Source organism: Desmodus rotundus, chromosome 8 (genome assembly GCF_022682495.2).
Source record: "Desmodus rotundus isolate HL8 chromosome 8, HLdesRot8A.1, whole genome shotgun sequence".
Lineage (NCBI taxonomy): Eukaryota > Metazoa > Chordata > Mammalia > Chiroptera > Phyllostomidae > Desmodus > Desmodus rotundus.
Window position 1 is genome coordinate 56,958,868 of NC_071394.1, and position 72,089 is coordinate 57,030,956.

The following is a 72,089-nucleotide window of genomic DNA, read 5'->3' on the forward strand; positions in this document are numbered from 1 at the left end:
AAAGAAGATCAAACTATGAACATTAAAATGGCAATACATTTCCAACTGTCAACAACTGAATGTAAAAAAACAAACCAAGCAAACAACCAGAACAGGAACAGAATCATAGATTTGGACATCACTTGGAAGGTTATCAGCTGGGAGTGGGAAGGAGGAGAATGTGGGGAAATGTACAAGGATTAAGAAGTATAAACTGGTAGCTACAAAACTGACAGGGAGATGTTAATAATAATAGGAACTGTGAAGCCAAAAAGCTTATATGCACAACCCATGGACATGAACTAAGAGGGAGCAGATTGCTGGAGGGAATGGGTGGTACCAGGTGGAGGACTATGAAGGGGGAACAACTAGGACAACCGGAATAGCATAAATATTAAAATATATTTTAAAAAAGAAATTGCTGAAAAAAATTAAGGCCAACACATGGCAAAAGTCTTCTTAGCTCTGAAAAAGGTATAACTATTTCTAAATCCTTGTATGTATGTCTGACAAAAGAAAAAAAAATTGGCTTTTAAAAAAAATAAGCAGACATCTCAGGGAGAAAAAAAGAAAAGTGTAAGTTTTTCCCTGAAGTAGTCTCTTAAGTAACAGAGTGAATAATGTTTATCTAATCATACCACTTCAGAAATGGAATCTACATTGGAAATTCAAGTGTATGCACATTTCAGTATAACAATTGAAGGAAAAATGCATTTGAGATAAAAAGTCAGACACTATCACTTTTAGATGAAATAATGAAATAAGAACAAAACCTTAACAATAAGAACAAAAACTCTGTATTAGTAAAACACTATATTTATTACAAATACAATATTATAAAAGTACTTGGTATTTTATCACTTTAAACCTATTTATAACATTAAAATTATAGATTTATGAACTTTAATACCTATTTATGATTTTAAAATACTATAGCATATGAAGTATGCAAGAAATGAAGAGAAATTCCTTAGGGTCATCCCGCCAAAATATGCAGGCAATATAAGACTTAAGGAAGGAATTTTAGTCACATTCCCTTTAAGACGAGGATGAAAGCATTGGTGAGAATTATGACTACTCTTTTATTATAGCACTGGAGATGCTGTCTACTGTAATAATGACAGAGACAGAGAGAGAGGTTAAACAAGTGCAATTAGAAATGATATTGTTATTTTGGATTCCTGCCAAGATTATAAAATAGTTTAGATGCTGGTTCCTTCTCTGAACTCTGGAGGAACTATTGAGGAAAGTATGGGACCAAATAAAAATGAACTAGAAATCTCTGAGGTGATTCTAGATGGCTCCTCTGAATGAATATACGTGGACTTGGGAAAGAGTAGTTCTCATTGCTGGATACAGCTAGGATGGTTGTACAATGCATTTCCAGAAAAATCTATCCACAATGACTATGATGTGAGGATGCCTCCTGACTTTATGTAACCCAGAGGCCTTGAGAGGCTCTCTGCAACTTGGAGCAGGGGCTGGATGACAGCATTCTGGGAATAAGCTGGAAAGAAACAGTTTAATTTTTTAATCCATTCTTTCACCCACCATTGGCTTATGCCAATAATTTCTTGCTCCATTTCTGCAGCAACATATAGTAATGGCTGATAATTCTTGTGTAGCTAGCTGGAGATAGAAAGCCATGGAGACACAAAAATGTGCCAGAGTTAGAAATTGGGTGGAATAAATGTATCTCTTAGGCATTCACTTCATCTTTTCACCTCCAGTCAGTTACGGTTGGTGGACAGGGATTTCTCCTTCCAGAGCTACTTTTCCTGGGGGACCTGAAGGGGAGCTGGTGATCATGAGTGCGATTAACTGCAATTCTGTTCCACTTGACCATCTCCACCCTAAGAACAACTGTTTCATTCTGTACTCACCAGAGACTGGAGTGTGGCCTTCTAACTCCCCCCAAACATTTTCTAGGACTGAGACACCTATAGCCCAAAAAGAATCTATTCCCACAAGCCAAAATAAAGAGACACAACAAACCAAACAAAATATATCATGTGAAGCAGAAATATTGCAAAAATGGACCAAGAATGTAAAATAAGTTTAGTAATTTACTAAAATAGATATGAAAAATATAGCAAAAGTAAACAATAAAACAAATTAAAACTACTAGTTATGAAAATTAGATATGAAATATTTGGTAGTTGATATAAAAGTCCAAATTGTTTTTATTTACAGATGACATGAATGTCTACTTAGAAAATCCAAGAGAATTAATGAATTAAAACAAATATGAGGTTTCAGGAAGGTTGTCAGTTATAGGATCAACCTACAAAAATTAACCATCTAGAAATTATAACAGATAATAGCATTCTCTAGAAACTAACCTAAGCAGGAATGCACATTTTCTTTTCTATGAATATTTTTAGACCATAGGAGAACATGAAAGAAGAACTGAATAAATGAAAAGAGACATGATTTTCATGGATGGTAAGACATAATAGAGATGTCAATTTGCCCCAATTAATCTACAAATGTAACTAAATTACAATAAAACCCCATCAGCATTCTTGGCTTTCCTTAACAAACTGATTCTAACATTTATGAGGAAGAATAAATAACATTTCATCAATAGATGAGGCTAGTAAAAAGAAATAACTTGTCTTTTTGGATACTAAGACATATTAAAAAATGAAAATAACCAAAAAATGAGTGAGTTATTTGTGTTGGAAAACACAAATATAACACTGAAAGAAGAATGACAAATTAAAAGGAAATAAATGAGTTACTTAGTAGGTGGTATTGGGAAAATTGGCTCACTATGAAAAAATAAAGATCTATACTTACACAATATAAAATTTTACTTCAAGTGAATTAAAGATACAAGATAAATGGAGGAAAGTATCTTTTTGATCATTGAATAAGAAAAGATTTGTTAAGAAAGATTCAAAAATCACAAATCATTGGAGCAAACTTATTAATTACTACTACTCTCAAAACATAAGACTTCAGTTCAAAAACTTGGACCATAGATAAATTTTAACAATAGGGAAATAACAAAGAAATTTTTTTCAATGCCTGAAGCTTACAGGAATTAATATAAAACTATCCAAGGAACTCCTTTACGTCAGCAAGAAAATACAAGAAACCCAATGCAGAAACCATGGTCAAATTATGTAAACAGGTAGAGTCCAAGTGGATAATTTTTTAATATAATTAAAGAGCATTATGCTAAGTTAAATAAGCCAGGCAGTGAAAGACAAATACCATATGATCTCACCTATAAGTGGAACCTAATCAACAAAACAAACAAGCAAGCAAAATATAACCAGAGACATTGAAATAAAGAGAAAACTGACAGTAACCAGAGAGGAAGGGGAGGGTGATAACGAGGAAAAGAAGGGATAAGATCATTAAGGAACATGTATAAAAGACACATGGACAAAGCCAAAGGTGGGTAGGATTGAGAGTGGGAGGTGGGGATGGGTGGGGCAGGGGAGGGAGAGTGGGGGGAATGGAGACAACCATACTTGAACAACAATAAAAAAAAATTTACAAAATAAAGAAGTGAACAACTCTTAGTAACCAAAGAAAGGAAAATTAGGGAATGGGAGAAACCAGTGAGATAACACTTTTTATCTCTCAGGTTTGAAGGGACAAGTGTGAATCTCTGAAAAATTACTGAAAATCTCAGGAAACAAGAGCCCACATAATTTGGTGGTAAAAGTATGAATTGGAGAATTTTGCAGAGTAGTTTGCAAAACTTAATGAAATAAGTACATTTACACTGTAGACTCAAATAAAGCTGCCCTCCTGTGTATGTCCCACAGAAACAATCACAGAGGTTCACACAGGGTTGGTCATGGCAATGCTAGATCTGATAACATGGATTTGAAGATCACTTGAATGACTAAGTAGCTAAAACATTGACTATGCCTGGCATGTGAATATGAGGGAATAATTTTCAGCAGAGTTAATAAACTATTCTCTTGTACTTGTAAATTCTCACTTAATGCCCATAGCTTCTGTGACTTAAGCAAAACTACTTATAAGGAAACCAGTTTTACCATAGGCTAATGATATAAACAAGAATTAAGTTTTCAGGGCATCTCATTAATATTATAATGAAATGACATTGAACAAACCAACACTAATTCAAGGACCTGCCTATAGTGATATGGATGCCTCTCAGAAATGTGTTGAATGGGAAACAGAATGAAAATTACAACAAAATCCCATTTCCATATATTTAAACACTCTACCCAATAATACTATACTTTAGAGAACACACATAAATCAAAATAAATATTTGAGATGTTTATGGTCTGTTGTGGGTGGATGGGAGTAGAGATAGGGGAATAGAAAGAAAGTAATAAAATAGATTAAAAGGAGTGCCCTGGCCAGTTACTCAGTTGGTTAGAGCATCACCTCCATATGCCAAGATTATGGGTCTGATCTGAGGTCAGGGCACAAATAAGAATCAACCAATGAGTACATAAATAAGTAAAACAACAAAATGATGCCTTTCTCTCCCTCCCTCTTTCTCTCTAAAATAATAAATAAAATAGATAAAAAACACTTTCAACTGACAATATTTGTGTGCCAGAAACTAGGAATATGATTCATTCAAATCTACACATCTGAGTTCCCTAAAATGAAATCAATGAAATGAGAGACAAAGCTGAGACTCTTTTAAATTACAGAGGAAAAAATTAAGCATATAAAAGATTGTAATACATATTTTAAAAATATTTATTTATTGATATATTGAAAGAAAGAAAGAAAGAAAGAAAGAAAGAAAGGAAGGAAGGAAGGAAGAAAGACTGATTTGTTGTTCTACTTATTTATGCAGTTATTGGTTGCTTCTTGTGTGTGCACTGACCTGGGATCAAACTTGCAACCTTGGCATATCAGCATGATGCTCTAACCAACTGATGCTCAGCTAGGGCAGAATATAATTGATATTAAAGATAAAGATCAAATAGGGAAAGAAACTTTAAAATTTGTTAGCAAAAGTAAAGACATAATTGCAATACATATTTCTAATTGGAAAATAAACTCCTAGATATGTAATCTTTAAAAAACATAATAATCCAGGGAATATTAATACAAAAATTAACTCAAAAATTAGTAGCTAAAAACAACCAATATTACCTCACAGTTTCTGTGGGTTAGAAATTGGGGCATAGTTTTACTGGGTGCCTGTGGCTCAAGATGTTTTGTCAGGCAGAGCTGCAGTCATTTCAGGGTATGAATGGGGCTGGACAACCCATGTCCAAGCTCACTCAAGTGTTTTTTGGTAACATGGGCCTCTCCACTGGACTGCCTCACAAGGCAGTGGTTTCCCCCAGGGCGAGTGTGTGTGTGTGCACAAGCATGTGTGTGTTTGAATAGTTCCTTAATTTCCGGTACTGTAAGGCTCAGGTTTCCTATTTCCTGTCACAGAGCTAAAAATCAGCCATTTCTTTAAGGAACCTTGGTTTGTTCTAGTGGACAACAGTATTGAAAGTCTAGATCTGGCAGTAGGTGTGATTGTTGCTGCAGGCGAGCCATTTCTTTTAGGCTCTCTCAGCTGCCAAGCAAAGAAATACATGTGTATATACCATCCGTGTATGTAGAAATATCTGTAAATATTTCTGTACATACTGTCTGTATCTGTATTAACCATAAATTCTTACTAATATTTCCAAATCTGTCCATAACTACATGGATCACGCTAGCCTCCCCTTTTGCTTACCTATAAATTCCCACTCCAACAGCGAAGCATCTGGCTCCCACACCTGCCATCTATTTACTCAGTTGGTCCGTTCCAGGATTCATGTACAGTCATATGAAGTTTTACCCCATAGTACACAGCTTTATCAGTTAGAGTACAGTGCTTTATGTCATTCCTGGAACAATAAGAGTAAGAAAACAAATTGTATTTGATTATAGCCCAAAGTATAAAATAAATATCCATGTGTCTATGCCAATATAAATAAATTACTGAATAAATTAATAAATGAGGGAGAGAAAGCTAGTCTCTTTGCAGAGGAATTAAAAATGAATTGTGTGAATACTCTACCTTAAAGTGGAGGGAGCATAATATGCCACTCTTTACCTGTGTGTGTGCCATGCATAGTGACTTCCTTTTAAACAGTACACTGTAGAAAGGGGGCAGTAATGTTACAATAGGGAGACCCGACAGACACTACAACTTCAGGTGATCAAGGTCAACATCAACATACATGAAACACGTACCCTTGATAGGATGTGATAAAAATGGCTCTTATCTGTGATGTTGTTCCTAAAAACTAATCATGAGAAAAATGAATTCCAGTAGGGAGGCATCCTACAATGTAGCTAAATAGTACTCCTCAAAACCATATGATCTCACCTTGAACAGGAATCTAATCAACAAAACAAACAAACAAGCAAAATATAACCACAGATACTGAAATTGAGAAAAAGCCAATAGTGACCAGAGGAGAGAGGGGAGGGAATTGCAGGGGAAAAGGGTGAAGGGTTTGTAGGAACAATTATAAAGGACACATGGACAAAACGGGGGGAGGGGTGGAAACGGAAGGGAGGTGGGGAGGACTGGGGGTTAGGCTGGGGAAAAGGCAGAGAACTGTACTTGAACAACAATAAAATTAGAGAAAATACAAACTGCAAAGGCCGTCAAATAGAAGGAAAGTCTGGGAAAGTCTCACCGGAAAGGAGCATGAGGACACATGACTACTAAACGTAACATAATATCCTGGAGAGGGGTCATGGAACAAAAGAGGACATTAGATTAAAACTAATGAAACTGAATAAAGCTTGCACTTCTGTTAATAATAATGTATCAATTTTTGTTCATAAATTGTAACAAATGTGTCATATTAAGTAAGTTGTGAATAATACAGAAAACTGTAATTCGGGTATAGGAACTCTGTATTATCTGCTTAATTTTTCTGTATTCTAATAGTGTTCTTAAGTCTATCAATTAAAAATATACAAATTAGCATATATTGCATACCTGCTGCACTTTGGCACATCGCAGGTGTCAATAAATTTAATACCTTGTGGTTTTAATTTCAGATATTGACAACATAATAGCTGTGTTTGGTTAGCTGCTTAGTAAATATCAGTGTAATTTAATCCAAATTACTGATATTAGATTAATCTCAAAGAAATGTTTTTTTGCTTTTAATGTTATGATTGATTCTCACTTTGAACTATCTTCAAATAAATTTTGTCTTGTAAAGTAACTTAAATTATTACTTATACAGAGGTAATATTCTAGAATAAACTGTGCAGTCACCTAGAGATACTGTTGCCTTTCCATGATAGGCAGAGAGCATCTGTATGTGCTGCACGGGGCTTGGGGTGAAGAGGAGTCTGAAGGGTTGGGCAGATTTCAAACAGAAAAACAAAGCAGGAACAATACTTACTTCTAGCTGGTAAATGATCATAAAGCCACTTTTTCCTACTCAATAGTTCCACGGATGCCAGTGATGATGAGTTTATTTTCATCCTTAAACCTGATAGAAAGACCCCACTTGATTAAAATCCCAATAATTTCCTCACTCTTAGAGAAAACATTCAGTGGGCTCCCATGAAAAATTTGGATCAAATCATAGGCGCTGCTCTGCTCACCAGGAGATATATTCTCAATTTTTCACAGCCTTCAATAGATTTGCTATCTAACAACTCTGATATGCATGAAAATTGGTGGGAGATTTAAGCTTTAAACTTTTCTTTAGTATTCAAGAAGCTCTAAAATATCACTTATTGTGAAAACAATTGCACTGATGACAGTGACATAATTAATTTCTACAAGTAGATAAATTTAATTATAAGAAATTTCTGTATGAAAAATATGACAATGTGGCAGGGGAATAGGAAGAAAAGATACAATTTTAAAAATACTACTCTGTTAAAAGCTAATTCCCTGTTTAAATTATTTAAGATTCTGAAAAAATGTTTAAAGTAGAAGTTCTTTAAAAATGTGTTGGCTTACCTAAAGATATAGAACAAAGTGAAATTAATTCTCACTCTATAGTTAAAATTATTAATATTAGTTTTCTCTTTAACTTAGCACTGTACTTACTAATGTGTATATCACCAGGCATTTTTCACAAAGTTAGCAGAGAATCAGTACTGATGGACTGCATATATTTTATCCTCAAGTAGAATTCACTAGGATCTCCAGCCATTTTAAGGTATGCATAGCAAGAACCATTCTGGAATATTGTCCTAAGATCATGTGTTTCTTTAATTATCACTATGAAACAGTACCATTCACAACCAAGTCAAAAGTGCTGGCTGATTCTGAATTTGTCTATTTCACTAGGCACAAGTGGGAAGATCAGAGGGATTCTGCAAGGATTCTATTCATCAGAGATTGAAGAGACATGTTTTATTCTCTCTCTCTGGTGAAACCAAGAACATTCTCTCTTTTTTCTTTTCTATTGTTGATGTCTTTAAGAGACATTATTTGGCTTCTTTTTCAAAACTGAAATTCACTAAGTGACCTTATCAACTTCTAATCATATATGTGTGTATATATGTGTGTGTGTGTATGTATGTATACACACACACACACATATATGCTATCTAACATCTAATCTCTTTCTAGATGGATGGTCTTTCTTTTGGTGGCCTTGGTCTGTTTTGACATCTGTGACTAAATTGCTATTGCTTATTGGTAACTTAGGTTTGGGTGTCACCCTGCCACCTGCCACTAAATTCACACTACAAATAAGTCTAATTAGTTATTGATCTGTTATTGTTGGTCTAGGTCCATGATGCTTGCTGTTGGGGAAGTCATGGAAGGACTATGTGTAATACATAGGACATAATTCTCCACATCAAGGAGTTTATGGACACATTATAACAAATAGAACCTTATAGTATAATGAGACCACTTTCTAGTCTCTTTTTCACTGATTTCTCTTTTCATTTGTCTCTCTCAGAAGCTGCAGATCTTCCCTTTCCTTAATTCTCTCTCTTTTTTGTAGACAAATACATTCCATTAGTAATTTCAAAGGGCCGTTGTACTGAAAAGTGCTGAATTCTGCTGTACAGTTAAAGTCTGTACCCATAGGCAACCTCATACTTCCCCAGCATAATGAACGTGTACCTCTGAGGTTCAGTTGCTGTAGGAAGACGCTTGCCTACTTTCCAGTCCATTGTTAAAGCTAGGGAAGGGGACCACTGAGGAATCTGGGGTGACTAAGATTACTCTCCACCCTCGGCCAGGGGTACATGAACTGAGTGGAGACAATGGGCCCCCCTAGAAAATGAAGGGCTGTTACTGGGGTTCTTGGAAATAAATATTGAGTAGTTTAAATAAATCTACCTTTGCATGGTTTATTAACCTGCATAAGATAATCTTCTTTACACCTCTCTCTGCATCTTCCTAGCCCACTTTGCCCATCCTCTTTCTCTGGGCTTTCTGTACATCAATATTTTAGTTTTTCCAAATCTCTATGCACTCAGCCACCAAAGGACTTTTGAATGTGCATCTCCTTCTACTTTAAATGAGCTCCCCACCCCAGTCTCTTCATTCCTCACCCTTTCCTTTCCATATCTTTCTCTATAGATGACTCTCATTCTTTTAGCCTCAAATTAAAGTACAGAACCTCAGAATCTATTGAGTTCTTATAATCTATTGCAGCCGTTAGTCCCATATTTTATTCTTTCATAACACCAATACATTCCTATAGTGCACTCATTGCTATATTAATATAAATATATAATTTATAGTTATCAATGCTATTATTGTACTTTAACTTTAAAAAATGTATTAGGTATCACATCAAGATACTATAAAATATCTTATGAGGATTAAAGAACTATAACATGCGATTCTTTTTTTTAATATATTTATTGATTATGCTATTACAGTTGTCCCATTTCCCCCCCCACTCCACTCCATCCTGCCCACCCCCCTCCCTCCCACATTCCCCCCCTATAGTTCATGTCCATAGGTCATACTTATAAGTTCTTTGGCTTCTACATTTCCTACACTATTTTTACCCTCCCCCTGTCTATTTTCCACCTATCATCTATGCTACTTATTCTCTGTATCTTTCCCCCTCTCTCCCCCTCCCACTCCCTTAATGACAACCCTCATGTTCTAGTTGTTTGCCTAGTTTGCTCTCATTTTTGTTTTATGTGTGGCCGTTAATAACTGTGAGTTTGCTGTCATTTTTACTGTTCCAATTTTTGATCTTCTTTTTCTTAGGTAACTCCCTTTAACATTTCATATAATAAGGGCTTGGTGATGATGAGCTTCTTTAACTTGACCTTATCTGAGAAGCACTTTATCTTCCCTTCCATTCTAAGTGATAGCTTTGCTGGATACAGTAATCTTGGATGTAGGTCCTTGCATTTAATCTTGGGTAATGTAATTATGATGTGCCTTGGCGTGTTCCTCCTTGGGTCCAGCTTCTTTGGGACTCTCAGAGCTTCCTGGACTTCCTGGAAGTCTATTTCCTTTGCCAGACTGGGGAAGTTCTCCTTCATTATTTGTTCAAATAAATTTTCAATTTTTTGTTCTTCCATTTCTCCTTCTGGCACCCCTATAATTCGGATGTTGGAATGTTTCAAGGCGTCCGGGAGGTTCCTAAGCCTCTCCTCATTTTTCCAAGTTCTTGTTTCTTCATTCTTTTCTGGTTGGATGTTTGTTTCTTCCTTCTGGTCCACACCATTGATTTGAGTCCCAGTTTCCTTCTCATCACTATTGGTTCTCTGTACATTTTCCTTTGTTTCTCTTAGCATAGGCTTCATTTTTTCATCTGTTTTTCGAATAGATTCAACCAAGTCTGTGAGCATATTGATAACCAGTGCTTTGAACTGTGCATCCCATAGGTTGGCTATCTCTTTGTCACTTAGTTGTATTTTTTCTAGAGCTTTGAAGTGTTCTGTCATTTGGGCCTTTTTTTTTTTTTTTTTTTTGTCTTGGCGCGTCTGTTACTTTAAGGGGCGGAGCCTTAGGTGTTCACCGGGGCGGGGTAATGCTGGTCGCGTAGCTGTGACGCTGTACGAGGGGGAGGGGCCGAGTGGGAGCAATGGCGCCCACCACACTCTCCTCCGGATTTCAATTTTTCATTCCACTACCCACAATCAAACTGGGCCCCTCTGGTGCTGGTTCCCGAGTAAGTGGGCCTGTGCACACTCTAGACCCCTGTGGGTCTCTCCAACGACCTCTCCTGTGAGGCTGGGAGTCTCTCCTGCTGCCACCCCAATCCCCACAGGCGTTTTCAATCAGGTTTGAGGCTTTATTTCCCTGAGCTGGAGCCCTGGGTTACGCGGTCTGCTTCGCTCCCTGCCGTTTGTCCGGTTTATCTGTGGGCGAATGTGGTGCCGCGGGGTGCTACCCTCTGCTCTGCCTGCCCTGCTCTCCTCCACTCTGAGTCCGCCCCTCTGGGTTTATCTGTGCAAATGTGGGGCCGCAGGGTCTGCTAGTGCTTGGACTGCCTGCGCCATTTGTCCCACACTCCGCCAGTCTTAGTCCCGCCACAGCCACGCGAGTCCTCTCCACCCCGGTGCCAGTCTCCGCCCCTCCTACCAGTCTGGATGAATGGTTATTTTCTATTTTCTTGGTGTTGGTCCCCCTTGCTGTTCGATTCTCTGTCAATGGCAATTCTTATCTAGGCTACTATAGGGGGTCTTTTTTTTGTACGTACCTTCTTTATATAAGATATAGAAGAAATATTTTTTATTGTTTATTGAAGTGGCATTGGTTAATAAGATTATATAACTTTAAAGTGTATAATATTACATGATATCATCTGTATATTCAATACTATTATTTTTACATATTTTCAATTACAGTTTACATTTAATATTATTTTGTATTAGTTTCAGGTATACAGCATAGTGGTTATACAATCATATACTTTACTGGCACCATAAATAGTTATTACAACATTGCTGGCTGTATTCCGTATGTTATACTTTACCTCCCCAAGACTATTTTGTAACTACTAATTTGTGCTTCTTAATCCCTTCACCTTTTTCACCCATCTTTCCAATCTCCTACCCCTCAGGCCACTATCCATCTATTCTTTGTACCTATTTTTAATGGATGTTTCCCCACTATATGTTATAAGCTTTATGAAGCCAAGAACTTTCTCTCTGTCATTCATTTTTGTATCTAGAACAATGTTTGCATCATATAAAGTATACTTAATGCATATTATTGAATGCATGCATGAATGAGTGAATAGTAGTGGTATTATAAATGAGATAGCTTATGTGAAATTTTACAAACCACATGTAAATTTTGATTAATGTGAGACTTTGTTATTATCTTCATGATTATTATTAGCTAGGTAACAATAAATCTAACTCCAGAGAAAACAAAAATATTTAGTCTTAATTGTTCAAGACTAAATTAAAAGGTAAAACATTGTTGTGACTTTGTAACACATGTACAATGCTGAGAGAAAAACTGTGATTTTTGTTTGCTTGTTTTTTTCATTGCTGTTTAATTAAATAGCTCCAGGTACATGTAGGTTGAGGAAGAATCCTAGGAAATAGTTAGTACAATAATATAAATGCAGAATAAGAGAAATAGTCTCCAAAACATGGCAGCATGATGTCAGTGACAGAGGACACTCACCAGTAGCTGGCTCCTGAGAAGCAACCTCAGACCCGACTGTCACTCTGCCCAGTATCTGCTCTCTACAATCCTGCTTTCTTCTCTTCAGTTGTTCTCTCATTCCCTAATTTTTCAACGTCATTCCACAGCCATGGTCCTTCTGCCTCCACTAGTTAAAACTACGTATGCTTCCATTAACACTCCCTGTGTGCCCCTGAGACTCTGCCTCTTAACTGGACCCTGTAATGCTTCCCTGGCCCCCAAACCCCACCGCCACCTTCCTGGTTTCACTGTCATTCTGACCAGTGTAACCCTTGTGAACTCTTGTGTTGGTGGCAGTTGTATAACTGTTACATTATCATTATGTTAAACGGTATGGGTTTGTCCAAAGTAAACTCCTGTGTACATTTACGTCCTCATGTTGGGAATCTCACCAAGTAGATTGCTTTGTATTTTTCCATCTAAGTATTTATTGCAGTTATTTTATTGTTTTAACCATAACATATATTTGAAAACTATATGCTACATTTTGGATAGTTATTGGTGTGAAAATTGGCATTTTTGAAGTTTTGTTTCTATGTACAATGGCTTTTGATGCCAAAGTAGGCATTAGAGTAAAAAAGTTGTGGGAACCAGCAGGACTGGGTTCTTGGGCAAGGTCCCACCAGCTGCGGGACAAGGAGGAGTCACTCACCTTCCTGGGTCTCTGGTTCTTCTCTTGTGAGCCAGGGGCTTGGACTACGTGACCAGAAGCCCTCCTGCTCTAATCTAGTGTTCAGTGATCCCATGTGGCTGTACCTTCACTAGGGAGGCTTCTGTACAGGACAGAATACTGCCAACAAAGTTCACTGGACATTTCCATATTGTTCCCTCTGCCTTGGCATAGAAGACTCTGCATTCTCTCTTTATAAAAATATGGTTAATTGGACCCAGTTTCCCACACTCTGGTGTAACTAGAGCTTTCCGCACAAGGTATTAATTAGGCAGATGAACTTTTTGTTTAAAATTTTTTCTGTCTTAAAGTTTTACATAGGAATATCATATTACATGAAAAATTATTACATCAACTCTTGATTTTATACATATTAATATTTCCATTGAGGCTAAATATAAGATTAAAAAGTAAGCAAATCCAATAAAAATTACTAAATAAATGTATTTTATTTACTTTATGCTAGTTGCACTTGTATAAGGCAAAATCTATGAAGGGACTTTGCAGAAAAACTGCAGATTTAGAAACTTGGCCACTTCAGACCAAACGGACCATGAACATCCTAACCTCTTGGCTTTTTGCAGCTTTTTACTTTTTTCCTGTGTCCCTCTAATGCTGTGTTCCAAAGTTCCAGAGACTATATTTGCTCTTCTGTGGAGTCCAATCTTTCACCAAGACTCAGAAGGGTTTGTTGATGATGTTTATTTTTCCTATTTGTATGTTTGAATTTATCCTTATTAGAATCCTTGCTTACTTTGCTTCATTGGCGATTATAACATGCATGCCCCTTCAACATTAATGGGTTTTCTATACTACTGAATCTTGCTGCGGTTTTGACCTGTCTCCAAAAGCGGATCTGCCAGCTTAGGCCACACCACCACACAGGAACTGACAGGCGGTGACAGACACTGGGAGGAAGGAGGGCAGTGGTTGTAACATTAAATAGAAATCTTTTTCAGAAATGCATGTGCAAGGCTACAAAAAGCTTCATTGTTTTAGGAGCCATCATTTCACTAATAGACTGGGGGGTTTGAAGCTGAATTCAGCAACAGCTTGAAAAATTCAAGTTCTCTTTATTAAATTATTTGTATCCAAGTTTTAAATGATTTTTTTAAAGGCCATTTCATAGCAACTTTTGTAAATTGGGTAACTGCAATTCATTATCTTCTCATCCCTATTCCCAGACTAACTTTAATCAAAGGGAGTTTTATACTGAGGACATACAATTTCTATTTAATTAGATAGTCTGGGGCATATAGATGAGCTAATATTTCTAGAGGCATCTCTCAGGCATTTTACAAGGGCCATTGTGTTTTACAGTGTCACAGAAAAAAAAAAAAAGAACGTCAAACCATAATTTTTACTAGGGCTGTAGGGAAACAGAAGAAGCAATTACCTGCATTGTAAACAGGATTATTCAAACCCCTTCTGCCTTAAGCAAAAAGTATAAGAGCAGCTTTTAATCAGGTTATTATATAAATGCTCAGTATGTTCTCGGTTTCTAGAGGATCAAATCTAATGCACTGGGTAGGTAAGTTTAAGAATAATATCTAGATGATCACGGAGCATTATGAAGCAAAAGAACCAGCTTGAATTCAGGTGGCTAAAGACTTTTAAGCTATACAGTTGTGTTTCTCAATTTTAACATATGTGCATCAACTATTTTCAGTTCAAGGTCATATTAATAGTGAAAGATACAGATGATTCTAAATCAATATTGAATAGAGTTTGATAAATGAGGCTCTCTGCTTTCCCTCTGGTCTTTACAGTATCCTTCAACAGCTTCCTAGACTTTCTTAAAGTGTCCTATAGTTACTGTAACATGAGGGATACTCACAAAACCGATAATAAACATCAGTGTTTCATGTGGGTACTTGTTATACCACCTATGCTGATATTTATGTCTAGTTGTTATATTGATTATAAGTCGTTTTAGTATTCTGACTTCAAAAGTGTTTAGAGTAAATGCAAAGCAATGTTTGTAAATGGGAGGTCAATTGAACCTCTGTTTTAAGATTTCATTTCATTTGACCCTCAAGAATATTCCCTCTTACACTTTATTCTTCTATCTTTATATCTGACCTATAAATGCAATTTTGTTTCTGTTTGCTATGAAAGCAAGTGCTGTAACTTTGATAACCATTGTAGTATCTGATGTATTGTTGTACTCAACTTTGTCTTAATTTTACTCTAGACAAACATTTTCTCTTTCAGACTTGTAGTTTTTTTTTTATCTTGCCTTTCAAAAAATGGTGGGATCTTAGCTCAAAAAAGGCTTTTTTTCTTGCTGCTAATATAAAATGTGGAGGAAAATTGAATCTGTTGTATTAGTCAATAAATCAATTCAAATTTATTGAGCACTTAGTATGTGTCAATAACCATGTTACAGAAATATATACAATACTTCCAGCTATTAACCAGCTACATTTTTAGTTTGGCGTATTGCAGTAAAATATAATAAGATAAATGGAGACTTTTCTAAAACAATGTATTACTGAGTAACAGATTATCTGGAGAAAAGTGATATAAACTTTGAAATTAAGATTATGATAAGGGCAGGTAAAGACGAATCATACAGGGGCAGGAAAGACACAGGAAAACAAAAGGAAGAGGGGCAAGGAGATCGTTCCCATTGTGAAGGGACTAGCCAGTTTGTCAAACATCTCAAATGCTGACCCGACAGTCACAGCACTGAAAATCAGTGTAAACTCCGGCCACGAGCCAGAAGAACTGTGCAGCTCCTATGAGGCAGGTATGGAGTTTGAGTTTGCTTCCACTTGATGGTGCTATTTTGTTATCCAAAAACCATGGTCTAAAATTAATTGATTACATCGAGAACTAAACATTCCAAAGCTAATTTTGTCATTACACAAATACAATAAATATTAATACTAATATACCAGCAAACCATTAGAATACTTAAAACTATAAAAGTAATGTAATACATGATACTGATTTAAGTACAATATGTATAATATATAGATCTAATAATATATATTTGTTATATCTAGATCCAATTGTTTCTAGAAAAAGCTTATGACATATTTGACATTTTGTTATGAAAATCCAGAAGCATCAATGTCACATTCTTAATAGAAAATCAGTTTCAATAACTGCTTTGGCTGCTAGCAGCTTTAGCCACAGATTCACTCAACTTATCATCCTAAATGACAAACAATCTTTATTTCATTATTGTTTATATTTTTCCTTTAGTTTGTCTTGTATTTGAAATATAGATGTTCATGTTTGAAAATTTGGAAAATTCAAAAGAATATAAAGGAGCAGAACAAGTATAACCCATCGTTCATTGATTTGTTTCTCAAATATTTACCTAACACTTACTCAGACATGGCAACTCAGCAGCCATGCAGCAGCCATAGCTGACCCCACGGTACCCGAAGCCCAGTGGATGAGACAAGCCCACAGACTGGAATCTCAGAACTGAAATAACATGGACACTGCAGGGGTGCAGAGGGTCATGCACCCTATGTTTTCCACAGAAAGCAACACGCAAACTGGGTCTTCACAGTTCTGGGTGTTTTTTCCTTTTTCCCTGTCCTTGTGATTCACAGGAAGAAGGTATCAAATAGGTGTATTGACTAAAAGCCCAGTAAGAAGAAACACTTAGGAGATTGGAGCCCAGAATTTGGGGTATAAAAAAAACACTAGTGATGATGTTGGGTTTGAACAAGCAGACGGACTAACCTCTCGTCCTTGAGATGCATAAGCATTCTTCCTTGATGTGGTAGAAGGCCAGTAAAGAAAGATGGAGATAAATATTGAGTACTGACTCCTTGAAGAGTAATGAAGATTTGAAGTTATCACTGGAAGGAAGAGAGAAGTGAGTTGACCAAGGATTACTACAAAGGATTGGCCTGGGAGTCCATGGTCTAACTGAAATTTTAAAAGATGAGTTTGAAGTGATCCTGATCATGATTGTTTTTAAAAAATGGGGTATATAGCTGGCATGTAAAACTTAGAACGAGTTACAGGTGTCATAGTAGTATTAACCCAATGTTGGCTTCATCAAGTTAATTAAAAAATACAGAGAAACAAGAGCATGGGAATTTCACATTCTTGAATTATAAAATAGAATGAGAGTGGAAGAGTTAATTATCTTCCTTATTTTCAACAACCCTGGAATTATATGAGTTACTATATTCACTCTCGCAGGACATTTCCACCTTAATGCAGAATTTTTTCATCACACCATCTCCCTAACTTGTTATTAATAAGAGTGCCCTTTGTCCTCAATTCTGCATCTTAAAAAACCACCCACTTATGAAGTGTAAAGTTAAATCTAAACTTCTGCATGAAGTATTACTTATGTCTTCAATCATTGCTTGAAATACCATTTCAGACAAAAACAACTTGCCCTCATGTAAAAATTCAGTATTTAATTATATGTTTAGTATCAAGACAGCTGATATTGAAGTTCATAGTGAACAGACCTAATTTCCCCTACTATCTGCACAAGTGCAAGGCTTGTGCAAAGCAAGGGCTACTAAATCAATCAATAACTTTAAAAATATTGTGAACTGACCAAATTGTGTGATCAATTATTTTCATTCCTAAAAATTCTAGGGCTGGTGGTGAGGGACCAAATAGAAATTGAGGTTTTAAGGGAAGAGTTCAAAGTCTATAGAAAGATACTCTGAAATGTTGTATGAATTCCCAACCACTGACACAGTGAAAATTTTAGTTGTTAACTTAGTTTAATTAAGTTTTGAGAGAATCTAGTGTGTGGGAAGCACAAACTACAAAAATATTTATTAGTTCATTGCATTTAAAATGCAGAAGATCATTGTCCTCAGAGGACAAGTTAAAATATAATCTTTCTCTTGGCACTGAATCTGTTTATATAATATCAAATTGAACTGTAGTTTTTATTCTTGTTCACATCCCTAGTAATAATTTGTAACTTCATACAAAACCTGGTAAGTCAGTTATAATCTATCCATTTCCAAATGATTAACTTTTTCCTTGATAGCTTCATTATAATGAGGGCTACACTTTATATCAAATCTGAACATTTGGTACAACAAATGCACTTTAACTTCCCAAATTATAAAGGACTGTGGGGAAATTTCAAATAGATTTGTCAGAAAAAAATTAAGTGGATTTCAATCATAGCTTGTCAAAAAGTTGAATTTAAACACTGAGATTCATGTGTAACATTAGAAAATATATTTTTCCATTTTATCTTTCCAGTGTTATTTCTGGGTTGTAATTGTGCCACCAGTACCACAGAAGCTCTTATCTTTGTGTTTCTGCCTGTTTTCCACAAATGGAGCCAATACTTCCAACTTGTCAGTCACATATGTGAGATTGGGATAAGCAAACTGTGGAAAACAACAGGGATATTTCAAATAATCACCATGGCATATAGGGAGAATTGTTTGGGTAAATTGGCACAGCATTCACCAGTTCTGTTTATATTATTTGCCTGCTGGTTTTGTTGCTGTCTTTCTTATTGTTTAATATATAGCAACGAGCTCAGGCACCTGCAGAGATGCTCAAAATCAAGCAGGCCTCCAACTACAAAAAAAAGCAATTTGTTTACATGTTCTTAATTCAAATAATAATTTATTTTCTCCGCTCTTTTCCAAAGTGTATGGCACAGCATGCTTAATTTCACAAATATTTCACCCAAATAGTATTGAGGTAACAATGTTGGTTTTTCAAGCAAGACTGCTTGGAGAAGAAAGGAAAAAAGCCTTCTTTTCATTGGGACAGGACCTGAAAACACAAGCATCTTCCAGGCCACCCAGGTGGGCCTGGCTTTACTCTCCCAGGAACAGCAGCAGAACCTAGTGGAAAGACACCAGATGTGGCCTGAAGATGCAAGTTCTCAAGCCTCATCCCACACTGCTCATCACTCAGCAGGTTGTCTCTCCAGCACGGTGGGGAGCGACTAGCTGGTGTAATCACCTCACAGAAAGAAAACGGAATAAGTTCGGTATTTGGCCTTAGAGATCTTGTATAGCTAATAGAGTCTTTACAACAATGGTAATAATTTGGTCAAAAAAAATCCAGTGAAGTTATACATGTAATTATATTTTAAATATTGCTTCTAATCTCAGAAAATAAATATTATTATATTTACATATGAAACTTAAAACTCTGGATGAAAATGGGTATAAATTTCAATAAATATATTTGTTTTACTAGCTCATGAAATATATATGATTTCTTTAATATTTTACTTTTTAAAACTTAATTTATTTTCAAACATCACACACAGCTGTGTACATGCATGCATATAAATGTGTAAAATATATAATCATAAGGCCACTTTAAAAGATACTACATTTTCTAGAATTTAAACCTTCTAATTTTGTTTAGGGTCATATTACTTAAGAGTATATTTTAAATTTTTTCCTTGAAGACAGAATTCTTAGTGAATAATTTTATGTAATCTAGAGATTTCTTTATGTAAATTTTGCAAATTGTTCATCTACATCAGGTGGTCCAGAAAATACTTAAGATACATGAGGAAAAAATATATTTTCTAAAGTCTTTTCATTTTTACCAAAATGTATTTAGAACGTTTATCTTTCTAAAATGCCATTAACATTAGTTACAAATTCATGATTAAGATATAAAGGCTTTCAGAATAATAATTAAGTTGTGTTGCAGTTCTCAAGCTCAAATACCTATCAACGTATTGAGAAGGAAAGACAGCAATGTGTGCAATTAGAAATATCCTATATGTAATCTATGAACCCAATTAAGATATATTAGATATGTCATTTCTGGAGGAAGAATTTGGGAACAAAATATGCTACAGTGTCAGCTAAAAAATACAGCATGAACAGGAAAGGTACTTTCAAAATCACAGCAATCACCTCTGTCATTTCTACTCCTTTCTGGCTGGGTCTTTAGTCAGTGGTTCATAATTTCACTGGGATTAATTTGCCAGCATTCTGAAGACAGTTATCTTATTTTGTGGAATTCAGAAAGGGATCATCCTGCACACAATCTATTTCACTTATCTTCAGAACAGCAGCACACAATGAAAGGAGGAGATTCGTGTTGAATGAATATATTTGTCATTGTCCATGGTGCATAGATTATATGAATATGACCCAGACAATTTTTTTCTGCACACAATGGAGCAAACATGCATAAATAAATCTTTTACAATTTAAGAGCTATCCTTGTTATTAATTTCTATTTTTAATCATAGTTAATATCCTCACCTTGATCATAGGTGAGGATATTAACTATCCTATATTTTATAGGTTTTTGTCCTATAAAAAGAATATTTTCTTGATTATGAAAGGCAAAGTAGGGATTCCTATAATCATTTGTATAAACCATCCAGTTATTTACTCAGACTCACTTAATTTTGAAGCTGGATTATAATTTTATAATTGCAAGCTGCCTTGCTAACTCATAATCTGTTTAGATGTCAAAATATACATTAGTGCTATTTTCATGTGTATATAAATTTAAATGGTAAAGAACTATCTAGTTTTCTTACTGGGTAAGATATTTTTAAATATTTCTGTCTTTCCTTGTACATAAATGAGCCTGGTTTCACTGGGTTTTCTTCATTTTCTAGATGAAAATGAAGAGAGAAATAAGAGACAAGCAGACTCAATAAACATAAATCAAAGTGCTGAACTTGGGAAATCTTGATAAATGCAACTTCCCCAGTAGTGACAAAAGAAGGGACACATTTCACTTTTAAACTTTTTCCATTAGTTTTTTGACAGGAGTATGCTAGTTCAGCTTTAATGAGATTCTAGTGTAAAAACTTCAGGGCTAAATAAAAGAAAGAAATCAAAAGGACCGAATGATTGCCATTTAGTGTGAAAGAATGGAAGTGCAAACAGTCATTGTATGACATCTGGCTGTGCTAGTCACTGCAGAATGACAGGTAGAACAATTCAAAGCTACTGATCTAAAGATGGAATAACAGCTTATATGTTTGAAGTGCTCAGAAGATGAAGAAATAAAACAGACTCAAGATAAGACATGGTTAAACCTTTTAAATTCCATGCCCAATCGTCAGTATCATCTGAATGGTGTGTACACATTTTTTTCTGAAATCATGTATATTATTGAAGGAATTAATTTTAAAGCTTATTTTATTGTTTTATGCTTTAGGTGACAGATATTTTTAAGCTATATTAGATATATAATATCACATGATATTGCATAATCAAAAATATATGTTACTGGTTTGCTAGTCTTAATTCTAAAAATTTATATCTGGGTTTTTATTAGTGGGAAAACTCATGCCATGCAAGTTATGCTTTAACTTCAAAAATGGTATTTCACCCTTAAAAATCATTTAAATTTTACATTTACCTTTTACTTACTTATTTTATAAAATAAAGAATATTATTTTTTTAATTCCTTTTTATCAGTGAAAAAACCCATTCTTGTTACCACTGGAAACAGTAATCTGTAATTGCTGCTTTCAGTCCTAATTTGGCCTGTCCTTACTTTTTCATCTCAATCTAATCTAAACCTATTTGAGCAAATAAAATGATATTTACCTCATCCTCTGTTACAAGCTTTCAAGATTACAGGCTTCAGGAAAAATCAATACAAAATACTATCTTAGCAGCAGGTTTGTGCTCAGTAAGAATGCTAACTTTTCCTTCCAATATTTCTGACTCTCAGCTATCCTGGAGTGAAAGCAGAAGTCATACCAGTAAAAAAGTGAAATAGACAAAAAAGGGGGAAGAAAGCCCACTTCAGTGATGTGCTTGGTGATGGGTTAGTAGCCACTTTGAGTTTACAACGCAAAGTGGAGTGTGTGGTCAAGCTCCCAACCTTTAACTCTTATTACTGCACAGCAAATCGTACAGAGTTCACAAAAAGGAGGTTCCTGACCTCGCAGATGATTTTTTCAGACTCAAATACCATTTTCATTTATTATTTATGTGCTTCAAGCAGTTGGGACTTGAGGTATCATCACACCTGACTGGCTGATTTAAGGAAGTGGTCACCTCGATGTAGGGAAATCTCAGGGGAATAAAATCCTATTACTTTCCAAAAAGATTACTTCATTTACTTCCCAGAATAAGCTTTTGATGAAAACGTTAGAATGTTGAGTTTGTAAACAACCAAGAATTCTCAGAAGTATTGCAAGTATTGCTCTTTTTTTTTTGAAGTTTCAAATGAAAGCTTATGTTTTTTGGGGGGAGGTGGTTTGTATCCTTTTTAAACTTAGGAACTGGTGGACACAAATAGGTGAGTTATTGTATGCAGAGTTCCTATTGGAATATTAAACTTTGTTTTTCCGTGGTAGGTCAATAAGGTAAAATTCCTAACTCTTCCAATTTCTGGTAGAATTTTTGCTCTTCCTCTTGTCATTCCCTTCCATCAACTTCTCTCTAATTTTTTAGTAGATTCTGTTTTGAAGAGTTTATGGATATAGATTAGTTTCTTTCTACAAGGTATTAAGATGCATGATTAGAATATTTTTCTTAAAGCAAGTCGTAGACATAAATTGTTGAAAAGTTTTATTATCTTTTCACCATTCCTTACTACAATAAGAAAAATGGAGAAAATATCTGGTATTTTATTTTTCTCTAAGCACTAAAACAGAATGGTAAACACTATGAAATTCTCAATAAATTTTTGAGTAAGGAACATGTGCTATTTCTTCTGTGATTAACTGGCATTACTTTTAAGAATATCATATAGTACAAAAAATAAATAAATTACTACTTAAGGAAAGCTAATAGTTAAAATACTGTTCAATAATAGCGACAAAGTGCATTACAACAAATGTCATTATATAAATGCTCCTGATTCAACAATATCTGACATTAGAAAGCACATTTTTCAATATATTGTTTAATGAGAGTCATTACCATTATTATAAAGACAATTTTATTTTTAATATATTTTATTGCTTATGTTATTACAGTTGTCCCAATTTTCCCCCTTTGCCACCCTCCACCTGGTACCAACCATTCCCTCCAGCAATCCCATCCCCTTAGTTTATGTCCATGAGTCATGCATATAAGTTCTTTGGCTACTCCATTTCCTCTACTGTTCTTAACACCCCCTTGTCTATTGCTAATTCATACTGCTTAATCCCTGTACCTTTTCTCCCAACTGATAACCCTCTAAGTGATGTCCATACCTATGATTCTGTTTCTGTTCTGTTTATTTGCTTAGTTTGTTTTTTAGATTCAATTCTTGATAGTTGTGAATTTATTGCCATTTTAATGTTCATAGATTTGATCTTATTTGTTTTCTTAAACAAGTCCTTTGAACATTTCATGTAATAATGTCTTGGTGATGATGAACTCCTTCAACTTTACCTTGGCTTGGGAAGCACTTTATCTGCCCTTCAGATCTAAATGATAGCTTTGCTGGACAGAGTAATCTAGGTTATAGACACTTGCTTTTCATCATTTGAATACTTCTTTCCAGTCTGTTATTGCCTGCAAAGTTTCTTTTGAGAAATCAGCTGACAGTATTATAGAAACTCCTTTGTAGATAACTCACAGCTTCTCTCTTGTTGCTTTTAAGATTCTCTCTTTATCTTTAACCTTTAGCATTTTAATTATGATGTGTCTTGGTGTGTTCTTCTTTGGGTCCAACTTGTTTGGCACTCTCTGTGCTTCCTGGACTTGTGTGTCTATTTCCTTCACCAAATTAGGGAAATTTTCTTTCATTTTTTTTTTTCAGATAAGTTTTTGATTTCTTGTTCTTCTCTTCTCCTTCTGGTACCCCGATGATTCAAATACTGGTGTGTTTGAAGTTGTCTCAGAGGCTTCTTAGCTTATCTTTGAGGGTTTTTTAAAAAATTTTATTGTTATTCAATTACAGTTGTAGACCTTTTTTCCCCATCCCTCCCTGGTGAGGTTTTTGGGTTTTTTTTTAATTCTTTTTCTTCTTGCTTTTCTGATTAAATGTTTTTTCTTCCTTATGTTCCAAATCATTGATTTGATTCTTAGCTTCATCCACTCCACTGTTGATTCCCTATATATATATTTTTTTTTCTTTAATTTCAATCAGTGTAACCTTAGTTTCTGCCTGCATCTTTTTTATGTTGTTGAAGTACTTAGTGAGGTCCTTGAGCATCCTAAAAATCTTTGTTTTGAACTCTGCATGTAAGGGATTGCTTATCTTCATTTTGTTTACTTCTTTTTCTGGAGTTTTTTTCTGTTCTTTCAACTGGGACATGTTTTTTTGTCTCATTTTGGCAGCCTACCTGTGTTCCTGTGTATTAGGTAGAGTTGCTTTTATTCCCTGTCTTAGAAACATGGCCTATTGTAGAAAAGTGCACTGGTGAGTTGGATGGGATGGAGCCATAGGTAATCGCCAGCGCAGAGCAACTCATGTGAACCAGGTTGATGGAGTCTCCAATATGGTGTCGCTGCTCTGAGGCTCTGTGTGTGAGAGGGCTCAGAAAGGGGACAGTGCTGCTGGCTGGCCTCTGGAGCTTTCTCCAGGAGGAAGTTGTCCCCCAGCACTAACCCTAATGCTAGACACTTTAATTTCTTCCTGTATGCCACTGGTGCCCTTCCAGCTGCTGCCCTGGTGCTGAAGCCCAGAGGGAGTGAGTCTGCCAAGGTCCTCAGTCTCTTGTGGGACCTTTAAGAGGTGATTCCTGAGAATCCAGCAGTTTCTTACACTATTCCAACCCACACTGTTTATTACAGCCAGAAGTTATGGAGACTTATCTTCCTGGCACTGGAAACTTGGGCTTGGTGGTCTGGTGTGCTGCTGGGATCCCTTGCTCCCAAGGTATCCCTTCTGATTTTTATTCACCACATACAAATATAGAACTGCCCAGTTCCATGATACCATGCCTTGAGGCTTGTCTGGGTGTCTCCGTCCCTCCTACCCCTCTGGATAAATGTGACTTCTTTAATTCCTTGGTTGATGGACTTCCATATAGCTTGATGTTCTGATGATTCTGGGTGGTATTTGCTTTGTGGTCTAGTTGATTTTTGCTTTGGTTGTGCAAGGAGGTTTACCTACTGATCCCTCTAGACCAGAAGTCATTATAGGGTTGATATTAAAGCTCCCAAATGGTATAAAATGTGTCATTCAATTAATATTCTTTTACTCAATTGATATTTATTAGGTTTTTAAAAAAAGATTAAACAGCACTTTCTGGTAATATGTTCTTTTATGTTTAAGAAAAATATATGTATTCAGTGATAAACTCAGATTAACAAATTTCCAGACTTAATTTATTACATAACTTTCACAAATGTTTAGTCCAAATAAATAATAATACAGTAAAGCAAAATAGTTTTGATTATCCTTTGTTTCTTTTCTTAATGCGATTTTACAATCCACATTTATGACCTAATTACTGGATAATACATTAATTTTTTAAAATTCTCCAACATTAATGCATATATCACCACTGAATAATCATATCTGAGGATACTCATAATGTAAACCAGACACAAAATATTGGATAAAATGTATAATATATCCAATTTGAAAATTCTAAAACTAAAACCTGTACATTTAAAAAATAGTCTGTTGTATTCATACACATATGTAACCTCTTTTCTAAACATAATAAATAATCTCATAATAATATCAATCTAAAGAACAATAATAATTTTTGTAGCTCTTTCTGAAATTTTGATTTATATGACAAATTTTATCTATTTTATCATTTTTAATAGTTTATATAAATAATTAAATCACATAAAATTTCTTTTGGTAAAACATTTATGCCACCATAAGAAATACAAAAGGACTTTTCTTGTCACAAACTATAGTTTAATGTGAAAACCACTGAGTCAATCACTATTTTGAAGACCATCATTTCAAAAGTTAGTGATCAATCACCTAGACATAAAAGGTAATTTTTTAGATTAAAGTAAATATTTATCATTTGCACATTTTTGTTCTTTTGCATTTATTCTGTGCCATGTTGTTGTTGTTCAGAACTTATTCAACAACTGTGACAAGCAGGTAAGAATCTATTTCTTAGTTTACATACCTAAATTGTAGTGTCCTCATAATGAGTTATAATTGATGTAAGAATTATTCCATGACTTCTGAAATTGTGGAGAATATTAGGAAGTTTGAAATCATTCTTATTAACCTATTTAGTTAAAAGGGAAATTCAAGAAATCAATGATAGAATTTCTTTCAAAAAATACAATACTAATTTTAAAGAAAGTAATTTCTTTCAAATTTCAAATGATTAGTGAGAACATACCATAGAAGTACTAGAAATTATATATGAGTGTACTCATCAACATGAATTTAATACAATCTAATTTTAAATTTTTTGATAAAAGGAAATGATAATTTCCTTTTATTTGTTTTGATAGGAAAGCATATAAATAATATGTATGCATATACACATATATGGAAATAGACCCACTGTACCTCATCCGAGTTCAGTGGAATGTGTTCAGTTTTGCCACTGCATTGTGTCAATTCTCCAGCATTTGTTGGTTACATAGATACCAAACATTATTTAACAGACATAATGCTTAAAGTTTGGTAGTGGCTCTTCATTAATATTTTCCAGTTTTGGACTATTGTAAATTTAAGCTTAGAATTTCTATTGTGTTGGATATCAAACACTTTATTTTAATCCTCACTCAGGGATATGTTTATTGAATTTAGAGAGAGTGGAAAGAAGAGAGAGAGAGAAACACTGATGTGAAAGAGCAACATAGATTGGTTCCCTCTCATATACTTCCCCTGACCAGGGATTGAACCTGCAACCTAGGTATTTGCTCTGAACAGCAATTGAGCCCTTGACCTTTTGGTGTATGGGATGACAATGCAATCAACTGAACCATCTGACCAGGGAGGATAATAAAGTCTTTTTATTTTATTTTATTTTATTTTACTATTATTTTTAACTCTTTTTTTTATTGTTGTTCAAGTACAGTTGTCCCCATTTCCCCCACCACTCACCCTGCCCCAGCTATCCCCACTTTGGTTTTGTCCATGTGTTCTTTATAGATGTTCCTGAAGACTCTTCCCCTTCCCCCCCCATTATCCCTTCCCACCTCCCCTCTAGTTACCGTCAATTTGTTCTTATTTTCAATGTCTCTAGTTATATTTTGCTTGCTTGTTTGTTTTGTTGATTACATTCCACTTATAGGTAAGATCATATAAAGTCTTGATATCACCCTGGCTGGTATGGCTCAGTGGATTGAGTGCTGGCCTGCAAACCAAAAGGTCACCAGTTTAATTCCCAGACAGTGCACATGCTTGGTTGTAGGCCAGGTCCCCAGTCGGGAACATGTGAAAGGTGACTATGCATTGATGTTTTTCTCCTCTCGTTCTCCTTCCCTTTCCCTCTCTCTAAAAATAAATAAATAAATAAAATCTTTAAAAATAAAGAAATAAATAAAGTCTTGATATCTATTTTGAATTCAATTTTTGTTCATAACAAGATCCCTAGGAACTAATTACATTTCTAAATATATTTTTTTAGTAAGAGAAAATATTTTTAAGAGTTTTCTTTTATTGAGTTAACCACAATAACAGTTTCAAGACTACTACTTTACATAATTAACATGGCTTTGAATGATGTACTAACTTAACAATAATTCAGAAAAACACAAATAAATGGAAGCATATACCATGTTCATGGATTGGCAGCATTAACATCAAAATGTCCATACTACCCAAAGTAATTTATAGATTCAACACAATATCTATTAAAATACCAATGGCATATTTCAGAGTTATAGAACAAACATTTCAAAAATTTATGTGGAACTATAAACAACCCTGAATAGCTGCAGCATTTGTGAGAAAGAAGAACAAAGTATGAGGGATCACCATACCTGACATCAAACTATATTATAAGGCTATGGTAATCAAAACAGTCTGGTACTAGCATAAGAACAGACACATAGACCAATGGAACAGAATAGAGAGCCCAGAAATAAACCCAAGTCTCTATGGTCAATTAATATTCAATAAAGGGGGAAGAAGCATAAAATGGAGTAAAAATAGCCTCTTCAACAAATGCTGTTCAGAGATCTGGACAGATAAATGCAAAAAAATGAAACTCGACCACCAACTTACAACATACACAAAAATAAACTCAAGATAGATAAAAGACTTAAATATAAATTGTGATACCATAAAAGTCCTAGAGGAGAATGTAGACAGGGAAATATCAGATATTCCACACAGCAACATTTCCATGAATATGTCCCCTAGAGCGAGGGGCATAAAGGAAAGAATAAACAAATGGGACTTCATCAAAATAAAAAGTTTCTGCATGGCTAAAGAAAACATTAGCAAAATGAAAATAGAACCAACTCTATGGGAAAATATATTTGCCAATGATATCTTGGACAAGGGTTTGATCTCCAAAATATATGAAGAACTAACACAGCTCCACACCAGGAAGACAAACAATCCAGTTAAAAAATGGGCAAAGGACATGAACAGACACTTCTCCAAGGAGGACATACAAAGGGCCCAGAGACATATGAAAGGATGTTCAACATCACTAGCCATCAGAGAGAAGCAAATTAAAACCACAGTGAGATACCACTTCGCACAGACAGGAATGGCCATCATAAACAAATCAACAAACAACAAGTGTTGGAGAGGCTGTGGAGAAAAGGGAACCCTAGTATGCTGTTGGTGGGAATGCAGACTATGGAAAACTGTGTGAAATTTCTTCAAAAAAATAAAAATTGAATTGCCTTTTGACCCAGCAATTCCAATACTGGTATTATACTCTGAGAATCCTGAAACACTAAATCAAAAGTACCTACATGTCCTAATGTTCATAGCAGCACAATTTATAATAGATAAGTGCTGGAAGCAGCCTAGGTGCCCATCAGGAAATGAGTGGATCAAAAAACTATGGTACATTTACACTATGGAATGCTACACAGTAGAAAGAAAGAAGGAGCACCTACCTTTCACAACAGCATGGATGGAACTGGAGAGCATTATGCTAAGTAAGGCAGGAGGTGAAAGACAAATACCATATGACCTCACCTATAAGTGAAACCTAATTAACAAAACAAACAAGCATGCAAAATATAACCAGAGATCAAATTAAGAACAAATTGACACTAACCAGAAGGGTGGAGGGAGGAAATAATGGTGAAAGATGGAAAGGGTCTCAAGGAACATGTATAAAAGACCCATGGATAAAGCCAAAGGGGGGGTAGGATTGAGGGCGGGAGGTGAGGGTGGGTAGGACAGGGCAGAGGGGTGGAGGGAAAATGGAGACAAATCTATTCAAACATTAATAAAAAGTGATTAAAAAGAAAAGAAAAGAATCATTCCTTTGATCCAGCAATTCCACTGCTCAGCTTCTACACTAAGAATCCTGAAGCACCCATTCTAAAGAACCTATGCACCCCAATGTTCATAGCAGCACAATTTACAATAACCAAGTGCTGGATGCAACCTAAGTGCCCATCAGCAAATAAGTTGATAAAAATACTGTGGTCCATTTACAGGATGGAGTACTATGCAGCAGAAAGAAGGAACTCCTACCCTTCACAACAGCATGGATGGAACTGAAGAACATTATGCTAAGTGAAGTAAGCCAGGTGGTGAAAGACGAATACCATATGATCTCACCTATAAGTGGCACCTAATCAACAAATCAAACAAGCAAGCAAAATATAACCAGAGGCATTAAAATAAAGAACAAACTGACAGTAACTAGAAGGGGGGTGAGAAAGATAATGGGGGGAAAATAGGGGAAGGGCCACCAAGGAACATGCATAAAGGACACATGGACAAAGCCAAAGGGGGTAGGTCCAAGGGTGGAAGGTGGAGAAGGGAGGCATGGGGGAGTGTCTCGGGGAGGGAAAGGGAGACAACTGTACTTGAACAACAATAAAAAAATTATTAAAAAAAGAGTAATTCCTCAATATCCACTTCATATTCACATCACATTAATTGTCTCATTTTTTCTTATAATGGATTGGTTCAAATAAGTACCCAATATCCATTTGCAGCACTTACCCACTTTATCAAGACAATTTACATACAGTACTATATAAGTTTAAGGGGTACTAGGATGATATATTTCTAAAGTCTCTTTTTATAACTCTCCTTTTATTTTTCTCTTTATTTCTTCTCTTTTGGCCTCTTTTTACTTTTTTGTAAGTAAAGAGTCACTTGACTCACAGAATGTTCAACTGCTTCTTTGTGATATAGTTTAACTTGTTCTTTTATTTGCAATAATTAAATACCAGATTAAAGTTTAATTATTTTGGGCAAGACTGATTCATAGGCTGTGCAATATCTTTCCTGTTGCATCACATGAGGCATATAGTGTTAATTCATTTCATTTTGTATCTCTGAGCTATTAGCACAATAATGCTGGTGGACAAAAAAATAAAAGCCACAAAATCTCCACGGCATACAAGAAGTGTTTATTATTCTCACGGGTGTGTGAGTCAGCTGTGTTTCAGCTGATCTACACTTGAGGAGCATAGTTACATATCAGGGTCTGATGACGAGGGGAGCTCTGCTTCAAATGTCTCTCATCTACCTTGGAACATTAGGCTTACTTCTCAACAGAATGGAAAAGCCACAAGAGGATAAGGGAAAAACCATCAAGCTTCCTGAAGGCTAGGCTTGAACCTGGCATAGTATTTCTATAAATGTGCAGGTGGCCAAAACAAATCAAATGGCCAAGCCAAGTTCAACTTGGCAAAAAAAAAAAAAAAAAAAGGGCTGAAGAATTGGGACCATTCATTCAATCCACCACAACTTTCAGTGATGCTAATGTGAATCATTGGGCTCATGTAGAGTTAGGCTTATTCCTCCAATAAAAAATTAAAATGAAAAAAAAAACAAAAAAAATTGCCTATAAGTACTTTTATGCCATGGCTTTAGAATCCATGGATAATTATTATCTAGTACATATTGTTTTTTTATTTTTCACAGGATGTGAAATGCTTAATTTCTGTTTCTCCTTTCCTCTGCATTTAGCAACTACAATTCTTATTTTTTTAAAAAAACTTTCATCATTATGGGTTAAATGTTTTATTCCCCCACTCAAATTCATATGCTGAAACCCTACCCCCCAATGGGATGGTGTTTGGAATGAGGCCTTTGGAAGGTAATTAGGGTTAGATAAGATCATGACAGTGGGGCCACATGAAGCAATTAGTGCCCTTGTAAGTAGACACCAGAGCTGGCTGTCTTCCCACTGAGGAAAGAACTATACAAGTTCTGTCCAGAAGGTATCTAGTCATGTAATATGAAAAATAGAGACACTTATTGAAGATAATACCAGATACAAGAAACATTGTACAGAGGACAATGACACCTCAGTCCCCTTCAAAGTAGACACCTTGGGAACTCATACAGTTCTCCCAATCCCCTGGCCTATTCTAATTTCCTAAATCTCATTGATAGTCTGAAATCTCTTTAGTTTTGGCATAAGCTAGAAGTTGCAGGGTACCAAACCTGGGCTGAAGGGGAACTAGTGACCTGGGTGTTTTGATGTTTCACCAAAAAGCTGCATGAGACATAATGCAGGAGCAGGCATATTGTCACGACGAAGCTGCCAATCACCAGTTCTCCATAGCTGCGGCCTTCTGAATGATCCCAATAGTTTCCACAGGGGAACATTCAAGCTTAATGCAAAATTTGGTACAGGTTCATTCCTCTGCTCACCCAGTCATTTTGAATGTAATGGCTTTACAGTACACGTTCTCACTCAAGGGTGTCTACCACCCCCACTGACTAGTACAGTGAAGTTGTCATTGTTCACACATGTGCATTCCAGCCCACTCTCCTTTGCTGCCAGGTTACATCAACATTGCACAAAATGTTCTCCTATTAACAATGGCTGGACTTTTTCTTGACAGATTTAGTACATGGACAACAGAGAAGGCCACCACCTTCTGCAAGCCAGGAAGAGAGTTCTCACAAAAAACACAACAGTCTTGCCCTGGTCAGTGTGACTCAGTTGGTTGGGCTGTCATCCTGCAAGACAAAATGTCACTGGTTTGATTCCCAGTCAGGGTACATGACTGTGTTGTAGGATTGGTCCTCAGTCAGGGTGCATGCGAGAGGCAATTGATTGATGTTTCTTTTCCTCTCTTTCTCCCTCCATTCCCCTCTCTCTAAAATAAATAAATATATATTTTTAAAAACAGCCAGCAATTTGATCTAGCACTTCCTTATCTGAAGAAGTGAAATACAGATTTCTGTTGTTTAAACCACACTGTCTAAAATATTAGTAGACTAATATATTAAAAAACCCTAAAATATTTTGCATGAAGAAAAGCAAATAATGCTTGATACTATCCTTTCATTTGTTAATTTTCTGAATAATTAGCTGATATTCTAATAACATACATTGTGAGGGATATTATTAATCTAGTATTTTTAAGTTCTGATTACATATGTGTACATTTATTTAAGATGTTTCACTCCATTGTGTTCATTATTTAGAAAACAAAAAACAAACTGAAATTTTGCCCTGGCCAGGTGGCTCCGTGGTTTGGAGAATGGTTCCATACGCCAAAAGTTTATCCCATCAGGACACATACCTAGGTTGGGACTTTGATCCCTGATCAGGGTATGGATTGGAGGCAACTAATCTATGTTTCTCTCTCAATGTTGATGTTTCTCTGTCTCTGCATCTCTCTCTCTTGCCCACCCCCCACCCTTCTGAAAATCCATAAACATTTCCTCAAGTGAAGATTTAAAAAAAAAAACAGAAATTGTTGCAAGTTAGGCCACATAAACTAATTAACTACCCATTTCCTTTACCATGAGCCCATCAGAATTTGATAGCTTTTGTTCTTTTTGGAAAAACAATATATCCTGTTCTTATATTTTTACATTTTCTACCCAATATCTGGAATTATCCATTTTCCAAGGAACTCTCATTTCTCTCAGTGAGAAATGGTACAAAATTTAGAGACTGTAATCTGACTATTGGAGATAGGAGGGAAAATGCCTTTCTAAAAGAAAAATTATCATGTTATTAACAAGTATAAGTTTAAGATTATTAGGAAGATTTTCTTTGATATGTAAGCAAGTAACTTTTTCATTTGCAAACAAAGATGATACTACTAGTATCATTAATATGACATGAAATCATGTTTAACTTTTGAATGGTTTATCAAGACTTTCTTGCTGGTGTGTGTGTGTGTGTGTGTGTGTGTGTGACTAATGGTATGCCTAATTTAGATCAGTAGATATGTATTATGGTTGATATCTATGGCTACAGAATCAAAAGAATATGGTGGCTCATGCAGCCATGAAATTAATTATATAAACATCATTAAGTCGCTGCACTTTTAACTTGCAAATCAACTATGAAAGCATACAATTTAATCAACAAATTCGAATATTCAGGGAAAAGTAGTAAGTGATATATAGGGAGAAGAAATAGAGAGCATATGAATCAACATTCAATGAAGACTGTCGGTGAAGGAATAATTGACTTCAATGAGCCATGAGGGAAGTTTTTGTACTAATACAAATGCTGTATACATTTATTGTGGTGTTACAAGCGTGTGTGCTTTTATGACCTCACCAAGTATATATTTACAGTGAGTTTATATTAGTGTATGCAAATTGTATCTCAATATACTGACTTCAAAAAATTACTTGGAGATTGCAGTCAAATTCTTATGCCAAACATTGCCCTCTTCAGACATAATAGATTCTGGGCAGGGATCCCCGAGTGATGCTGTTGAGAACCAGTTACCTCATTTTACAAATGAAACAGGGGGAAGGGGAGAAAAATTGGGGGACTATAGTCATATAGCCAAAAGATAACCAAGACAAGGATGAGTCTCCAGACTCCATTTTATTGGTTTTCTTATAGTAACAACAAATTGAACTCACTGGCCCCTGAGTCTATACTTGGTGTCATTTTTGAGCCTTGTAATAATAAAATTTTTCACTATCTACTTGTGAAAAACTAATTAATCTGAAACTATTCTCAGTTCTTTTAAAATCTATTATTTATTTATTTTTAAACCTATTTTATAGGAATCCATGGCTAATATATATATATATATTTAAACACATTCTCATTTCTATGTAGTGGTAAAGTTCCAAATATTATTATTTTTTACATTACATTTGTTAAACATGGTTAAGAGCCAAGTACTGTGTATTATCTTCATTTCATTTTAACAATAATTCTGTGAGGTAGGCACCATTATAATCCCTCTTCATATTCTCTTCACTTTATGCCATCCATATGTCATACAAACTTCCGAGGGACACAAAAATGGTTACATGGAAAGGTATATATTTTTGAATAAAAAAGTTCAACATCATAAATACATAGTTTTCCTTTAAAAATTATAAATTTAATGCACTCCTCCCCCAAAAAACTAATCAATTTTGTTGGAGGGTCAGGAAGTACATAAAAGGGTTCTTTGTGTGAAAAAGTAAAGAAGCAAGAGGAAGCAAGTCAAGAGGATTTTAAAAATATATTATTATTTATTTTTTATTATTTTATAAATATATTATATTGATTATGCTATCACAGTTGCCCCATTTCCCTCCCTTTATTCCCCTCTTCCCTGCAACCCCCCTCCCACAAACATCCCCCCCTTAGTTCATGTCCATGGGTCATGGTATAAGTTCTTTGGTTCTCCATTTCTTATATTATTCTTAACCTTCCCCTGTCTATTTTCTACCTACCATTTGTGCTACTCATTCCCTGTATCTTTACCCCCATTCCTCTACTCCCCCACTGATATCCCTCCATGTGATCTCCATGTGATTTCTGTGGTTCTGTTCCTGTTCTAGTTGTTTGCTTAGATTGTTTTGGTTTTTTTAGGTTTGTTGTTGATAGTTGTGAATTTGTTGTCATTTTACTGTTCATACTTTGATCATCTTCCTTTTTTTAGATAAGTCTCTTTAACATTTCATATAATAAGAGCTTGGTGATGATGAACTCCTTTAACTTTACCTATCTGGGAAGCACTTTATCTGTCCTTCCATTCTAAATGATAGCTTTGCTGAATAGAGTAATCTTGGCTGTAAGTCCTTGCCTTTCATGAGTTTGAATACTTCTTTCTAGCCCCTTCTTGCCTGTAAGGTCTCTTTTAAGAAATCAGCTGATAGTCTTATGGGAACTCCTTTGTAGATAACTGTCTCCTTTTCTATGCATTCTTTAGGATTTTCTCCTTATTTTTAATCTTGGGTAATATAATTATGATGTACTTTGTTATGTGCTTCCTTGGGTTCAACTTCTTTAGGACTCTCTGAGCTTCCTGGACTTCCTGGAAGTCTATTTCCCTTTGCCAGATTGAGGAAGTTCTCCTTCATTATGTGTTCCAATAAGTCTTCAATTTCGTGCTCTTCCTCTTCTCCTTTTGGCACCCCCATCATTAGGATATTAGAACATTACAAGTTGTCCCAGAGGTTCCTAAACCGTTCCTCATTGTTTTGAACTCTGTTCTGGTTGAATGTTTATTTCTTCCTTCTGGTCCAAACCCTTGATTTGAGTCCCAGTTTCCTTCCCTTCATTGTTGGCTCCCTGTACACTTTCTTTTATTTCACTTTACATAGCCTTCACCTCTTCCTCTATTTTGGGACCATACTCAACCACTTCTGTGAGCATCCTGATACCAGTGTTTTGAACTCTGCGTCTGATAGGTTGGCTATCTCTTCATCACTTAGTTGCATTTTTTCTGGAGCTTTGATCTGTTCTTTCATTTGGGCCATATTTTTTTTCTCAGCACACCTGTGGGTACTAAGGAGCAGAGCCTTAGGTATTCACCAGGGTGGGGCAACACTCTTGGCTGCATTGTGGTGTTGTATGGGGTGGGGGGTGGTTCTGAGAGGGAACCATGAGGCCTGCTCAGCAGTCTGTGGGCTTCCAGTCCCCTCTGCCACTACCCACAAGCACATTGGGCCCTTCTGGTGCTGATTCCCAGGTGAGTGGTTTTGTGTACGTTCTAGAACTCTGAGAGAGACTTGTCTACATTCTAGGAGAGTTTGTGGGTCTCTCCAATGAACTTTCCTGTGATGTTGGGAGTTTCTCCCACTGTGGCAATCCCCACAGGTTTTTTCAATGAGAGGTTTTGAGGCTTTATTTCCCTGCACTGGAACCCTGGGTTGCATCAGGCAGTCTTGCTCCATAGTTGTGCCTCCTAGTCTATCTGCACACAAATGTGGGACTGCCCTATACACCAGATGCTGCCTTGCAGCGAGTCCGATCTGCTCAGCTGCCCATCTCCACCCCTCCTATGGGTCTGGATGAATGTTTCTTCTTTAACTCCTTGGTTGTCAGACTTCTATATAGTTCAATTATCTGTGAGTTCTCGTTGTTTTTTGTTTTTAAATTTGTTATTGTCGGGGGAACTGGGAAGATGGTGGCGAGATAGGTGGGAATGGACTCCACTTCCCCTCAACGCCAGTGAAATACCTAGCTGATATGAGGAGCAGAGTGAATACCCAACAGTATTCCAGCATATATGAAGATCAGAGACCAAAGATAGAGGACATTGAAAGATCAGACGGTAAGAAGAGTGCTTAAGGACAATAAGGTCCCCAGGACCAGCGCAGGGACCAGGGCGGCTGAAGCCCCAGCCCAGTCGCAGGGTCTGTCTGCTGCAGGATTATTGGGAGAGAGCCAGGCTGGGCTGTGTGAGCAGCCAGGTGCTTGTTTGGACCAGGGGGGCTTGAATACGAAGAATTTCTCAAAAAGGAAAAGAAAATAGAGGCATGTAGCAGCTAGTTAGAGAACTCTCCGCAGCAGCTGCGGCCTCTGGCACCTCTCTCCCCTCAGCCCCTGGACTGTGTACGTGGAAAAGCAGCCCCAGAGCTCACCTGAAGCCCCGCTGGCGCAGGCCCAGATTAGCAGACTGGGGGCCCACAACTGAAACTCCGGGTGATCGCGTGCCCTGATAAGCGGCCGGCTACCTGGGTACAGGACAAAAAGCGCCTGGATGGGGCACAATCAGATCAGTGGCTGGCTGCCCCCGCGCACAGACCCAAAGCGGGGGATCAGCAGCCAACCCTAGCCCCAAGAGGAGATTGGCCACACAACCCAATCAACGGCCTGGCTGCCTGCAGGCGACCACACCCAAAAGCACCAGTTCTGAAAAACTCTACCTAGCTGCTTCCCACAGAACCCTGCAGGGCCTACTGGCTTTCTAGGAGGAAGGCAGAATGCCCAGCAGAGGGGAGCAGAAGAGCTAGGGGAGACTGCATTCCCCGGAAAGACTCAACCCAGTAGGAGGCTGAACTACCCCATAGCAGCACGGAGAGCCCCTAGCATCTAAGACAGCAAAGAGCAAGAAGGTGGAATGTGAGTTGCCCCTAATTGGTGCAACTCAAGGACAGCACAGCTGGTGAACTAAAGGCCTAGTGGGGAGCAGAAGGACCTGGAGGAACTAGATTGAAGGCTGAACAACAGCAAAGAGTGTGGCTCAGGAAGGGAGAAAAGTGAAACCTATCCTTCCAACCACCCCCTCCCATTGCACAGACAGGACAACCAGCAGAACTAACCTGACCGGTTTAAAGCCAGCAGAAAACTTTTTTTCTTTTCTTTTTTTCTTTCCTCCTTTCCCCCTGAATTCCTTCTTCCTTTCTGTCCTTCTTTCTTTTTTCTATTCCTTCTTCCTTCCATCCTTTACCTTTTTTATGCCTTCTTTTATTTATTCTGTCGTTTTAATTTTTGTTAAAATTCCTTCTTATCTTGCCTCCAATCTCTCTCTATTCCTTCTTCTTTCCTTTTCTATTCCCTTTTTCCCTCCTTCCCTTCTTCTTTTTTTTTTTTTTTTTTTGGCCCCCAATGCTCTTTTTCCCACAGGTGAGACAAGAAAACCTGGAGTACTGAAAAGACCAGAGTTACACTGTGTTACACCCATAAACGTCAGCTCAAGACCAGTGAGCACAGGATATTAAGGAGACAGCACCATTGAATCCCATTGGCATTCTAACATAGAAGTTCATACCATAAACCCAGGGAGTCAAAATAGATCAATTTAAGAAGCAGAGACTAACAAGAAGAGTCTCACAAACAATGGGAAGACAAAGAAACAATCCACAAATGAAAGGAAAGGAGGAAGCCTCAGAAAGAATGTTAACTGAAAAAGAGGCAAGTCAACTATCAGATAGTGAGTTCAAAGCAATGGTCATCAGGAAGCTCACTGAGCTCTCTGAGCTCAAAGAGAACTACCAGAAACTACAGGGAAACTACAATGAACTCACTGCAAACTATATCAACATGAAAAAGGAAATAGAAACTATCAACAAGAGCCAAGAGGAAATGAAGAATACAATTTCTGAATTGAAGAACACAGTAGAAGGAATGAAAAGCAGACTTGATGAAGCAGAGGATCGGATCAGAGAGCTGGAGAACAAAGTAGAAAAAAATACCCAGAAAGAGCAAGAAAAGGAAAAGAGGCTCAGAAAGAATGAAGAGGTAATAAGGGAAATGCAGGACAACATGAAACGTAACAATATCCGTGTAATAGGGATACCAGAAGGAGAAGAAGAGCAAGAGATAGAAAACCTGTTTGAAAAAGTAATGATGGAAAATTTCGCTAATCTGAGGAGAGAAAAAGTCACCCAAACCCAGGAAACACAGAGAGACCCAAGCAAGAGGAACCCAAAGAGACCCACTGCAAGACACATCATAATTAAAATGGCAAATCTCCAAGACAAAGAGAGGATCTTAAAGGCAGCAAGGGAGAAAAAGGAAGTAAATACAAGGGAGCCCCAATAAGGTTAGCAACTGACTTCTCAATGGAAACGCTCTAAGCCAGAAGAGAATGGCAAAAAATATTCCAAGTAATGAGAACCAGAGGCCTGCAACCAAGACTACTTTACCCAGCAAGGCTCTCAATCAAGATAGAAGGCCAAATAAAGAGTTTCCCAGACAAAAGAAGTCTAAAAGAATACACTTCCACCAAACCAGCTCTGAAAGAGATGCTAAAGGGACTTCTCTAAGGAAAGGAAGGAAAAGAGAAAGACAGAGGAACACAGGTAGGAAAAAACGGCAATGAATAACTACCTATCAATAATAACCTTAAATGTAAATGGATTAAATGCTCCAATCAAAAGACATAAAATAGCTGAATGGATAAGAAAACATGGCCCACACATATGCTGCCTACAAGAGACCCATCTCAGCACAAAAGACTTACACAGACTGAAAGTGAAGGGCTGGAAACAAATTTTCCAAGCAAATGGACAGGAAAAAAAAAAGCAGGGGTAGCAATACTCATATCAGACAAAATAGACTTCCAAAGAAGGACCATAAAGAGAGACCCAGAAGGTCATTTCATAATACTCAAAGGAAGAATCCACCAAGAAAATATAAACATTGTAAATATTTATGCACCCAACATAGGAGCACCCAAATACATAAAGAAAATCTTGGAGGACTTCAAGAAAGATATTACAGCAACACAATTATAGTAAGGGACTTTAACACCCCACTGTCAAAAATGGACAGGTCTTCCAAACAAAATATCAAGAAGGATATGGTTTCACTTAACAACACCCTAGAGGAAATGGACTTAACTGATATGCAGAGAGCTTTTCATCCCAAAGAAGCAAAATACACATTCTTTTCAAGTGTCCATGGAACTTTTTCAAAGATAGACCACATGATAGGACACAAAGCAAGCCTCAACAAATTCAAGAAAATTGAAATCATATCAAGCATTTTCTCTGACCACAAGGGACTTAAACTACAAACCACTCCCAAAGGAAAAATCCCAAAACACTCAAAATGATGGAGACTGAATAGTATGCCATTAAGCAATGAATGGGTCAAGAACAAGATTTGAGAAGAAATCAAAAACTTTCTGGAAACAAATGAAAACGAACTCACAACAACCCAAAACCTATGGGACACAACAAAGGCAGTCCTGAGAGGGAAGTTCATAGCAATACAGGCCTACCTTAAAAAGATAGAAACATTTCAAACAAACAACCTAACTCGACACCTAAAAGAACTCGAGAACAACAACAAAGTCAGCCCAGAGCAAGTAGAAGGAAGGAAATAATCAAGATCAGACCACAGTTAAATGACATAGAGACTAAAAGCGCAATTATAAGGATCAAGGAATCCAGGAGCTGGTTCTTTGAAATGATACATAAAATCGACAAGTCTTTAAGTAGACTCATCAAGAAAAAAAGAGAGGATCCAAATAAACACAATTAAAAATGAAAGGGGAGAGATTACAACTGATACCACAGAAATACAAAGAATTGTAAGAAATTATTACAAAGAACTGTATGCTAAGAAATTTGAAAACCTAGATGAAATGGACACATTTCTAGAAAAATATAATCTTCAAAACTGAATGAAGAAGAAGCAGAAAACCTGAACAGACCAATAACAGCAAACAAAATTGAAGCAGTCATCAACACACAAAAGCCCTGGACCACATGGTTTCACAGGAAAATTCTACAAAGTATTTAAGGAAGAGCTAACCCCTATCCTCCACAGACTATTCAAAAAAATCCAAACTGATGGAAGACTCCCAAACTCTTTTTATGAATCCAGCATCATCCTAATCCCAAAACCAGATAAAGACACAACAAAAAAGAAAACTTCAGGCCAATATCGCTGATGAACATAGACGGTAAAATTCTCAACAAAATATTGGCAAACCGCATCCAGCAATACATTAAAAAGATCATCCACCATGAGCAAGTGAGATTCATCCCAGGATGCAAGGATGGTACAATATTCGCAAATCAATAAACATAATACCTCACATCAACAACAACAAAGACAAATATCACATGATCATATCAATAGATGCGGAAAAAGTATTTGATAAGATAGAGCACCCATTTCTAATAAAAACACTCAGCAAAGTGGGAATAGAGGGAGCATTCCTCAACATCATAAAGGAGACATATGAGAGACCTAGAGCCAACATCATACTCAATGGACAAAACCTTAGAGCTTTCCCACTAAGATGAGGAACAAGACAAGGATGCCCTCTCTCACCACTCCTATTCAACATAGTATTGGAAGTCCTAGCCAAAGCAATCAGACAAGAAAAAGCAATAAAAGGCATCCAGATTGGAAAGGAGGAAATGAAACTGTCACTGTTTGCAGACGACATGATAGTGTACATGGAAAATCCTATAGACTCCACAAAAAAACTACTCGAACTAATAAATGAATTTGGCAAAACAGCTGGATACAAAGTCAATACTCAGAAATCAAAGGCATTCCTGTACACCAAAAACGATACTGCAGAAACAGAAATCAGGAAAAAAATCCCATTTGATATAGCAACAAGAAAAATCAAGTACCTGGGAATAAACCTAACGAAGGAGGTAAAAGACCTGTACTCAGAAAACTACACAACACTGAAGAAAGAAATTAAGGAAGACACAAACAAATGGAAGCATGTAGCATGCTGATGGATTGGAAGAATTAACATCATCAAAATGGCCATACTACCCAAAGCAATTTATAGATTCAATGCAATCCCTATTAGAGTACCCATGACATATTTCACAGATATACAACAAACATTTGAGAAATTTATATGGAACCATAAACGACCCTGAATAGCTGCAGGAATTTTGAGGAAGAAGAACAAAGCAGGAGGGATTGCAATACCTGATATCAAACTGTATTACAAGGCCACTGTAATCAAAACAGCCTGGTACTGGCATAAAAATAGGCACATAGACCAATGGAACAGAACAGAGAGCCCAGAAATAAACTCAAGTCTATACGGACAATTAATATTTGACAAAGAAGGCAGGAGCATAAAATGGAGCAAAAACAGCCTCTTCAACAGATGGTGTTGGGAGATCTGGACAGCTACGTGCAAAAAAATGAAACTCGATCACCAACTTACACCATACACAAAAATAAACTCAAGATGGATAAAAGACTTAAATATAAGTCGTAACACTATAAAAGTCCTTGAGGAAAACATTGGCAGGAAAATCTCAGACATTCCATGCAGCAACATACTCACAGACATGTCCCCCAAAGCAAGGGACATAAAGGAAAGAATAAACAAGTGGGACCTCATCAAAATAAAAAGCACTGCATGGCTAAAGAAAACAGCACCAAATTACAAAGAGATCCAACAGTATGGGAAAACATATTTGCTAATGATACCTCAGACAAGGGCCTGATCTCCAAAATATATAAAGAACTAACACGACTCCACTCCAGGAAGACAAACAACCCAATTAAAAAATGGGCAAAGGACTTGAACAGACACTTCTCCAAGGAAGACATACAGAGGGCCCAGGGTCATATGAAAAGATGCTCAGCATCACTAGCCATCAGAGAGATGCAAATTAAAACCACAATGAGGTACCATCTCACACCAGTCAGAGTGGCCAACATAAACAAATGCACAAACAAATGTTGGAGACGATGCGGAGAAAAGGGAACCCTAGTGCCCTTTTGGTGGGAATGCAGACTGGTGAGGCCACTGTGGAAAACAGTATGGAATTTCCTCAGAAAACTAAAAATGGAACTGCCCTTTGACCCAACAATTCTGCTCCTGGGATTATACCCTAGGAACCCTGAAACACCAATCCAAAAGAACCTGTGCACCCCAATGTTCATAGCAGCACAATTTACAATAGCCAAGTACTGGAAGCCACCTAAGGGCCGATCGGCAAACGAGTGGATCCAAAAACTATGGTATATTTACACAATGGAATTCTATGCAGCAGAGAGAAAGAAGGAGCTTCTACCCTTTGCAACAGCATGGATGGAACTGGAGAGCACTATGCTAAGTGAAATAAGTCAGGCGGTGTGGGACAAATACCATATGATCTCACCTTTAACTGGAACATAATCAATAGAAGAAAAAAGCAAACAAAATATAACCAGAGACATTGAAGTTAAGAACAATCTAACAATAGCCAGGTGGGAGTGGGATGGGGACAGTGGGAAGAGGGGATTATAGGAACTACTATAAAGGACACATGGACAAAATCAAGGGGGAGGGTGGAGGTGGGGGAGGGAGGTGGGTTCAGCTGGGGTGGAGTGGAGGGATGGGGAGAAAAGGCATACAACTGTAATTGAATAACAATAAAAATTAAAAAGTAATTGGTATTGTCCTTCTTTTGGTTGTGAGAGGAGGCACAGTATATCTACCTACTCCCCCATCTTGGCCCGAAGTCTGAAATATTAAAAAAATTTAATGATTTTGGAAACATTATGCTGGCTTTTCCAGGAGAGAAAATACTTTCAAAATCTATTTTTAGAATGTTTTGCCTAAAGTAAATTGATTTAGATAATATTGTTAAATAGAGAGGACACATGATATATGAGATGGTTATTGACTAATGTGAATCAGTTTGAGAGAAACACAAAATAATAAGTGTATAAACAGCACCACTGTGTTTGAAATTTATACAAATGTAATTTAAAAATAAGGATATTGAGAAGTCCAAGAATATTTGAACTCCATGACCATGAAACCAATAAGACATGGAATATCTTATTGGTTTCTTAATGGAATATCTTCCTGGAATATTTTAAATTAATTTAAATGCCATTTATATTTAACATTATTAAATTATAAACAAGTTAATTATGTCAACAGAGTGAAAGGCTTGTTCAAATGGGAGTCCCTATTGTTTAATTCTTTACATTGTGAGGATCAGGTGTCTATAGTTCACTTTGGTCACCACTAGATGGCACTCTTGACACCCATGGGAGCACCAACCAGCCTACCACTTTTCTTGGTTTCTGGAATTCTGAAATATCAACCCCCTTCCTAAACAAATTAGACTTTTCCCCATCTTTGGCAAAATGTATCCATGGAAATAGCTAATAATTTCAAGTTCTTTGAATCCTCTCTCCAAAGTTCTTTTTAATTTTCCCTTATGGCACTTACTGAACACACTCTAACGCTGGTGTTTAGCTTTAATTGGGGATAAATTCTGGCCACATTCTTAAATATTAAGTAGTTTCCAGTCTTTTAAAGTCTCTCAAGTGGACCATGGCTTCTACCAAATTTGTTACACAATAATTAATTTTCAATAATATCAGCAACAGAAAAAGTATTTGTAGCAAATTTCTAGGGACAATTCCAACTATATATGTGTGCCAAAGTCAAAATCAAGTACTGATTTTCTAGCCTACTCCTGTAAATCCTTTCTGAAATTCTCTCCATAAAATATTCCTGAAGGCAAATAATCTATTTTTCTTTATTTTATTACTATGAACATTAATCTCTCTGAATTTTATGATTCCAAACTCTGTTGAAACAAAATATCTCTTAACAACCGATTGTATCAGGATAACTACATTTTTCACTTAATTAAATATCAATTTAAATGTTACCATTTATACTCCTTAAAGGTATAATGTTAAAAGAATCTTGTCTCTTTGGCCCTTCTCCAAATCTTTTACAAATTCAATTATGTAAATCAAAATATGGGAACTTCTGTTACCTTCTAAAACCCATGACATCTCCGTTCATCTGAGGGTACCTGGAACATAAATCAGCCTGGAGTGTGTAACCTGTGCTTTGTACAGTCTTTTATATTATAGCTGAACTTGCCTTTAAAATGTGAAAGGAATAATTTATTTAACACAATATGATTAAAATAAACAAAATCTACAAAAGCTAAGATACGAAGTGTTTTATACTGAATTAAAAAAAACACTTACTTGATAATAAGAACTTCTGTGTTTCTCAAAAATAAAACATAGGCAAAGACAGAAAATACCATGTGCTCCACAGTGTTTCTCATGAGTGGGTTAACAGAGAAATTATTTCCACAAGAAAATTTTTCAGACTGTGCATACTAAAGATGACTAAATGTTTGGTATTCCAAATGCAAAACAGCCCAAAAAGTATTCCAAGTAAACATTTCAATTGGAAGAAGACTGAATTGACAGGTTACTTAGCAAATTATTCAAATCTAATGTCTGCTTTGGTATGTATGGATTACCTCAACAGTATTTCAATGGCATAACAATTGCATTTTAATTGAAAGGAAATGAGCAATGTGGTTTCATTCTTGATTCTTACAATGGTAGGACAGGACTTTTCTTTGGGATTAGTACATTTATATATCTCAATGAATTGTCTCTAAATTTACTGCATTAGAGAAAATCCCTTCACTAAATTGGTGACTTTAGATGTTCCTATCTCTCTACCTTAGTTTAGCAAAAATCAATTCTTTAATTTTCTTCAGGGAAAGTATCCAGTGAATTTAGAATTTCACTTACATTTTGGTTTTGGCTTTGTTTTATTACTTTTCAATAAAGAAGATTCTGAAAGTAACTCTCCATAGAACATATCAGAACAAAAGAATCACTAAGACCCTACCGGGACATTTCATAAGCATGGTAGACAAGACGGAACTAAAAGTGACATGCTTCAGCCCAGGCAGCCTGAAGACGTTTGACACATTGACAGAGTGGTAACTGGGTAAGTGAGAGGAGTATTTTCTTTTTTTCCAGTAATCATTATACCTGCCATATTTAAATATTTTTTAAAAATAAGTAGTGTTAGTAAGAGAAGGACAGAAATGCAAAAAAAGACAAATGATTTAACTAATTTACTGTCTCTTGTGGTTTTTGACACTTGTGTCCTGAATTCTTTTCTGTACACTTAATTAGACTGGAGAAAATGAGTTTTGGAATCATTTAAGAATATTTTATCTTTCTCAGGAGTGAATTAATAAAAACCTTAGTGAATATATGAATTTACATAAGCAAGTTCTTTTATAAGGCAAATTCTGCTGTTATCAGATGTTCAACTGATGTAAAAACAATAGAATTTTATAAACAGCTTTAAAATATTTAGAATATTTGGCTGGAGGTGCGTAGCGGGCATGGCGGGTATGGGGCTGCTGGAGGCTGCTCAACGCTGGCTGACAAGCCCAGGCCGCAGCAGGTAGTGAGCTGCATCCTTTTTACTCTCCTGACCTGGTTGGGACCTTCCCCTTCTTACCCTCCACTCCTAAGGGTCCAGCACCCACTGTGTGGGAGCTCCACGCTCTGTGCCTTCCGGGCACCAGCACTCCAGGCAGAGCTCAACAGAACCTGTGGGCTGCTTACCAAGACCTGTGTAGACTGGTGAACGGCCTCCTGCCCCACAAGGCCTGCAGTCTTCTGAATCCACAGGTTGAGCAATGAGGTCAGCCTGTGTGATGTTGAGGTCTATGGCTTCAACTATAACTATGCACTGGTCCAGTACACGGGCTCACTGCACCCAGAGATTTTCAATGCTGCCTGTGATATCCTGACTGAGCCCCATAAATACCTGGAGGGTATTTGGAAGTATGACTACAACCAGAGCTTTGCCATCCGTGGCCTCCACTATGACATTCAGAAGAGCCTTCTTATGAAGATCGATGCCTTCTATTATGTGTAACTGCAGGGGCCTGCAGTCTGTGCCAGATGAGGGGGTGATCTGCCTATATGAGGGAATCCAGCACATCCCATTGTACCAAATGAGTGGTTTCTATGGCAAGGGTTCCACCATCAAGCAGGTCGGGGATATCTTCTCGCTGCCAGAGATGGCACTGCTCTCCTGCATGGTGGATTTCTTAGGCCTGGAGATTGACCAAGCACATCTTTACAAGGACATAATGGACGACATTGGAGACATTCATGTGGAGGGCTTCACATATCAGTGGATGGATCAGTACATGGAGAAGTACATCCTGAGAGGGGATGAGACGTATGCTGTCCTGAGCAGCCTGGTGGACCATGGAAAACAGCTGTTCCTCATTACTAACAGTCCTTTCAGTTTCATGGAAAAGAGGATGGAGCACATGGTGGGTCCCAACTGGTGCCAGCTCTTTGATGTGGTCATTGTCCAGGTGGATAAACCCAGCTTCTTCACTGATTTCAGTTAAGCCTTTCAGAAAACTTAGTGAGAAAGGCTTGCTTCATTGGGACCATATCAACACCTGGAAAAGGACAAGATCTATTAGCAGAGAAACCTGTTTGATTTCCTGCATCTGACAGAATGGCACAGCCAGCTTGTGCTCTGCTTTGGAGACCATCTCTACAGTGACCTGGCAGATCTCGTGCTGCCACAGAGCTGGCACACAGGTGCCCTCATCCCTGAGCTAAAGTGTGAGATCCACATCATCAACAGGAGCAGTACATGCACTCGCTGACATAGCAGCAGGCACACACCTGGCTGCTAGAGCACATGCACACCTACCAGGATGCTGAGTCTTGCCCCTCAGGAAATGCTTGCTGGCTGCCTGGATGAAGGAGCAGTAGGAGTTGAGGTGTATCACAAGGCCACTTTCCACCCTGCACCACACATCCTTGTAGCAGGAGGTGCTGCCCTGGGTGGACCAGATCTGCACTGACTGCATGAAGACATCCTTCCCCAGAGACTCGGCCCACATCTGCCGAGAGGGACTTTATTGTCCAAAAGAAGCCCTGGTCCCTCCTGACCCACCCATTCTGGGCATTTGTCAAGATGAGCAATAAAGTGGTCTCACAACAAACAAACAAACAAACAAACAAATAAATAATAAAATATTTAAAATATATATCTCTAGAAAATTTGTATTTATACATTGTTTAGGTTATCTATGTGGAATTAGGAAAAAATGTAACAGCATGTTAGAATTCTCATTTACTCTTTGGCCAGAAAGTTAGTTTTACAAAATAATTTTCAAAAGACTATTGAATATATTTAATACACAGCCTTTGATTTTTAAATAAATATGCTTCATGTTTAAAAAAGAAAGAAAAGGACTTCTGGCCAAGGTGGATATGTAGGTAGATATACTTTGCCTTCTTGCACAACCAAAAGAAGGAAAACAACACATTTCAAAGCAAAAAAATAACCAGAATTGCCAGAAAATCGAACCATATGGAAGTCTGACAACCAAGGAGTTAAAGAACAAACATTCATCCAGACTAGTAAGAGGGGCGGAGATGGGCAGCTGGGGTGGAGAGGACTCACTGCAAGGTAGCTGGAGAATTAGGGCAGGCAAGGCAGTGATTGGCAGAGCAGGCAGTCCCACCTTTGCATGCAGATAAACCTGGAGGAACAACTGGGGAGCAGGACAGACTGCGCAACCCAGAGTTCCAGCATGGGAAAATAAAGCCTGAAAATCTCTGACAGAAAAAACCTGTGGGGGGTTGCGGTGGCAGGAGAACCTCCCAGCCTCACAAAGACTTCGTTGGAGAGGTTCACAGGGTCCTAGAACATACACAAACCACCCACCCAGGAATCAGCACCAGAAGGGTCCAATGTGCTTATGGGTAGAGGAGGAAGTGACTGAAAGCCATCCGAGCTGAGCAAGTGGCATTGTTTCCCCTTGGATCCTTCCCCCACATACAGCACCACAATGCAGCCAAGAGGGTTGCCCCACCCTGGTGAATACCTAAGGCTCTGTTCCCTAATACCCACAGATGTGCTGAGACAAAAATATGGCCCAAATGAAAGAACAGATCAAAGCTCCAGAAAAAATGCAACTAAGCGACAAAGAGATAGCCAACCCATCAGATGCAGAGTTCAAAACACTGGTATCAGTATGCTCACAGAAGTGGTTGAGTATGGTCCCAAAATAGAGGAAGAAGTGAAGGCTATGTAAAGTGCAATAAAAGAAAATATACAGGGAGCCAACAATGAAGGGAAGGAAACTGGGACTCAAATCAAGGGTTTGGACCAGAAGGAAGAAATAAACATTCAACCAGAACAGAATGAAGAAACAAGAGTTCAAAAAAATGAGGAACGGTTTAGGAACCTCTGGGACAACTTGAAATGTTCTAATATCCTAATGATGGGGGTGCCAAAAGGAGAAGAGGAAGAGCGCGAAATTGAAGACTTATTTGAACAAACAATGAAGGAGAACTTCCTCAATCTGTCAAAGGGAAATAGACTTCCAGGAAGTCCAGGAAGCTCAGATAGTCCCAAAGAAGTTGTACCCAAGGAAGCACATAACAAGGTACATCATAATTATATTACTCAAGATTGAAGATAAGGAGACAATCCTAAAAAAATGCAAAAGAAAAGGAGACAGCTACCTACAAAGCAGTTCCCATAAGACAGGGGTGTCAAACCCATTTGCACCAGGGGCCACATCAGCCTTGAGGTTGCCTTCAAAGGCCAAATGTAATTTTAAGACTGTATAAATGTAATTACTCCTTAACTAGGGGAAAGGAGCTTAGCACTGCTGCCCAGTAGAAACAAGGCGCCAGGCCAGATAAAACAAGGTGGAGAAGGTGATAAAAAATACAAAGAGTAAAATGACAACAAACTCACAACTATCAACAGCCTAACCTAAAATAACAAGAACAAAATGAACTGAGCAAACAACTAGAACAGGAACGGATTCACAGAAATAGAGATTTTGTGGAGGGTTATCAGTGGGAGGGGAGAGAATGGGGGAAAAGGTACAGGGAATAAGAATCATAAATGGTAGGTAGAAAATGGACAGGGGAAGGTTAAGAATAGTATGGGAAATGTAGAAGCCAAAGAACTTATATGTATGACCCATGGACATGAAATAAGGTGAGGGAATGATGATGGGAGGAGGTATACCAGGTGGAGGGGAATAAAGATTTAAAAAATGGGACAATTGTAGTAGCATAATCAATAAAATATATATTTTTAAAAAGGAAAAATAAAAGAAAAATAAATAAATAGATAAATAAGAAAATAACCATGCAATGTGATAGTATGTGCAAAAAAAATCCATAATTTAAATAGAGACAATATCACATTCTGAAATAGATTTTTGTTTTCATTATGGGAGGAGAATGAAGTTTTTTCTTTAATAGAGTATGTATCCCAAGATAATTTCAAATTATTTTCACTTAGAAAATTGTGCTGCTATTACATATAAATTTTCAAAGCTTTCCAAAGCTTTGGAAGAAATGATGAAAATTACTATTGCATGACCTTCAGGTTTTCTTTGTTTTACAAAGGGCTAAGATAGCATTTTTGTCATTTTTTTCAGCTCTGGTCTTTCATCATAAATATCAAAGCATGCAATTATACCTTCTCATGTCCTACCATACTCTGACTGTTTTCCTATTTATGGTGATGGTGTTTTCTCTCTTTTTCATAATATTTTATTTTGTTTATTGACACTTTAAAAAGAATCTTATAATTTGCTGAATGAAATAAATTGTTAACATAATGAATAGTAGACTGAAAAAATGTTTTAGAAACAATAATTATCTTTTTATCAAAGACAACATTAGATGCAGAGAAAAATAGTCTACCAGGCTGTCATATGCACCATATTAATAGTAGGGTGATTTGCCCCAAGGGTGGGATTTTATAATTAATGTTTGTTATGAAAACTAGTCTTGTCTTACCCCATGCAGTCTTGAATTTTCCTATTTTCACTTTATTTCTCATATTAAATCTGCCTTCTATCTCAATCTTTATCCCTAGACCTATGGTTCCCAAATATTTATTTACTATACATATGTTAAATTAGAATTATGCTAAAGAGATCAATGTGATAAATTAGCAATAATTTCTATTTAATTCCAAAAGCTATAAATTAAAATAGCATGCAAGATAGATTCAGGCAACAGACACAATAATGGTTTTGTACACAGTGTGTCTTCTCTCTAAGCATTGGATAAAATTCTGAAAAGTTATAAATCAGATCACTGTACCTATTGGAATTTATTTCCACAGTTGCTTCCATTAATATTTTGGAGATTATATTTATAAAAAGAAAAGTTAAATTGTCCCTCAGTATAGAAGAAATTATACTTAAGCATCTGATTATTCACTGAAAGGAAGGAGAAGAGTATATAGCTGGGCTTTAGTGCCAGACAGGCTTGAATTGAAGTCCCCATTTCTTTTCTTATATAAACACCTTTTACCAAGTTATTTAATCTCTGGAGGCTTCATTTTCCTAGCTATAAAGTAGACATGATAATATTGGCAACTTCATAAAGACATTGGGAGAATTAAATTCTTTGCATGAGAAAATGCATGCAAAGAATTTGGCCCAGTGCAAGGCAAATAATGAATTCAATTTATTACTAATACCTCATATTAACTACTATTATTTTGTTGATTTTGCAGTTTACCATATTCAGTTTATGCATGTGAGAAGATTTTGATGTATAATTACATAAATTAGGTGCATTTTATGAAGAAGTATGGCCATTCCTACCTCAGTAAGTTAGCTGACTTTAGAAAGCTGAGCTCAGCCCAGAGAGCAGTCTGCTGCTTTGATCTAAGGTAAAGAGGTCTTATAGACAAGAGTAGGGTAAAAACTAAGTGCAGAGAGATCAAACAATGCATACCACAGAAACAAAATAGTGAGGGGTTGAAAAATAGCAAAGAGAAAGGATGCTGAACTTGGTAAAAATCAGACAACATTCAAACACACAAAACAAGGGGCATGTCACATGCATGATGGAGTTTGAGAATAATTAGATGAAAAACATCAGAGTAAGATTTTCTTACAGTGGCTGTGAATAATTTGTTCTCCCTGAGTTAGAACATTTAAAGGTTAATTTACATTGCATAAGATGGCCAAAGACATGATTTCTGTGGGAAGAACACTAAGTTTGGGATCTGGGCCTAAATTAAAGTTCACCCTCCCCTTTACCAACAGTTGTCTGTTTCAACAAATCCATACCCTCTCCAATCTTGTTTCTTTGCAAAACTGATGACATCTGGGGCTGTGGTGAGGAGAGAGTGAGCCATGTCAAAATGAAAAGAGGAAAGGAAGGCATGGTTAATGACAGGCACTACACAGGTGGCAAGTAAAGAGGGGCCCATTGTAACATTCCGTCAGAGTGAAAAACCTGAGACAGGCAGCATGTCTATCACTGAAGGAATAATAAAATGAGAATCTGATATCCATACTATTAAATATTAGTCAGACATTAAAAGCATCTAGTCATATCTTCAGTCCCCATATGAATTGTTCTATTGGAAGAAAAGAGCAAGATGTAAGAATATGTGTTTAAAAAGATCCCATTCTTAAAATTACTCTATTTATTTATTTATTTTTAGAGAGAGGGGAAGGGAGGAGGAGAGGGAGAGAACCATCAATGTGAAAAAGAAACATCAATTCATTGCCCGAACTGGGAAACAAACCCACTACCCAGGCATGTGCCCTGACTGGAAATCGAACCAGCGACTCTTTGCTTTGTGGGAAAACACCCAACCAACTGAGATACACCAGTCAAGGCTACAAAGATCCCATTTTTTATTTATTTTTTAAAATTTCTGGAAAGCTAAATAGCAAAATATTTTTATTGTATCTAAGCTTGGAGATTGGGAAAGGAAGAAAATGTAGAGGGAGGAGAAAATTTTCAGCAAGAAAAATTTTATGTTTTTAAATATAATTGTACATTTTAAATGTTTTTATAAAAGGAATAAAGCATGTATAAGTGAGTAAATTATTTGTATTTACATTGACATTATTTATATCTACATTTGAATCTATACAGAAAGCTTTGGAAAAGCTGGCATTTCATTTAAATGTCAGAACTGAAAAAGCTGCTAAATATTACTAATTAAATTAAACCACAGTTAGATATCATAAATAACCAAGTTTATAGACTAAAATTAACATGATTTCACTGCTTGGTGCTGAAGTATATAATCCTGCTTAGAGGTCAGCCTGGCAATATATATCGAATTTAAAAGGGGCATATTATTTTATTTGGCAGTTTAATTTATGGAATTTTGTCCCCTGGAAATAAATCCTACAGTGCACTGTACATATAATAATTCACTGCAGCGCTTTTTCTAATCTGGAGAAAATCTACTTTTTTTTCAGTAGGGAATTATGCATAAATTGTGTATATTACATACAACTGAATACTTTATCGAAATTAAAAATAATATGGTAATTCTTTGTGCATTAATATAAACACAGTGGACTTCCAGACAAATGGAGGGGTAGGTAGATACACTGTGCCTCTTTGCACAACAAAAAGAAGGACAACACAAATTTAAAAACAAAAAACACCCAGAACTGACAAAAACTCGAACTGTATGGAAGTCTGACAACCAAGGAGTTAAAGAACAAACATTCATCCAAACCCATAGGAGGGTAGAGAGGATTCGAGGCCAGGCAGAAGCCAGAGGACCGGGGGGTGGGCAAGGTGGTGGCTGGTGGACAGGGCAGTCCCACATTTGCATGAGGATAAACAGGGAGGAACAACTGGGGAGCAAGACAGACAGCGTAACCCAGGGTTCCAGCACGGGGAAGTAAAGCCTCAAAGCCTCTGACTGAAAGCACCTGTGTGGGTTGAGGGGATAGTGGGAGAAACTCCCAGCCTCACAGGAGAGTTCATTGGAGAGACCCACAGGGTCCTAGAATGTACACAAACCCATCCACCCGGGAATCAGCACCAGAACGGCCCAATTTAATTGAGGGTAGCAGAGCAAGTGACTGAAAACCAACAGAGAGCAGAGCAAGTGGTATTGTTCCCTCCTGGACCGCACCCCTACATACAGTGTCACAATGCAGCAACATGGGTTGCCCTGCCCTGGTGAATACCTAGGGCTCCGCCCCTTACTACATAACAGGCGAGCCAAGACAAAAAGAAATGGCCCAAATGAAAGAACAGATCAAAGCTCCAGAAAAAATGCAACTAAGTGATGAAGAGATAGCCAGCCTATCAGATGCAGAGTTCAAATCACTGGTAATCAGGATGCTCACAGAAATGGTTGAGTATGGTCCCAAAATAAAGGAAGAAGTGAAGGCTATGTAAAGTGCAATAAAGGAAAATGTACAGGGAGCCGACAATGAAGGGGAGGAACCCAGGACTCAAATCAAGGGTTTGGACCAGAAGGAAGAAATAAATATTCAGCCAGAAAGAATAAAAAAACAAGAATTCAAGAAAATGAGGAGAGGCTTAGGAATCTCTGGGACAACTTGAGATATTCCAACATCCAAATGATAGGGATGCCAAAAGAAGAAGAGGAAGAACAAGAAATTGAACAGTTATTTGAACAAATAATGAAGGAGAACTTCCTCAATCTGGCAAAGGAAATAGACTTCCAGGAAGTCCAGGAAGCTCAGAGTCCCAAAGAAGTTGCACCCAAGGAAGCACATGCCAAGGCACATAATTATATTACCCAAGGTTAAAGATAAGGAGAGAATCTTGAAAGCAGCAAGAGAAAAGGAGACAGTTACCTACAAAGGAGTTCCCATAAGATGGTCAGCTGATTTCTCAAAAGAAACCTTGCAGGCCAGATGGGGCTAGAAAAAAGTACTCAAACTCATGAAAGGCGAGGACTTACATCCAAGATTACTCTATCCAGCAAAGCTATCATTTAAAATGGAAAGGCAGATAAAGTGCTTCCCAGGTAAGTCAAGTTCATCATCACCAAAGCCTTATTATATGAAACTTTAAAGGGACCTATCTAAGAAAAAGAAGATGATCAAAAATACAAAAAGTAAAATGACCACAAACTCACAGTTATTAACAACTGAACCTAAAGCAAAACAAACTAAGCAAACAACTAGAACAGGAACAGAATCACAAAATGGAGATCACATGGAGGGTTATCAGTGGGGGAGTGGAAGAGGGAGAGAAGGGGAAAAGGAGAATAAGTAGCATAAATGGTAGGTAGAAAAAGACAGGGGGAGGTTAATAATAGTATAGGAAATGTAGAAGCCAAAGAACTTATATGTATGATCCCTGGACGTGAACTAAAGGGGAGGAACGAGATTGGGAGGGGGTATTCAGGGCAGAGGGGAATAAAGGGGAGTGAAATGGGACAACTATAATAGCATAGTTAATAAAATAAATTTAAAAAATTAAAATTAATTAATTAATTAATTGAAAACAAAACATATCCATGATCATTTTGGTGTGAAAAATATGATCACAAAATGAAATTTAAGTTTAATAACATTTGTCATTATGTTTTGTGTTTTGGATAGAAATTTTACACTAATGGCCAAACCGTAGTGATCATCTGTGGCATGTAAAAATATCAGGGGTGGGGGTTGGAGGGTTAACATTCTATTGTTTTAAATTTATTTTTTAAATAAATTGTATATTATTTTAGAATTTCAAAAAATAAAATAAGTTCATTTTGGAGAGAAAAAATGAAGTAATGTTTTCTTCTTAGAAACATATAGGACAACAGAGAAAGAACAGTAGTCCTCCCTAGTCTTCAGTTTCATGGCTTTCTGAGTAGCATGATGAAATCTCGTGGGCTCTGCTCCCTCTACCCTGGACATGATACTCCACCAGTTAATCTCTGAGTGACCATCCTGGTTATCAGATCAACTGTTGGATATCACAGGGCTTGTGTTTGAGTCACCCTTATTTTACTTAATAATAACCCCAAAGCTCAAAAGTGGTGATGCTGGCAATTCAGATATGCTGAATAAAAGCCATAAAGTACTTCCTTAAAGTGAAAAGGTGAAAGTTTTTAACTTAATAAGGAAGGGAAAAAAATCCTGTGCTGAAGTTGCTAGGATCTGCAGTAGAAATGAATCTGTTATACATGAAATTGTGAAGAAGAAAGTTGTGATAGTTTTGACAGTTTTGATCCATTAAAAGGGCAATAGCAGCCAAATGCTAGCTACTTCATTATGCCCACATCGTTCACCTCATTTCATCTCATCACATAGGCATTGCATCATCGCAAGAAGAGTAGGGTGAGCATAGTATAGGATATTTTGACAGAGAGAGACCACATTCACATAAATTTTATTACCGTATATTGTTATAATTATTTTAATATTAGCTACTGTTAGTCTCTTACTGTGCCTAATTTATAAATTGAACTTTATCATCAGCGTGTATAGGAAAAAATATAATATATATAGGGTTTGGTATGATCCGATGTTTTAGGCATCCAAAGGTATCTTAGAATGTATTCTCCCAGAGAAGGGGGTAATTATCATAGTCATTTGAGGTGAATGTCTATTGTCCAACTAGAGAGTAGGTGGAAGTGTGACCAGTGGAATGATAGAAAACGGAGGCAGAAAGCCCAGGGAATCCCCAGGCAGGGGTAAGTCAGTCTCAAAACATTATAAAAATATCAAGGTTTAGCAATGCAAAGATTAAGCTACAGGTATATGCTTATACAAGTAATTTTTTTTACCACGACCCAGTCAGCCAACAATGGAAATAGCAGGTGGGTCATAAGGCCATCAAAAAAAAAAAAAAAAAAGCAAAAGCTAGGTGGCTGATAAGTGGGGTTTCTCTCCATTCAGGATAAGAGATATTGGGGGAGAGGGGAGACATCTAACTAAAAGGTAAATTGGTTAAAAACAAGGCTTCCAGTCATCAGCAGCAAAGATCCTGACAACCTCTACTGCAAGAAGAGATATTTATTATTCTGAGACAGGAAACCTAAAGGCTGAAGAAACAAGAAACAGAACAATAACAAATTTACCTGAAAGAAAATTGTTTCCAAGAGCAAAATTGAACTACTATCAATCTGATTCTGTAATAAGTGCCTTTTTTAAGTTTACTTTTAAAATATCTTTAACTAAATGAGTGTCCATGGTTGACTTCCACTTCTGGAAAAATGGCAGGTTAGAAAGATTAAACCTTAGAACTGTATCTTTAATACTGTATGATTATAATATTAAATTATAATTTTACTTATAATTTAATATCAATTAAAATATTTCATGATTGAAGACTCCCAAAATTTATTTTTTAAAATCACCATACTAGAGGATAGCTAGACAATATGACTAAAACATAGAAAAAAACTATTTTAAATGTCTTTTAGAGCACACAAAAGCAAAATAAATCCTTCAGTCTAGAAAAGTACATAAAGGTAAAAAGAAAATTGTGAGTCAGTGTTGAAGCAACTCTCATGCTGCAGGAGTATGCCATGCCCAGGATTGTAAAGCCTTGGTTTTCTAGGGCTGCATGAATAAGATGTAAGGCTTAGGACTCACACATGGTGAAGAGTTAGAACCATACCTTTGTTCAAACATCAGAATCCTCAGAGGACCATACTTTAGTTAGAATGAGCTTGAAAAAATATCTACTTACTGGCCAGTGAAGCCAATAGGAAAAGATAATTATGTTAACCAGCTCTGAATAGGAAAAGAAGTATCCTGCCCCTCTCTGCCTCCAAGTCTTCCCCCTGACCTCCCTGATAATTTGTAAACTCCCTCACTTCACTCAGGTTTGGGATTTATTTATTTATTTATTTAAATTATTGTATTGTTGTTCAATTACAGTTGTCTGCATTTTCTCCCTACCCCAGCCAAACCCACCTCCCTCCCTTACTTCTGCCCTTTCCCTTGGTTTTGTTCATGTGTCCTTTATAGTTTGGGATTTAAATGGCACTACCCACATGCACTGGGAAACTTCTAACTGAACAATTAGATTGTTAGCGTTCCTTCACCTATGATGAGGCAATCTCTCCAAAGGAATATCCCTTTGATTCAGATCTCACAGAATTTCCACAGACTTAGATCAGTCAAGTTTGAGTTCAAAAACATAACTAGAAAACACAAGGAAATAAAGTCACCATTATACCTATTGAATTTAATTACTAGTTAGGGTAATATTTTTAATATCCAATATAATGCTGTGGTTTAGTTTGTTTCCATAGGTATTATTTATTTATAATTTTGATTCATTTTTATGATTTATGAGCAACTATTTCTAAGTTTTAGAATGTACTTGGGTTATTTTTAATACAATATAAATCCTTAAAAAGAAATATGTTACCTACTTTTTAGGGTAAAGAGTAAAACATACTTATTAAATATTATTATGTTATTCAAATTCTATTTTTTAATTATTTCATCTGTGATATGCCAAGAGAGTTTATGTAGTCTAATGTAGATTTCTTACTGTATTTCTTGACAGTTTTGCTTCTTGTATTTCTATGCTACATGATTTGAAACTATGCTTCCTGGGAATTACAAGCCTTGGGTTTCATTGGCTCTCATGATGAATAGCACCACAAGCCCCAAAGGACATTAAAATGCAGATATTTCTTAGAGAAAGTGATTTTGTTTCTTTTGGACATATGCCCAGAAGGACATTGCTGGATCACATGATAATTATACTTTTAATTTCTTGAGACAACTCCATACTATTGTTCATAGTGGTTGTACCAGTTTACATTCCCTTTTCTCCACAATTTCACCATCGTTTGTTGTCTTCTGTCTTTTTGATAATAGACATCCTAACAGGTATGACATAATATTTCATTCTGGTTTTGATTTGCTTTGGTGATGTTGAGCACTCTTTCATGTATCTGTTGGCCATTTGTATACCTTCTTTGGCAAGTTATCTATTCAGGTGCTTTGCTCATTTTTAATTGGGTTATTTGATATTTTATTATTGAGTTTTATATTACCTTGCATATATTTAGTATTAAACCCTTAGTAGATATGTGGTTTACAAATATTTTCTCCCAGTTAATAAATAATCTTTCATTTTGCTGATGGTTTTCTTTGCTGTGCAGAAGCTTTTTAGTTTGAAGTTGCCCCACTTGCTTATTTTTGCTTTTGTTGACTTTGCTTTGTTATTAAATTCAAATCATTGCCAAGTCCAGTATTAAGGATTTTGTTTTTATTTTTTTCCCTATGATTTCTCCCAGGAGATTTATGGTTTGGGACTTTATATTAAAACCTTTTCTTTTATTTATATTTTATTTATGTGTATGATGTAAGATGGTGCTATAATTTTTACGTTTGTGTTATTTTTTTGTGTATGATTCAAGAAAGGAGACTAGTTTCATTCTTTTGCATGTAGATATCCTATTTTTCCTACACCATTTTGAAGATATTATTCTGTCCACCTTAACTCCTTTGTCAAAAATTAATTAACCACATTGCTGATGTTTTCTTTAGCTGTGAAGAAGCTTTTTAATTTGATGGTCCCATTTGTTTATTTTTTATTTTATGTCCCTTGCTCTAGGGGACAAATTGGTGAAAATATTGCTGCATGGAATATCTGAAATTTTCCTGCCTATGTTCTCCTCTGGGACTTTGATGGTGTCATGACTTATATTTAAGTCTTTTATCCATCTTGAGTTTATTGAAAACATCATCAAAATGAAAAGGGAACCAACTCTATGGGAAAATATATTTGACAATGATACTTTGTACAAGGGTTTCATCTCTGAAATATATAAAGAACTCACACAACTCCACTCCAGGAAGACAAACAACCCAATTAAAAAATGGGCTAAGGACCTGAACAAGCACTTCTCCAAGGAGGATATACAGAGGGCCCAGAGACATATGAAAGGATGTTCAGCATCATTAACCATCAGAGAGATGCAAATGAAAACCACAATGAATATCACTTCATGATGGTCAGAAGGTCCATCAAAAACAAATCAACAAACAAGTGTTGGAGAGAATGTGTAGAAAAGGGAACCCTAGTGCATGTTGGTGGGAATGCAGACCGGTGCAGCCACTGTAGAAAACAGTATGGAATTTCCTCAAAAAACTAAAAATGGAATTTCCTTCTGATCCAGTAATTCCACTGCTGAGACTATACCCTAAGAATCCTGAAACACCAATTGAAAAGAACCTATGCACCTCAATGTTCATAGAAGAGCAATTTACAATAGCCAAGTACTAGAAAAAGCCTAAGTGCCCATCAGTAAACGAGTGGATCAAAAAACTGTGGTACATTTACACAATGGAATACTGCACGGCACAGTGAAAGAAGGAGCTCCTACCCTTCACTACAGCATGAATGGAACCAGAGAGCATTATGCTAAGAGAAATAAACCAGGTGGTCAAAGACAAATACAATATGATCTCACCTATAAGTGGAACCTAAACAACAAAACAAACAAGTGAGCAAAATAGAACCAGAGACAAGGGAATAAAGAACAAACTGACAGTAACCAGAGGGGAGTGGAGGGGTGTAACAGGGTAAAGAAGGGAAAGGGTAGTCAAGGAACATGTACAAAGGACCCACGGGCAGAGACAACTCGGGGGTTGAGGATTGGATGTGGGAGGTGGGGGTAGGTGGGTTGGGAAGAATAATGTGAGAAAAATGGGGACAACTATAATTGAACAACAATAAAAAATTAACTATACATCTTGATTTCTGGGCTCTCTGTTGTGTTCCATTCATCTATGTGTCTGTTTTTATGCCAATATCATACATTTTTAATTAGTATCACTTTGAAATACAGTTTAAAGCCAGGAAGCATGATGCCTCCAGCTCTGCTTCTTTCTCAAAATTACTTTGGTTATTTGGGGTTCTTCGTGATTCCATGTGAATTTTTAAGTTGCTTGCTCTATTTCTATGAATAATTTCATTAGAATTTTAACAGGGATTGTACTGAATCTGTAAATCACTTTGAGTAGTATGGGCATTTTAACAATATTAATTTTCCAATCCATGAACACAGAATATTTTTCCATTTATTTGTCTTCTTCAATTACTTTCATTAAGTGTCATAATTTTCAGTATACAGATCTTTAACCTCCTTGGTTGAATTTATTTCTAAGTATTTTATTATTTTTGTTGCTTTTCATTAGTGGCTATTTTTATTAAAATTGCATTATGCTTTAAATGACTTTGAAGAATAAATATTATCATTAAAAATGCATTTTTATAATTATCAGTCTAGTTATTTTTAACAAAAAAACTTTAATGAAGTTATAAAAATGTTATTTGTTGATATGATGTTAAACAGCTGGTTTCACCTAATTTTTAACATTTAAATTTGTTACTCAAAATTAATATACTAGTTGGGATTTAATATACTGATTACAAATGTATAGCAGAATCACCTCTTGAATTTAAAATTGCTTCTGTTATTGTTTGTCATTTTATAGATTCTGCCGCTTTAGCTTGCTTTGGAAATTTTGTATGGTGGATGACAAGCTGCATTTAGTTACTAGAAAATCATTTTCCCCCCAGACTCACACTGAAGTCAAACAAAAGACCAAGCATAAATCATGGGAAATCTCTTCTCAAAAACTTAACATATTTTGCTGATCTTTGTATCATAGTCTATAGCTATGAGTTAACACATCAAAAAGAGTTCTTAATGAAGACCAGCTGGTTTCTCACTATAAAATTACAACAAAACCAAGACTCAGCTTATTATGGTACCTGCTGTGGCTATGACTGAAGTGAAGAGGCTGATAGATGAGCTTTGCCTATTCGGGTCTTAAGGGCCTTGAAGTCACTTAGATGGATGACTGCTTAACGAGAGCAACATTACATTTTTGTACAGGCAAGAAATCTAGCTTGGTGCCAATAGACTGTGATGCTTGCCTAAACTCAATATTCAGATCATGACTATTTAATTTATCTGTCAGTGACTTGCTTCTGATTTGCATTATACCTATTTGGCATTTCTATGAAGACAGTATAGCAAAGCAGTTTTGAATTCAAGATAAAGTAGAGGGAGGGTTCAGACCCTTTAAAAATATTATTTTTTTCTGATCCTATGTTCATTGTATTGACACATTTATATTTTAATTAATATAGCTAGAAATTACATATTGTGCCACATGAAACAAAGCCCATAAATATTCATTTCAACAACCTGGTAGTCTCAAGGTGGTTTAAATTAAGATATGGGATTCAAGTGTTAAACCAGCACACAAAAGAAGATAAGAAAAACAGATTATTCCAAACAGTCTAATATTATACATAAGAATAACTTTTAAAACTTTATTTAATATATAAATCCCATTTATAATGATACAGAATATGAGACCATATTCCTATAAACTTTTTGGAATAGTATGCTTCTTCTAAGTTATTATAAAACTATGTTAAATCATGCATTTATTATATCAAATAATGTTTGGCAATGGCTTGGATATATAAGAGCATGTTTGGTTTCTTTTCATTTTAATACCCATGTTTAAGATATGTTGTTATTAATTTGCTTTCTACTGATACCACGGATAGTGTAAACCTCTGAGAAAACTGAGAAGTGGCATACAAAATGATGGTTAGGATAATAAATTGTGATAAATATAGTGAGTTAGTCTGCTCAGGCTGCCATAACAAAATACTACAAACTGGTTGGCTCAGAAACAGAAACTTTTTGTCACAGCTCTGGGAGCCAAGAAGTCCAAGGTCAAGGTACTAATAAGTTAGATTTCATTCTGAGGCCTCTTCTCTTGGTTTGTAGACTGCCGCCATCTGTCTGCATGCTCAAATGACCTCTTCTTTGTGTGAGTGCAAAGAGAGACCTGTGTGATATTTCTTCTTATAAGGACATTAATCCCATCAGACAAGGGTCACACCCTCATGACCTCATCTAACCCTAATTACATTCCAAAAGCCCCATCTCCAAACAGCATCACCTCAGAGGTAAGGGCCTCAACAAATTAATATATTAATTGATATAATGATTGGAAGAGAATGACTAATCCATTCCAAATATACAAGTTTGTAATAAACAACATGCCATTGTATCAATTATTTATTATAGGAGGTTTCTGTAAGTAGTATAAAGATGAACCTGATGTTTTTCTTGTTCTGTGGGCCTTTATAACCTAGTTGAGAAGGCAAATATGTATGGATTCAACTTTCATATGAGTTGAATTAAATGCTATAGAAATACAAACTAAATGTTTTCACTGTTCAGAAGAGGGAAGTTTGGGTTTGCCTGCGATGGCCAGGCAAGGTTTACTGCTAGTGATGTCACCTCTGCTTGCTCCTAAAGGCTGAGTGTAAATGTCATAGTTCCCTTACATGAGAGCATAGACCTATGCTACTGAGGTGAAATCCAGATTAAACAAGCACAAAGCACTGCATGTTACCAGTAATTCCATTTTCAGTATGATTTGATACCTTTGTCGTTCTGCAAATTAATCAACATATATGTATACTTGTAGAGTGCCATAGGTAGGTTGTGATTGATTGGGGAAAAGGGATTTTATTAGTATTTGTGTTTTTATTATTTTCTCAATACATATATGATGGAGTTTTTATTTTTCTTGCTGAAACATGTTAACATATTGATAAATACGATTTTATATGAGTTATGTAATAGGTAGCCATGTATCTATCTTACACAAAATTTCACATAAAGCTAATTATTCTACAATGCATAATCCTTAAATTTGAAACTCTAAAATTACTGTTATCCTGGTTTGATAAAACAATCTGTTTTTAAAAGCCTCACTTTCCTCCTCAGTTTACAGGCTGTTATGAAAATTTAGGGATAAATAGAATTATCACTCTTGACTAAACAATCCAGGAAATATGCTGTGAATTTTAACTTCTTCCTTCTTACAAAATAAGTGCATCTTTACTGCAAAGCTATTTTTAGAAAATAGAGGCAAACAAAAAAGAGAACATTTAAATGCCACTAATCCCTCTCAGAATTGTCACTGTGTATTATCCCAGGCACTATCTACGAATGTTTAACACACCAAATATATAGTTTTCTTACCAAATTTTAATATATATTAACACATTTTACTGTAAATATTCTTTTACTACCTAGTCACACAATTTCATTGAATCAATGCACTTCAGTTAGATTAATTGTATAACAATTGGACATTTAAGTTATTTCTATTTTTCTCTATTATAAATAATACTATGATGAAAATTCCTATAATTTTTCACATCTTTCACATCTTCACACATTATTGCTTAACCCTGTGAAATGAATTTCTGCAAGTGAAATTGCTGGCACACTATCTAAGCACATTTTAGAAACTTTTACATAGTTCACAACTGGCCTCCAAAAAGATTGTGTTAATGTGTGCTGTGAACACAGCCTATGAGTTCCTACCTCTCTGAACCCTCGCTGGGTCACAGCATACTTAGGGTGGATCTTTCTCTTGGAAGATCCAGATGACAGTCTTAAAACAAATCTGACCAGTCAAGTATTTGCTGAGCTCAACTTGGTAGGGTCTGGTTTCCCTAAATCTGTTTCAAACTTTCCAGCACTTAAACATTTAGTCAGCTTATAAAATTCAATAAACACATCAAATTATTATTTATTTCCTATGTGGAAATAGATGTAATTATGAAAAAATATTTGTAAAATCACAAGTTTCAAACATGAATTCTTTTACACCATGGCGAATAACTTGCCATTTTATCATTAAATATCACTTCTTTCCTAATAAAAAAAAAGTGTTACCTTTCTCCTATAATCTTAAGTCCGGCAGACATGGCCACAAACTGAACAATGGCTGTGATTCACTTTTACTATAGCCACCTATGATGGCAAAGAAAGCATCAGTGGTATTAAGCCCTACTCTGAATCTTGCTTGATGTCTATATACTAGTTGAAATTATCATGTCTAGAGAAATTAATAAAAGAATAATGATAAGGGTAAATTTAAAAGTGTTCAGCTTCCTAGCATATAAAAGTCAGAGCTCAACCATCTACTAATTTAATCAGCCTTTACATTTTTTTTAATTTGGAAAAATATTTAATATCCTATAGAATGTATGACAGTATCCGAAACATCTGAATCTTTGTGATGATTCTTCTAAGATTGGTTTAATATGATTTGATGTGGTCAATTAAATAAGCCCTTTTATTGTTCTGACTGAATAATGATTTGATTTTCCAAGCCTACTAATCCATTACTTTAATTAGCATGAAATTCATAAAAAAAGAAACTAAATAGGCTTTAAAGGATCTTAAAAAGCCTGAAATAAATACCACAATAGCAATTATCAGAAGGAAAGACAATAATAACTCTCCTTTGTGCAATAAAGTAGGGCTGCTTTCACAGAAAATAATTAGAGCAATAAACCCACACTTTTGATGTATTTGAAAGTGTTTGAATGCCACTTAGATTATCACCACCTTTAGGAAGATACTCAGAATTATAGCTGACAAGGAAGACATTAATTGATTTATTCAGTCCATTCCATGGGCTTTACATAGAACCAATAATCTAGTGTGAATTGTAGACCACTGAAAGGATCTTGTAGACAAAAGGAAAAAAAAGCATCTAAATATCCATCTCTATTTTGGGAAAGGCATTTGGAGACAATTTCTTAACCCAAAGAATTTATTTCAATGTTGGAGAAATGTAAAAGAAGCCACAGCAGAGTGGCAGGATGGTTTGTATATGTATTTAACTATATGATACTATACCTACTTAATATCATAGTAAGCCAAAGAATTTGGGGAAGGATATACATGTAGTAATAGGGCATTGATAATTAAGTTAATTATAGTATTACATTTTAAATACATTTTTGTTCACATTTATTGTTTCCATGTTCCCATCATCTATTGAATTTTGACTCATGTCAATCCCTTGTTCTAAAATGTCTTTTACTTTATCTTAACTTTTTTCTATTATAAATAATGGTATTATGAACAGTATTTTAGCTAAACATCTATGCACATTTTAAATGTTTCCTGTATTGAAGATAAATTATTACAATGTTTATGATGTCATAAGTGAATCATGCAGGCAGAGAAAAGTCAGGTGGACCTATAAGAAGCAACATACCTCAGTTGCACTTAGAATGTCAATTAGGAATTCCTTAAGAATTGAGAGATTGTGGTAGGAAGGGTCTCTCAATTGTTAGAACCTCCTGAATCAAATTAGAGCATAGTCATGTGGAAAGAACTCTGATTGGTCAGTTTATTATCAAAAAGATACTTAGCTGAAAGCCCATGGGCAAGAGGTTTATTAAGGAGTGCTTTCAGCATTAACAACTGCACAAGAGTGAGACAAAGCAGATTGGGTAGGAAGAAAAGGTGAACTTTGTGCTGTTTATCCCATAGGCAGCTCTGAAATTGGTACAGATATTCAGAGTTGTCCTGAATCGAGGTAAGGTAGCTGACTGAGCCTTTGTATCCCTGCATTGATCAGAATGAGAATGGGACAAACCTTCAGCAGGTAGCTCCTTTTCATTTTTTTAATTAAATTTATTGGGGTGACATTGGGTAATAAGATTGTATAGGTTTCAAATGTTCATTTCTATGATACATGATCTGTATAATGCATTGTGTGCCCATCATGTAAAGTCAAATCATTTTCTGTCACCTATATTTGACCTTCTTTACCCTTTACTATCTATCCCCTTACACTCTTACCTCTGATAACCACCATACTATTGTCTGAGTCTGAGTTTCAGTTTTGTATCCCACATACAAGTGATATCATATAGTTCTTAGATTTTATGAATGACTTATTTCACTTAGCATAATATTCTCAAGATATATCCATGTTGCTGAAAATGGCAGATAACTGAACAGTATTCCATTGTATATATGGACTACATCTCTTTCCACACAACTATCAAAGGACACTATTGTTGTATCCATGTCTTGGCCAGTATGAGTAATGCTGCAATGAACATAAGGGTGAATACTCATCTATCTTTACAAATAAATTGGGAGTAGATACTCAGAAAAGGGGATGATGGATCATATGGTAACTCTATTCTTAATTTTTTGAGGAACCACTATACTACTTCAAATAGTGGCAATACCAGTTTATATTTCCACCAGCAGTGAATGAGGGTTCCATTTTCTCTACAACCTCTTCAACACTTGTTTGTACCTGTCTTGTCAGTAATAGCCATTCTAAGAAGAGTGAGGTAGCAATTCATTGCAGCTTTGATCTGCATTTTCCTAATAGCTAGTGAAGTTGAGCATCTTTTCATATATCTGTTGGCCATTTGTATGTCTTCTCGGGAGAAGTGTTTATTCAGGTCCTCTGCCCATTTTTTAATTGGATTGTTTGGTGTTGAGTTGTATGAGTTCTTTATATGTTCTAGATATTAACATTTTGTTAGAGCTGTTGTTTGTAAATATCTTCTCTCATTTAGTTGGTTGCCTTTTTATTTGATTGGCAGTTTCTTTTGCTGTGTAGAAGCTTTTTGGTTTGCTATAATCTCATTCATTTATTTTTACCTTTACTTTCCTTGCCTTTGGGGTCAAACTTATAAAATCTTCTCTAAGACAAAGATCCATATGTTTAGCACCTATGTTTTCTCCTCTGTAATTTATTGTTCAGATCTTATATTTAGGTCTTTGATCTATTTTGAACTAATTTTTGTACAAGGTGGCATACTGTACATTTTTCTGCATGTGGCTTTCCAGATTTTCCCAGCACTATTCATTGAAGAGGATTTCTTTTCTCCATTGTATGTTTTTGGCTCCTTTTTCAAAAATTATTTGGTCATGTACATTTGGTTTTATTTCTGGTCTCTCAATTCTGTTCCATTGGTATGTGTGCTTGTTTTTCTGCCAGTACCATGCTTTTTTTATTATTGTTGCTCTGTAGTACAATTTGAAGTCATGTAGTGTGATACCTCTGGCTTCATTCATTTTTCTGAGGATTGCTTTGGCTCTTTGGGGTCTTTTGTGGTTTCATAGACATCTGCTGATTTTTTGTTCTATTTCTTTAAAAGTTTTCTTTGGAATTTTGATGGGGATTACATTAAATCTGTATATTGGTTTAGGTAATATGGCAATTCTATGTTGATTCTTCTAGTCCATGAACACAGAATAACTTTCCATTTCATTGCATCTTTTCAGTCTCTTTAATAATGTTTTGCAGTTTTCAGTATAAATGTCCTTCACGTCCTTTGTTAAGTTTATTCCTATGTATTTTATTCTGTTGGTTGCAATTCAAAAGGAATTGTTTTTTTTCATTCATTTTTATGAAATTTTATTGTTAGTATATAAGAATGCAGTAGATTTTTATACATTCATTTTGTATCCTGCAACTTTACTGTATTTGTTTATTGTTTCTAATAGTTTTTTTGTGGAGTGTTAATGTTTTCTATTTCAAGAATTATGTAATCTACAAAAGTGACACTTCTACTACATCATTCCTGATTTGGATGCTTCTTACTGCTTTCTTCTGGCTGATTGCTCTGATTAGGACTCCCAGTACTACACTGAATAAGAGAGGTGAGAGTAGACATCTCATCATGTCCCTGATTTTAGGGGAAACCCTTTCAGTTTTTCACCATTGAGTATGATATTTGCTGAGGATTGGTCATATATGGCCTTTATTATGTTGAGGTACTTTCTTTCCTTCTATACCTCTTTTACTTGGTATTTAAATTATAAATGGATGTATCTTATCAAATGCTCTTCCTGCATCTATTGATAAGATCATATGATTTTTATACCTTGCTTTGTTAAAGTGCTGTATTACATCAATTGATTTGCATATGTTGAATTATACTTGTGCCCATGGAATGAAGCTCACTTGATCATGATGTGTTATTTTTTAAATGTATTGTTATATTTGATTTGCTATTATTTTGTTTAGGATTTTTGCATCTGTATTTATGAGAGATATTGGTCTGTAGTGTTTGTTACTCCTTTAAGGTTTTGGTGTCAGGGTTATGTTGGCCTCATAAAATATATTAGGAAGTATTGCCTCTTCTTCAATCTTTTGGAAGAGTTTGAGAAGGATAGGGTGCAAATCTTTGAATGTTTGGTAGAATTCACTAGTGAAGCCATCTGATCCTGAACTTTTATTTTTTGGAAAGTTTGTGATTTTCTTTTTATTTTTCTCACTGCTGATCAGTGTATTTAGGTTTTCAAATACTTCATAATTCAGTCTAGGAAGGTAATACATTTCTAGGAACTTACCTAGTTCTTCTAGGTTATTGAATTTGGTGCCATATGTCTTTCACAGTATTCTAGTATGATTCTTTGTGTATCTGTGATATCTGTGGTAACTTCTCCACTTTCATTTCTGATTTTGTTTATATGGGTCTTTTTTTAATCTCAGTTTAGCCAGGAGTTTATCAATTTTATCAGTCTTTTCAAAAAGCCAGCTCTTCGTTATATAAATTGTTTTCTCTTTTTATCATCTAACTCATTAAATTCTTCTCTAATTTTTATTATTTCCTTTCTCTTACTGACTCTGCTCTTCTTTCTCTAATTCTTTAAGATGTAATGTTAGGTTATTTACTTGGGATTTCTCTTGTTTGTGGAGATAGGCCTGTAGTGATATAAACTTTTCTCTTACTACTGCTTTCTCTGTGTCCCAGAAGTCTTGATATGTCATATTGTCATTCTGATTTGTCTCTATATATCTTTTGACCTCACCTTTTATTTTTCTTTGACCCAGTAATTTTTTAGTAGTACGTTTAATCTCCAAATATTTGTGGAGGTTTTCACTTCTTCTTCTTCTTTTTTTTTTGCAGTGATTTCTAGTTTCAAAGAATTGTGGTCAGAGAGTATAATTTCAATATTGTTAAATTTGTTGAGGCTAGTTTTGTGATGCAACATATGGTGTAAACTTGAGAATGTTCCATGTGCACTAGAGAATAATATATAATCAGATGTTCTGACATAAATGGCTCTGTAAATGTCAATTATGTCCATTTGGTCTAATGTGTTATTTAAGTCCAATATTTATTTATTGATTTTCTGTTTGGATGATCCATCTAGAGGTGTATGTAGTATTTAGATCCTGGACTATGATTGTGGGTTGTTTTTTTTTTTTTCATTTTCTCTCTGTCTGTTAGTAGTTGCTTTATATGTTTCTGTGTTCTCTGATTGGGTGTATATGCATTCAGAAAGGTTATGTCTCCTTGATATAACTCTTTTTGACTGAGAGAAGGTGACAAAACTCTGGCCTATAGGCGAATGAGCTTCTCAGTCCATAAAATGAGACTTAGGTGATGCTTCATCATCTATTATAAGCACCTTCTTTTAACCAATAAACATTTGAAAGCTGATATTCAGTATCCAGACATGATTTTTGTGTAGGATACATTTTTATTTAACATTTCTAAATCATAAATAATTATGTTCCACTCTTCCAATGATCTCCTTTCCTTCCATTGACCACCTTCTTGCTTCTGTACTCTGTATTGTTGAGGATCCCAATATCAAATAGCTTTTATTTCTAAATTCAGAGTTCTTCATTGTAAACAACATTATATTAATTAACAAACCTAATTTTAAACAAGAATTCCATTCTTAAGCATCAGTTTTACTCCTAAATCATATGTCCTAGACACCTCAGAAAAAAAGTGAAATTTACTGTACATTTTGAAGTTATTTATTTATTTATTATTTATTTATTTATTTTATGAACCTTGCAACTAGAAATGCATGGCTGTTTTCTTAACCCATTGAGATACATGTTTGCCCACAGCCCAGAGTTTCTGACATGGCAATGATGAAAAGCAGACATTATTTGAAAGCTTAACCCTTTTAAATATGCATAGTGTTTAAAAACAAAAGAGAGCTATACCTATAAATACAGTGCTATTTTCACAATTGCCCTTAAAAATGGAATTTAAAACTCAGTAATACCTGAAATAAAAAACAAAAGAATGTTAAGGGGCAATTAAATATAACTCTGACTCATGTGGCTCAGTGGGTTGGGCATCGTCTTTGAAAAACAAAAGTTCACTGGTTCAATTCTTGGTGAGGGTACATGCCTTTGTTGCAGGCAGCATTCCCAGCTGGAAGGTGAGCGAGAGGCAACCAATCAATGAACATCAATGTTTCTCTACCTCTCATTCTCTTTCTGTTAGCATCTCTCTAAAAATAAAGAGATGAAATCATTTAAAAATACACTTTAAAAAGTAAAAATTAAAAATAAATATGAACACACATTTCTATTAGTATACTACTACATTTAAATAATTTTACAGATCTCTTAAAACATTTATTAAAAAATTCTAAATTAGGATGTCACTAGTGTATAATGCAATGTTTTAAAAATCAGTCTTCTTTATAAAGACATGTCATATTATGACACTGATCTATTATACAGGAGAAAAATAATATATTACATTCATGACTTTGATCCTTATACATAAATATTAATGAAGAGTGTTTTTGTTTCCTTCCATTCAGAGGAAACCAATATGTACTTTAATGTTACTTACTTAGAAAACAGGACAGCGTTATGTCACCTTCATCAGCCAAAGCATTTATTAAGCATGCATTTAGTGCTTTTCTTTGAGGATCATCTGATAAAGGGCTCAAATTCTCTCACCATGCAGTGTTTGATACAGGAAAAAATAGTGAAAACAGAGCCTACCATGCCCACAACAGATACTGTGTTTAGGTACATGAATCCTTCAAATAATATGAGTATATACATTTCAGTATCTGGACCATCATTATTACATTAATAGCCTGAATCATCATTATTGCATTAATAGCCTGGGTTGTGAAAAATTATATATCTTAAATGAGCCTTTAAATAGCACTAGCTATAGGATTACTATATCCCAGAATAATGCAGCTAGAAGGGGATTGACCAGTATCTGAAGAAGTCATCCTAATTCTATGCCCACTGATTCAGACATTTTTATCATTATTGAGATATAATTGACGCATAGTATTATACTGATACTATAACTTTTTCTCCCTGTGCCCCCCTCCATCCAGCCTATTCCCCTTTCCTATAGTCAATCTCCACACCATTGTCCATGTCCATGGGTCATGCATATATGTTCTTTGACTAATAATACCCACCTACCCTACCCCTCTAACAGCTATAAGTATATTCCATGTTTTTATGCCTTTAATTCTATTTTGCTCATTGGTTTATTTCATGCGTTAGATTCCACTTATAAGTGAGATCACATGGTATTTGTTTTTCACTGACTGGCTTATTTCACTTAACATAACAGTCTCCAGTTCCATCCATATTGTCACAAAAGATAAGAATTCCTTCTTTTTTACTGTGGTATAGTATTCTTTTGTGTAAATGTACCACAGCTTTTTGATTCACTCATCTGTCATTGGGCACTTAAGCTGTTTCCAAATCTTGGCTATTATAAATAACACTGCTATGAATATAGGAGTGTATATATTCTTTTGACTTAGCATTTCATGATGCTTATGATATATTCCCAGAAGTGCAGAAGTGGAATCGCTGGTTCCACTTTTAATTCTTTGAGGAAAGTCCATACTGTTGTCTACAGTGCCTGCATCCCCACCAACAGTGCTGTAGGGTTCCCTTTCCTCCACATCCTCACCAGTAGTTGTTGCTTATTGATATATTAATGATAGCCATTCTGGCGTGTTTGAGGTAATATCTCATTGTGCTTTTAATTTGCATTTTTCTGATGGATAGGTCTGTTGAACATTTTTTTTTCATATACCCACAGGCCATCTTTATGTCCTCCTTAGATAGGTGTCTATTCAGGTCCTTGACCATTTTTTAATT

The 72,089-nt window shown here is 35.9% G+C and overlaps 1 pseudogene; it reads left to right on the forward strand.

The window, feature by feature from the left end:
* The first annotated feature begins 45,920 nt into the window (after positions 1–45,920).
* Positions 45,921–47,541, forward strand: LOC112320799 (5'-nucleotidase domain-containing protein 2 pseudogene; annotated as a pseudogene).
* The last annotated feature ends 24,548 nt before the right edge of the window (positions 47,542–72,089 follow it).